General features: G+C 42.7%; 1 protein-coding gene and 1 long non-coding RNA gene across 2 annotated transcripts; both read left to right on the top strand.

Annotated features, from left to right (window-relative positions):
• Positions 1–25,524: 25,524 nt before the first annotated feature.
• Positions 25,525–38,145, top strand: LOC142600709 (uncharacterized). Its single transcript, XR_012834269.1, has 2 exons — positions 25,525–25,690; positions 30,685–38,145. It is a non-coding gene; the product is annotated as an uncharacterized LOC142600709 (long non-coding RNA).
• Positions 38,146–44,648: 6,503 nt separating this feature from the next.
• Positions 44,649–69,024, top strand: COLEC10 (collectin subfamily member 10). The gene is made up of 6 exons (XM_075743438.1): positions 44,649–45,929; positions 58,508–58,579; positions 60,060–60,131; positions 63,202–63,255; positions 64,512–64,607; positions 66,644–69,024. The coding sequence occupies exons 1-6, from the start codon at positions 45,782–45,784 to the stop codon at positions 67,033–67,035; spliced, it is 834 nt and encodes a 277-aa protein (XP_075599553.1). The 5' UTR covers positions 44,649–45,781; the 3' UTR covers positions 67,036–69,024.
• Positions 69,025–72,089: the final 3,065 nt, after the last annotated feature.

The raw sequence follows: 72,089 nt of genomic DNA, 5'->3' as shown, positions 1-72,089 counted from the left end.
GAAGGGACACAGCCTGAAATTGTTTTTTAAAAGTTAAGTTCCTTTAATTACTCATTATCTATAACATAGTTTACAAGATGTAATAGGAAAAGAAACTAAAAAAAAAAACCCTCGGGATTTCTTCTTTTATAACAAACCGAAAGTGGTGAATATAGGCATTAAGTAGTCCATTCCATGTTACAGTAATATGACTAGCTTGTTTTGAAAATGATTAGTTAAAAGTGATGCAGAAACAGCTTTCCAGTTAACAGAAATTGTTCATTGCAACTTGTAACAGTACATAAAACTGGAGAAAAAGGACCACTTTCATTGGGCAGACTGAAAGTTACTGATACCACATTGCTTTCGATCTGTAATGACGTGCTTTTGGTAGGACATCAGCCTATTGATTCAGTAGTAGTCATATTTCCAGACAGGTATTTATCTTTCCCTGGTTTTTATCCTCACTATTTGTATTGCTGTCCTGGATGTTATGATTGTTATAAATCTATTTTTGCTCCCATGCATCATTATAATCACCAGGTCTATAAATGGCTTTGCTCTTTCAGCCTGTCTGCTATCTGGAAAAACTCACAAGTCCAGACCAGTGAGTTGGTGCTGGCAGGTGAACGCTGCGTAGCTGAGTCATCTCAATATATCAGTGTGATGTTTATAGAGCCCAAGCAACAAACAGTGGGAAGACTGTGGCTTCAGGCTTGGGACTCAAAGCTCACCACACATTGCATTTAGAGAACACTCAGAGCTTCGTCATTAACAGATTTCTGTCAAACCAAGGGGAAGAGGGATCTCAAAAAGATCGATTGCCTCTGAAAGCAAACATATTAGTAGCTGCAAGAAGGAAACAAACTGGCATTCTACCATGCCGTACAGCAGTCCCTTAGAAATTAATCTCTCTCTTTAAATTGTAAGAGCTGATGATCTAAACTGTCTTGGGAAAACTTTGAAAATGAAGGCTTAAGGAAACCTGATAATCTGCAGAGAGTGCAGTGGTGCAGGTAGCAGGAAAACATGCTTCAGGTTTTGCTGAAGCAGGTGAAAACCCCCTGCAGATATATCCCCACCCCTTTTCTCTCACAGAACTCAGAAACCCTTTTAAAAAGATTGCATGCCTACATATACTGAAGGAAGAGAAAAGTTACTTAGCTAACTGTTGTCAAAAGAAAACTTAGACATAAGTGGTTATATTTGTTTTAACCGTGTGGCTTGTTTTATCTTGTAAATGGTTTTGCCTCATTTTTTTCATTGAGACGTTGGCTCATTTTGTAAATCCGAGGCAGATACAAGGTGCTAATATACCGAAAGGAAAACCTCACTTGTCAAACTATGTATCCAGAGAAGGAAAGATGGAGCTTGTCCTGTCAAAACAGAACTTGATTTGGATTATAGGATTTGAACGTTCCAATGGAGGGACTGAAAAATTAGAGTCACAGAATATATAAAGCTACCAGCCATAAACAATTAAATACAAACATCTCCTCCAAATTCAAAATGAAGAAGGCCATATATTCTTTGCTGTTTGGGCTTGCCTACCTAGGGAATGACATCAGCTTGTGAATCTGAAAGGTGCTGGTTCCCTATGTGGACACCCTTAGCTTGCAGATAACATCATCTTCTCTGGTCGCCTTTCAGAGTGGATTCGTACCACATCACTCATCTGGATTTGTGAACTTTTCAGGTTGTGTAAGCATCCTGAACCAGGTAGGACCAAACTCCTAACTTTCAGATGGCTGTAGTTGAGAGTAAGCCCTGTACTTCTGTATGGGGGCCACCAAACTGCTGCACTGTCAATTTGCATCCCAGCCTGCTTCGCAGTCACTCTGACCTGCAGGCAAACATCCTCCAGCACAAGGGATGCTGGAGGGCTGGGAACTGAGAAATGGCCGTTTCATTTAGTCATTCCTGCCTTGGCCTTTTTTGGCCTTGAATTTCTTTCTTACTTGATCTCTGTGGCATCAGGAGGCTTCTCGCAATGATTCAGATCCTTCAGGCCCTCGGGAAGCTTTAAGGTCTTCTGAAGAACTCAGTCATAAGCCCTAACCATTTGATAAGAAGGAATTCATTGTTCCCAGAATCAACATTTCCAGTTAACACCAATACTCCAAGAGACAGCACATACTTTACCGAAAGCTACGGAAACTGGAACTGAAACAAGACAAGCTTTAACCAGTAAGATTTTCTGGCTAACAGGTTTTTCTTTTTTGTCTCTACTAATTTGCTTGCTACTCTGTAATTGAAGGTCACTGGTTAAGGAAAATGGTCCTGTTAGCTCATGAGGAGCGGCTGTAATTTCATTGCTTTCAGTCTGACTTCATTGTGTATATTTGGGTGGTATTAACATAGCGCCGATTTTCCCTCCTTCTGGTTTTCCACATACGCAAGGATGTCAGGCCAGCAACGATGCCGTGCTCGGCCTTCAATGAATTTTGCATGGACATCTGAGTATTTTTGCTACATGCTCTGAATTTAAATCTCTCAGAGACTGGGTTCATTCGACTGTGAATCAGCTATTGGCTTGTGCAGCCGTGTCATTTATATCCAAATGGTTTCACCACCTGTGGATTGCTAGGCTCTCCCCTTCCAACCAGCAAAGTAGTTGAAGGCAGTTATCATCTATGAGAAGAAGCTGGCTGCTCCTTGGCACAGGATCTTGGCTGCTTCTTGTGGCAGTAAACCTCTGCAGAACAGCAGAGACTTTGAATGCTGCAGAATCTGAAATACGGGTGAGATAAGAGACCAGAACCTCAAATGTAGACTTTACTGAGGTTGGACAGAAAAAGCACTGTGAGAGAGTGCAGCCTCTTAAGGAAACCAACCACAGTAAGAACGCTGGGTATAAAAGCAGTATCTTCCAGCTGCAAATATCAACCTATCTGTATGTCAGTCTGGTGAGGTGTATAGATAACATTACAAATCCAGTAATTTCAGACACATATAGCATTGCCTTATTTAGAAGAAATTTCTGACCTTGCCCTCTGGCATATCAGTACCATGCTCCTTTGAACTTCTCCAACAGCCTCTCCTTTTCCCATTGAATTGAGTTAAACCATCTTGTCCACGCCTTTGAGAGATACATGGTCCTTTCCCTTCCTAATTATCTTCATATTTCTTTTCACATGGCCTCTGTTTCCTTCACCATGCCACTAAGGCCAGCCTCAGCTTGCCCATTTTCCCACAGCCATCTCTACATCTTCTTCAGCACTGTCCTCCATTCACGGGTCACCCTTCTTGAATGAAGTTTGAAGGATCTACTTTCCAGTCCATCCACCCTCTCTGGGAGCAACCTGCTGCCTGTGAGAAATGAGTGTCTGAGGGGCAGGCCAGGCTAGTGTAAGCAAGTGTATGTAATATGTGTGTGTACATATTACATATTATAAACATTGAACGTACTTCTCTCCTGTCTACTTGCTGTACTTTTAAAAACATTTCGAGGTTTCTTAAGAAAGTATGCTGCCTTCCTCGGACTTTGTGCAGCACCACCCACAAAAAGCCCCACTTATGACTTTACACAGAAACAATCACAATAAAGTAACAAGATCAATAATGAACACCCAGTGTTTCCTCCCCAAAACGGCGATCAGAATTTATTTGAAATTCCTTGTACAATGTCAGCTCTGCAGTTCCTGGCTTCAAAGGAAGCGCAGCGGTGCAAGCCAAGAAAAAAAAAGGAAGGACCTTCATGAAGTAACACAGAAGGAATATGCAATTTGTGGATGATGGCAAAAGTCACTCAGAAAGCTTGCCACGTCCCTGCAGAAATAGCACAGGCTCATGTACTAAATGCTCTGAAGCACCTTTTAGATACTTCTGCTTGTGCTAAACTTCAGGCACAATAAAGCTTTTGTCCTTTTCTTGGCAGAGAAGGTTGAAAACCAAAAATAAAAGGAGGGGGGAGAAGGTGGAAGGAATGTCAGCCTCCTCAGGAGATGCATTCCAGCCAGCGTGGACTGCACTACATCCTCCCTGGATGCTCCAGCACATTCCTTTGTTCCCTCTGACCAGACATTTTCTTTTGTTTAGCCCACCACTGCCCTGCAAAAGTATGTTTTACCTCCTCGGCAACGTGGAGTGCATTGCACAGTGCTCATCTCCCAGCTCTGAAGTTTCCCTGGATTTAGCATTTTTATCACATGCTGCTCTTTACTCACTGTGTTAAAAGACCTATTAATTATTGTTATTAATTTCTCTTATTCAGCGCTGACAAGTGAGCTAAATTAAGCTTTGGTGGAAGCCAAACTAACTGTCGACTTCATACATATTTATTCTCCATCACCATGTGCGCAGCAGGGTGGCACCCTGAGAGCAACAGCACAAATTCCAGGGCTTCACCCAGCAGGGACCGGGGCTTGGAAAGAGATTGCCCAGGGACAAGTCACTATTGCCCACAAGGGTGATTGGGAGATTTTGCATCTAGCGTACTGTGCCTCAGTTACCACCCTGGGTTTGCTGTGTTTCATGCAATGTGGATTTTAAACATTGGACGGTTGACATCTCTGTGTGTATGTAAGTGTGCAAGATGCACCTCTTCCCTGAATCTGCCTTTATGCACCCTTCTAAAAATTCTAAGGTTCCCTCTCAGCTTCCTTTTAAGCTCGTCTGCTCTCAGTGTTTGGAGGATTTTGCTTTTGATGCTTCCCCTCCATTGTCTAGCCTCTGTTTTTGGTTTGTTTTTGGTTTTGTTTTGGTTTGGTTTGGTTTTTTTGCATGGAGATCTCCATACACTTTCATATTTCTAGAGGTGTTAGAATTCTTCTGGCCTACTATCAAAGTAGGCAATACAGCTTTGTACTGTGAGACGAGTTGGCATATTACCATGTTCCTTATGAATCAGGTTTCAAGAATATCACTACTAGGACAAATATTAAGGAAGGAGCCCAGAGTCAATGGTGATGGGCTGTGAACCAGGCTCGTCTCAGTGAACACCAAAGCAAAGGCTCCTGCCTCAAAGCTATCAGTAAGAAGCAGATATTTTCAGCAGGAACAAAGCAGAACTTGCTTGATAAAGCCATGTGTTGCAGGTGATCCTGCCCACTTGATCTTTCATGAAATTTTGCCATAAGTCTTCCTGCAGTCACGATTTCAAGTGGGGAGCTGGACGCATGGCGGCTCCTTGGCTAGGTCTGCTCCTGGACTGGCTTAGGACTCAAGAGACTTGGGAAGTGAAAAATAAAAAGAGAGGCAGTGAATGTTGACCCTATTAGAAAGGATTAACACAGAAGAGATGAACATACTTTTTCCTATGTAAAAGCAGATAGTGCAAATGAGAAAGAATAATAATATTTCAGTTAAATAATTCAGTGCTACTGCTTTAAATTGTTGATGCTGACTGCACAGGGAAAGCTAACAGCGCTCTGATTTGTTGTGAGAACTTCTCTCTAAAATGTAAAAACCTTTCTTATCAGAGAAAGCCTTTCCCTTCTCTGCTTCTGCCATCTTTTTTCATATTGCTATAAAAAGGCTAACAGTAAATGTCAATGAAAATGAAGGCAATGTGGAAATACATAGAAACTGCCGCTCTGTTGTTTTGCTGTTGTTTTTTTTTTTTTTCCTCCCTGTGAATTCTTTTAAATAATTTTGATCTGCATCCAGGGCAGTTTATGGAGGCACAAAACAGTGCATGTGGAACAGCAGGCAAGAATGTGGAGTGAATACTAATGCACTCAAACACCCTCCCCCAAGCTCCCTAAGCCTGAAAAATCCTTCAGCAGCATAACTACCAGTTCCTGTAAGGCTTGCTTATATCCTCATGGAGGAAAGTCCTTTAGCATTTAATAGAACATTATTATCTTTTCATACACTTTTTGAGCTGTTTGAATTTAATACAAAATTATATCCTTGCCATATAGTAGTTTGGAAAAAAAAAATCCCCTACAGACTATCACGAATAAATTCTAAAAGGTTTTTAGGGCAGATTTTGCAGGAGAATAATACTTTTTTATAGGACCTGCCTGAATAACTCTTGTTAAATACAATGGGATTTCTTCACAATAGCAGAATCTTGAACTAAATAGATTTTTACAGATAAATTTACCAGGACAAATTTTGGCCCTTTAGTGCAAGAGAAGAACAGAAAGGGGCCATCTGTGAAAAATGGAAGAAAATTGAAAATGTAAAAAAATGACTTTTTTTTCCCCACAATACAATATCAGTTCTGGAAGCCTAAAAACTTAAATTATTTAAACCTATTCTCCACAAAATGCTACAAAAGGGCCTTCTTTTTCTTCTAATTGCAAAGGCCTAATTGCAATCTGACGTACAACCCAGAAATGCCAGCTGAAGTCAGTGAGGTTTGGGGCCAGACTGTTATCAGAACTTTTTTTTTTTTTTTCACTAAACCATTAATTTTGTGAAAGGGACCGTGTGATGTCTAGCCTGCAACAGCAGAAAACTGCAATCAGTGACATCCCCTTTTCTACTCCCTTTGCCTGATATTTCTCATAAATTGGGGGTTCATTTTTCCTCCCATTCTGCCTGTAAAATGATTTTACAAGTCTGGAGTGGAAATATACTTAGGTAGCCTCCCAGAAGGACAGATGTAAAATTTCATCATACGTGCGCATTGGATGACTCTCTTGTGTACAGACTCGAGCAACTCCAAGGACAAAGCGGCTGCTGTTCCTGCTCACACGCGGAGTTTGAAGTTGCACAGGGATGAAAAGCATCACAGTTCCATCACAAAATGCAGCAAATTTACTATTTATAAACCTTGTGTGTGGGTGGCACGGGCTGTTTGCACGTGTTTGCTAAATCGAATGTTCAGCCTCGTGCCCACGGGGACCGGGACTGCCTGGGAATATGGACATTAAAGGAGAAGGGAGAAATTGCACATGACTTCCCCAAGGCCGTTTCTCCACAAAAGGACGGGTGGCCCAGTGTAAGGCTCTTGAAAGAGCTGAGCTCAGTTCTCTGCTGTGGCACCGCCTCGCCCACGCACTCCCAGCAAGACATCTACAGTGATCTCCAAGTTATTTTGGCTCTGCAAGCAGAGATGGGATCTGACTGTCTTGCAAGATGGAGCCTGTCATTTATTTTTGCCTTGTTTTTTTTTTATTCTGTTTGGGTAAAAAGCCATAAACTGGGATTGCTAACAGATTAATACCTCAAATTGGGATGCAGTTGGATTCTGCAGTGAGAAGAGCTATAATTACCTTGGGAAGGTAACTAAGAAGTGGTGCTGACAGGCCTTGGCATTTAGTGCGCTGACTGTGACAATGGAAAGATTTATTCAAAAGTACTGCGTCAATTAGAGTCTGTATTTTATTTCACTGCAATATGCTTCTTGGTGTTTTGCTTTGTAGCTTATTTAGCAAAATAAGCTCCCTGTTGAATACATCAGCTGACTGTTAAAATGAGTCAAAATCCATGGTCTTCCACAACTGCTCTGCACAGAAAAGAGAAAAGCAAACTAAAAGCAGACGTGCAGACGAGAAGGGTGGCGAAGGAGATTCATCAGCCACTCTGGCAACAGCAAAAGCCAGACAGTGATGGTTATCTCTCCATCCCCCCTCTCCCTGCCGCGCGGCCGGTTTCAATCAGAAGGGGAGAGTGAATCGGACTGTTTGGAGCAGAACCCAGATCAAGTACCTCTGAGCACTCTTGAGTGGATTTCCATTGCCCTGCACTGAGAGCTGGGTTTTTCCACCCCTTAGCTCCATCTCCACATCTTCAAGCAGCCTTGTTGCCTTTCCCTCGTCTCATCCCTCCTTCCCCAAGCTTACCCCATCTTCCGTCCAAAAAGGAAGAGGCGTAAAGCTATGATGTTGCTGCTACTACTACCTTATTCATTTTCCTTGCATGTTGTGACATTTCTTTTGGGACCTGTCTTGACTATTTGCATTTTATACTTCCCTGTTTTACAGCTACCTACAATGGGGCTGTGGCTTCTTGAATGTTATCCGAATAAATAAGATCAAGATAAGGTCAAGCATGAGACAGTGGCATCCCACACACCAATTAAGAGCGGCAGGCACTATCTTAGACATCAAATCAAAACTGAGGTGAGATTCAAATCATGTGCAGGTCCCACACACCCGAGTTAGTTTCATTGCATGCCAAGCCCTCGTTCCTGAGATATGCAAGCACATGTCCAACTCTTAAGTGTGTCAGTACCCGCTGCTTTGAATAGGGTTGGCTCACACTATGAAGTACCTTCCTGAGCTGGAGCTTTGGTATTAAGTTGAACAGCAGAGAAAAAAGCTTTTAAGATCCATTGAAAAAGTGCTAATTCAAACCCCATGTAAAATTTGGGCTAGTCTGAACCAGCTTCATTATTTCTCAGAAAAAATATACAGTCGTCTTGGCAAAGCTCGCTTGTTATTGAATTCAATTTTATACTGCAAGTTATGGGAAATTAAATAATACCTCACATTTTTCTTTGTTATGGAAACAATGTGAAAATATTTCAAGTTAACAAATGCTAACACCCTTTAGGAGTCTTCAAAACATAACTAGAAAATTAACATTTTTCTTTATGATAGTCCTAATTAAAAATCACAGATAGACACAACTTCTTTCCCTTCGAAACAATGGGAAACCTTTTTAAGTAGTGCATATGAAAAATGAAAGAAAATGCAAGCAGATAGACATCAAATAACATTTTGTTTCTTTTACTGCCAACCCTTGTGGAGGTCCTTTGCTTTCTCACGCACAGGATGGTTGCTTGGGGCATGTCACTCCCTGAATCGTGTATATTTGCCCACCATTGCGTTTGTCCCAGTGACTTTGCTGTGAAACCACAGTTAGTGGTACCTCCTAAGGGTATTCACAGTGAAAACTTTGTGCATCATTTTAGGGGTGTTGAAATGACTGAAATACAGCGAATAAGAGACATACAGGAATTTCCCTCACCAGCAGGAGATGAAGTAAACAAATAAGAAAATACAATTTCATCACAAACCCGCGGGGGTCGGAGTTGGGTCACCATGTCAGGCAGTATACAAGGAATAGCTTGGTTTCCATGTTCATTAAATACTCCTTCTCTCTGCTGAACCTGGAAGCAAGAATGCTAATTAGCACTTGCCACTCTACCTTGGACCGACATTGTGAGATCTCTAAATATTCACTTGGCTAAAAATCTGTAGTTTCTTGTGACCTAAGTTATTTCTGAAGCAATTATTTGGAGGTAAACAATTCTGCTTCCCCTTTTCAAAACCCCTCTCTCTCTGTCTTAAGCTGTTCTAATTTTGCAAAAAATGCACAGTTGATTCTTCTAAAAACTCCAGACATTTATTATTGCAATAATGTGTTGCATGTTGCTCAAAGGAGCAGCTCTAAAATTTTGCACTGAAACTATTGGCTAAATTAATTGTATTGGCCAAATTAATGGACTCCAGAGCCAGGGAGGTCATTTTGCTTTGCAAACCTGACTGCTTGTGTAATACAGATGATGCAAATGCTCTGAACTGACTTCGAGAAGATCATATGGAAATATATCCCATTTTGATTATAAAATCACTCCCCGAAACCTTAAGGTGTTGTTCCACTGATTAATTACTAAGGCATAAAAAAATATGTGGCTTATCTTGTCTGCATACATACAGCATCAACTTCTCTTTTATGCCATTGAGTTCACAGAACACCACGCTGCTACCTCAGTATTGAACCCAGCAGCTTTTGTCCACTTTTTCCAGAGACATCACTCTGTATTCAAAGACATCAAGAAGTGGAGAATACACCAGTATTCTTGGGATTTGGTTCCAATGGTTAACCACTACCAAAATTATTTCCTGTTTATTTTCAGTATCTTCTGATTTAAATTATGCAGACAGTTCTTCCTGATGTCATTTTGAACAACTGAAGCTTCAGTCCAACGCCTATTTAAATCAAGGGAAACATTCCTATTGATTACAAAGAGTATTGAACCAAGCTCTGAATTATATATAACACATCTCTGCGGTTTATGAGATGAATGTTAAAGAAAGTCTCTCTCAATTTTCCAGCAGAAAGAGAACATGAATGATAGAGAGAATGCTGCCCTCTCATGGTTTTAAGGATGAATGTGTTCTCATAAGATATTAAAAATACAAAAATAGTATTTTTAGGCTGCTACGTGCTGATCTGTTCTTTTTTATGTATTGTACTGAAAGGCAAACTTGTAACAGGCATCACTCCTGCCACGATAAATGATATAAGAGCACTGAAAACACAGTCCATTAATGGCAGATGTGGAGGTAATGAAGCACAAGGAGAAAGGGTGATGCAAGAGACAAGTTTAGGTTCACTGTTTTCCAACCAGCTTTGTAAGCTGAAGCTGGCTGGGATGCAGCTCATTTTATTCCCCCTGCCTGAAACTGTGGAACGTTGCACATTCCCAGGATAAGGACTCAGCTGTTCTCCAGGTGAGCTGTTTCACACCATGCTTTCCTTCTGGAGAAGTCCTGGGTGCCACTGAGCAGGAGGTACTTTCTAGTTTAAGAGCAAGCCAGTTCAGCAGTGTGCACCCAAATTACTGGCATCTGTACCCTCCAAACGAGTAATCTCCTGTGGATGCATAAAGCAACAGAAATAGGTACAAAGTGACTGCAAGCAAATCAGGGGTTCCTACACGTCCTTGGTAGCTGTTGAGCAGTATGGAATGTATCCGGCATACCCAACGTACCCAGTGTGTGCAGGGCCCAGGGCAGCTACAGAACTAACCGCAAGATCAGAGCTGCTGTTGGCCTTCTGTGCCCTCCATGCGCACTGTCTGCCCAGTTGATAATTTGACCTTTATTGTCTTTGTGACCAGTTGAAATTTCACAATGAAAAACATGACATGAAAGGAGAAGACCTCGTGCGGTGATCTCCCTGGAAAAGGATTCCTGCAGCCTATTCAAAGAAGCCCTCTATTTTTTGGTAAGAACTGGATATCATACTGTATAACCTCAGACCACGAGCTCAGTCATGTCCTACATTCTGTGGAGTCCTTCATGTGCAAAACCATGAAAGAAACCACATCAAGATGCGCAGACCATTGAAATCTTCAAGTAAACATTACCCACATTTATCTATCACTTCCTAACTAGGAATAACCAAACTCTATCTTGACTAACTGCTAAACTATGTTGAATTGGGGAAAAAAAATGCATAAAATAACTAGTTATATTTAAACAATTCATAGGCCAGAATAGACCATTAGGTCATGTAGCCTTGTCTCCCGCATAACATGAGTCATTGAATTTCACCTAATTATTTCCAATAAGTTATGTTTGACTATAACATAATCCTCCAGGAAAGCACTGGTGTGAAAATGTCAAGAAAGGGAATTTCTCTCTTCCTTTGGCAGTGTGTGAAGGTTAAATCTCTCTCATTCTTAAGTGTTCCTCCTTCACTTCTCACTAGAAGATATCTGTCTGTCTTTCAGTCATCGTTTTATAGCCTCATTGACAAAGTATATCTTAATTTTACAGGTGGATCTTCCCAACAGGTGTTACTCAAAGCATTTTTTTTTTTAATGGAGACTTTCTCAAAAAAATAATGGTTTTGTCTCCACAATGGTATTTCTTAATAGTTATGGCTGTAGTCATGACAATGTAATATAAAATAAGCTTCTGTTCCAATGTGGGCTGGTAAGCTCCTGAAATTACTGCACTGAAAGGGGAACTTCACCCTTAACACATTGCGAATGATATGACTTACCCATTTTCTCAAAATAGGACTGGGAAGTTTCAATCTGGCCATACTAAGGCTAAAAAATATCTTGGGTACCAAATATGAGTATTCAACACATTTCAAAGTACTTTATTTTGGGTCAGGTTATAATGCTGTAATGGGGTGAATGGCAGCAGACTAATTCTGGTTTGCAGGTGGTCTCAGGGAGGAAAACCTTCTATTACTTCTATCACAGTCAACCAGTTATGTCCCTTGGAGCTCAGACTGGGTTTTACTACTCTTGAGTGCCCTAGAGAAAGGGAGAGTCCAGGCTTCCCCAGTTACTCATCTCTGTCTTTCCCTGGTGCCAGCGTTATATGTTATGCTAAGCAATTTTAAAATGTCAGAATAAAGGTAGAATAAAAATATACTCCAGATATTTTTTCTCCTCCTTTTCCCTTTAACAATTATCTGGGCTTCAAGAGTCAACTCACACATAAAAGCATATTCAAAAGATCACTTGAACATATATCCCTGTGTCCCTTCCCAAAGCAAATGCATCAGAAAAGAAAAAAAAAAACAACAAACAACCAAAACCAACAGGACAAGAAAAGCTTATGATTCTTAATAGGGCTGTATAGACCGAAACAGGGTAAACATCTGCTTAGTACATGTCTACACAAGAAGAAGATTCAGACTGGCTAAGCAAGCTTACCTCTTTAAACCCTCTCAAAAGACTCAAGTGGAATAGGTGTCTGGCAAAGTTATCAGATAAGGCCCCCTTTGGGGAAGATCACAGACCTCAAATTTCCATTCCACGAAGAGATCTGATGGTGGAAACAGAAAGAGATGCATCTGTAGAAAATCCACAAATCCACAGGGAAATCTGTGAAGATTTGCATCCTCTCTGATCCATATGATGGTGTAAGAGGCTTGTGACTCATTCAGACACGCAGCTTGCTAACAAGGCTATCTTGTTACCCATGTGCTCTGAGATGAAATTATGAATGTTTCCCTAATAGAGGGTTACATTGAAATATGACCAGTTTGCACTTCTCATACTACATTGAAAAGGCATATACGCGATGATGCAAATTAAATAATGTTTGTCAAAAACTACCTTGGCATTTTGATTCACCCGGTCTGCTGGTAAACGTTCGTTCTTCCTCTCCGCAGCTATGCTATAATACAGCATGGCACATTTTATATATTCGGGCTTGGAAAGCATTTAATTCTTTACATCATGCATCTTCAGAGTCTTAACCAGAAATATACCTTGCCAAATATCTATATTTATGCCAGTGGCTAAACCTAATGTTACAGGGAACAGCTTCAGAAGACTGTGCAATCCTAGCAAATGATACACAAGCTCCGTAGCCTGAAGCTTTAGAGAAGTGGCTTACAGGCAATATTACAGACTCTCCAACTTCCAGCATTATGTATAGCCAGGCACGACTGCTACTACCAACATCCAAGCTGATAAGGAGAATAAATGATGTTGCTCCAGACCATATTTGCAGTCAGTAGTGTCACAGGCCAATAAAGTTTTGGGTCTGTTGCTCCAGAGGACTCGGAACTACCCGTGAAGGGGCTGAAGGGTAGCTGCTGTAGATATATCCACCGCTGTACGTGAATGTTGGCTCTCAGCTAAAAGGAATGAAGAATGGGAAATAGCATTTACTCGCAGGTCTCTTTGGGTGCACTGAGCCCCACTTTTCCCTCACTCTTGAGTGTGGTGCAGTGCCAGAGAGCCCGCGGTGGAGACCGCATGCCAGCTGCACTAGATTCAGGTGCTCTCACTGTATTTCAGAGTTGCTGCTCTTCTCTGTGGAAATCTGTTTACTAAAATAGCTGTACAGCTAAAACAGCTCCAGAGCTACAAAATAGAGACTTACCATCTCCTTTACAGATGTTTTGTATTATCTGTGCCTTGGGCTTGTTTGTTTGTTTGTTTGTTTTACCCATACCTCATCCCGCCTTATTAGTATGGATAAAGGAGATGATGGCTACAGAGAGTACAAGATTTTTATCCAGAATCCCCCAAGGGTCATTGTGAGCATTTTTGTAGCTATTTATCTACTCAAAACAGAAATCAAATGGACAAATGAAAGAGAGAGGAATGAAGCATTATGCAAAGAAAGGACTGAAAGAACTGGGATGACTTAGTCTGGAGAAGGGGACAAGTCTTTTAAAAAAGTTAAAACTAACAGTAAAATTAGCCATTCTCTACCCATATTTAGCATAGAAGAGGAAGAAACCAAGTTAAAAGACAGCAAGAGAAATGTAGGCTGCACTCTGGAAAAATACTTTCTGCTTGGAAGACAGTCAAATACAGGAAGAGACTGTGCAGAGAAGCTATGGCTTCAGTGTCCTTAGGGTTGTGTAAGGAGAGGTTAGATAAACCTTTGTCAGCTACAGCTGATTTTATCTGGAGACAGCAGAAGGTCTCCACTGGCTTCTCAGGGTCCTTCCTAGGGAACAGCCGCGGTCCTGAACAAACTCTGTCAGCCTCTGCTCCCCATCAACTGACCCTGGAATCACAAGTAGGTGTGAAAGCCTCAGGAAAGAACCAGGCAACATTTCCGAAAGGGCTGGGGAGAGGCTTTGCAAGTACTCCTGGAGACTTTAGGCCTATTATACCCACTGCCACCACACTGGGAGAGAGGGTTAGCAGAGGTGGAAGGATGAAGCCATGTGGTTAGGGGACATTTGCTATTGGATGTTTACACCAGCAGGCAGGAAACCAAATTAACGAACTCTTGGCAGAGTTACCAGGGGAGAGCTTTTAATTTATCGTTCATATAGACGTATTGCTGTTTTCTCCCGCTAAGCCTGTGCGCCTTTTTCCTGCAAATACAATTCCACCACTCTCCTATAAATTCTTGCACTTGGCGGCAAAGGCATGTTGTGTATTACGGGCACGTCAGGAGGGCGCACAGTCTGAAAGACAGCTTGAGCTGGGGATGTTGGTTTCAAAAGGAGATCCACCCAGGAGCTATTTAAACCTGTCCCTTGTTTTTGCCAGTAACACCAGGAAGAAGGCTTACACACAGAAAATCACTTTCTCCTAATACTGGCCAGAGAGAGGCCTTTTTCAGGAAATGGGGAAGAAAAATCTCTCCCAGGGGAGCTTCTTTTCCTGTCTGCCTGACAGTGCTTGCCTACCAGGTCTAAGAAGCAGCGAGTAGGTGCAGAACGGGTTTGAAATGCTTCATCAGATATGGGGGAAGTACCAAAGCTCCAATTTTTAAGGAGCTTAAAGTGCAGGGCTGAGCTTGGGGTCTATTGTCTACAAGAAAGCGGGGGAGGTATTCATGCCAATCATGTGAGGAAGTTCAGAGGAATACACCTATGGGCTCTCACTATGAAATTAATGTGCTTAAATCCTCTGAGCAGCTTTGCAATGGCAGGGGAGCATCTTCTAATGGACCCTTTGTTCAGAAGAGGCCTTGAGAGGCTGAGGGAGACCCAGATGCACATCTGGAACAACAATCTTTCCCCTGGTGACACCAATCCCTTCTCGGGAATCAGGAAGCAAGTTCAAAGATGGTTGAGGCTCTAAAATACACCACAGTGCTTTTATCTAAGCAAGGCATATCCTCTGCCCATCCCACGGGCAGTATCAGGTACTAAATTTCCCAGCAGTCATGTAGCGTCTGTCATTTTTAGCACCCAGTCAATTTTTCTAGTGGGCCTCTTCATCCTTTCCGAACACTTTAAAGTAAGAGTCAGCCTTTTGTTGCAGTCAGACATCGAGTCAGACGTCCCTTCCAGCCACTTCTAGGATTTATCTCATGTGCACTGCAGACGTGCTGTAGGCTCTGCTCCAAATCATGTTTCAAGGACCGTTTGTTTTAGTCATTTCTGGGTTAGTCTGTACCTCCCAGCACAGCCTAGTCCAGGCACTTGCTCTCCCAACGCAAAAGCGACTCGCTGTGCCATGACAACTGTCTTCTCCACCCCTTCTCTCCTGGGTGAACTCACTGTCCCCAAATCATTTAATCTTCCCACTTGGCTGCAGGATAGCAGCTGCCTCTTCCAATGAAACTAAAGCCACTGGCAACCGAACCTTCATTCCTGGGAGAAATACCAAGAACAGTCCATCCATCTGTTTCTTGATCGTTTGAGGCTGTTTCTACCAAACAGTCAGAGATGAGAGATGGAAGGAAATGTGTTCTTCAGTCACAGGAAATTTAGGGGGCAGGCTTGAGGAGAGGGGAAGTAACTCAGGGAGGGAAACAATAAAACATAAAAAAATGAAATGAAATGAAATGAAATGAAATGAAATGAAATGAAATGAAATGAAATCAAATCAAATCAAATCAGATGTTCAATGCCAGAATCTGAGTGGCATTTATGGGTGTACAGGAAAATACTAGCATCCGTGTGGTCTCAGTGTTTTGTGAGTGCAATAAAGCTAATGTGGATTCAGTCCGATCTCTAAAATCCTGCCACAGCATGTTATTGCTAATTCTTGAAGATTAAAGCAGCCTCTGGCTCTCCCTCAGTGGCCCAGTATGTATTGCAGGCTGCCAGAAAATAAACAAGCGGTATTAATTGCCCTCTGTGGTGGTGTTTCTTCCAAGAACGTCTGGCAGTATCACTGTAGCCATTGCAAGTTCTCGCCAATGGCCACAACAGAGAAGTGGATGGGTAATTGTGGCCCTTTTTTTTTGTTTCCTACATTTGCCACAGGTATATCATACCACAGTGAATTTAGTATTAAAGATATTAAGGCTGCACCATATCAAATGTTTCTCGTCAGGCATTCATTATCTACAAGAAAAGTATTGAGCAAGGTATCCCAAGGTTAAACTTCGACAGTAACTGGCAAGGATTTAAATTCATTAAACAGTGGAATTCACACTGGAATCGCAACAGCCTTCTCCTTTCCTGGGCAAAGTTTTGACGATGACAGGGTTTTCCAGTAAAGCAGCTCAATGGACCTTCAGTCTTTCCAGTTGAAGATTCTTAATTGTGAATAAACTTAGAGCTGCATTCCATGGAACTGCAGAGACAAATAAATACAAATGATGCATTCCGCTCCATTTTAAGAGGGTGGGGTTTTTTTCTCTTTGTTTGTTTGGGTTTTTGTTTTGGGTGTTTTTTTTTTAATCAGTGCAGATATCAGCTCAGATACAAGTTCTCAGCTTTCCTAGTGTTCTCCATAATACATTCCTTACAGGAAAACCCTAAGTGTGGTCTTGGATTCAGACTTTTTTATGCTTGTGCTCTTTCCAATACTGAGGGGAAACAACACATTTCCAAAGCTCTTTCAATATTTGTATTTTAGAGATAATAAGTGGTATGTGAGATCATTGCACACACCCAGCTTTTTCACTTTGAGGCTATTCGTGTATAGTATTCGTGTGTAATAAAGACAACATGTTTTGCAAACTGCATTGTTTCCAGGCCCAACGGTTATAATTGTTCATGCTTTGGTTAGCACTTTACATACGTTTTCTCTGATCTTTAGATAGAGTGGCAAGAGGATGCATAAGGGGGTATGGAGTATTGACATAACTTTCTGATGACAGAAGAAGGGAGGCTTGCGAATGAGATCTGACAGCTCTGAGAAATTATGTGGGTAGAAGGAAGAATACGGATCACAGTATTGAATATCCATTGCATTTTATTTAAAATGTAAGGAAGAAAAAAGAAACTGCTGAGACACGTAAGCTGTTAATCATTGCTGACTACAGCACATGCAAAAATATAAAAACACTGCTTTGCATTAGATTAAAAGGTGCAGCGTTTCTCCAATGTAACCAATAAAGTTGAGGAAATAATAACTCACAGTGTACAGTATGCTCAAGGAGCCAGTGTTCAGTAGGTTCTGTGAGAATGAACAGCATTGCATTATTATATTCCACTTATAAGATACCTGTATATTCCGGAAAAATGTTAATCAGGCCCTGTCCCTGGGAATTTCAGGCTAATGATATTTAATAGCTGCCTGAGGGGGACAACGGGGGACAACAGACACTGCAGATCTGATCAGCTCGTTTCCTTGTCCCACGGTCTGGTTTTGGCTATGCTACTTTCTTGATATTACCACTGGAGCTAGGATTTGAGCCGAGGGAATTTCTGGAATTCAGTGTTCATGAGTTACGTACACGCTCTTTTTGTTTTTTGGTAGTATGTCCTTTTCCTGATTCATGGCTTGAGACCAGTGGTCTAAGCAGAGAGAAGAAAAGAAAGGAGGGTGTCATTCCAGCCTCAGCAGGAGCTGCTGCCTCGTACAAACACAGCAGGGCAACGCTTCCCAGCTCTGACTGTGTTCCTCTCACAGCTGAGCATCTTCTGGCTTTGGAGAAGACGATGGAGATCCAATTGCCCAGACATCACTGGCGGGAGTGCAGAGTCACGGCTTTGCTCAGCCATACCCTGCTTCTGTGCAGAGCAGCCCACCTGGCTGAGGCCACGCAGGTGGTCAGAGCACGGCCTGGAAGCCTTTGACGGCCATGCCATTTGTTCAGACAGCAGCAGCGCGCCATGCTCCCATGGACTCGGAGCGCTCCTTGGGAAGATTGTTCATTGTAGGAGTAGCATGAGGATATTCGCAGCAGCAGCTGCTTTAAGCGTTTGTTATTTATAACGAGGGCACTGCAGAAGGGCAGCCACGGACTTCCTTGCAGCTAGAGTTTTCTCCCATAGGAGAAATGAATCTCCTAAGTCAGAGGAAATGGTTTCTGGTTTCTGTTGGTTTGATTCTCAAACTCCCTCAAGATTTTAAAGAGAGTTACCTAAAATGTTCTGCTGTGAACAGTCAGGTTCTCATACAGATGTTCGCCCATTCCCCACTGATTTTTGTGGCTAAACATTTGCTTAGAATCAGGCAACCAGAAGGTACGTTACAAGTCCTCTCTTGTCTACATTGTTTATCATAATGGAGTCAACAGATGTTGGCAGATCCTCAGATGCCCCAAGGCTCTTCTTCTATTCGAAGAATCATTAGGTTTTTTTCCCTTTTCCCTCCCAGGGATACAATGGTTATATTATGGGACCAGGACTCAAAGGTTTGTTGCTGCAACATTTTCTCTGTATGACCTTGGGGAATGTAAGGAAGCACTAAGTCACCAAATAACTCTTTTATTACTATTGGGGAAAATATCGAAAGACAAATCCAAACCTTCCTTCTCCCAGATTTAATGAAAATAGGAAGAAGAGGGCTTTATTCAGGTTCTTATCAGATCAAAAAAGACTTTTGGTTGGCTTAGTTTGGGAATGGAGTTAAAAGAATTAGAGTAGCATGCTGTTGTGGGGAATTTTAAAAGGTTAAAACTGTAATATATTTATTTTAAAATCATAAAGATACACACAGGCTCACATACGCAGTGTCTAGCAAGAAATTCTTATGGTTTAAAAAGTAGAGCCTTTGAACTAACCCCAAATCTCTTGCAGCAAAAGCGAGAAGAATTTTTGTGTTCAGCAGAGGAAATACCTTGTGCGTTTTTCCTTAGTGGAAGCAGCACAAAGAACAATTCATACTGAACTGAAGTTTTGTGGTGTCTCAACTTTGTTTAAAACACTTTGGAGAGTCTAACTTTACACTGTCTGGTAAAAAAATCTTATTTTTCAATCATTTAGCTGACAGTGTGGTCTCCTTTGAAAGATGCAGAGTAGTCAGAGCAGTCAAAGAGCAATTGCCTTTAAGACAAGAACAGGTTTGATTCTTTCTTGAAAGGCTTCATGCCTTGTTTATTAAAATACGGAACTTTTCTTACTCATTTAGATGAACTCTGGGCCTCAGAAGTCCTGTAAACAGTTTTGTGTTTTAATACCTAAACAAGGTCAATGAATACAAGTCACAGATTCAGTGACAAACCTCCTTTGCAATGAAAAACACTCCTAAAATGCAATTCAATGCATGATTTTGACTCCAAGTGATGCAGGAAAGCTGCATTTAATCCATATATGCACCTGTAGCTGGATGGGCACCTCCAGTTACTACATCTACTCACAAGAACCACTGCCTTGGCTGAGCTCAGCATTCAGAAGCCGTTCTCCTGACTAGTGCTCTGTGGGATTCATACAAAAAGAAACTGCAGCCATAAATTGCTTGATCCGTTGGGTGTGCTCACAACACAAGCAGAGTGCACCGAGACCTGCAGCCACAGCCACCTTTGTTTAAAGATAGTGGGAAGAAGTGAGCTTTGCAGTAATCCAGAGATTATGGTACTTGCTGAAGTAGGAGAGTTGGCTTGTGGACCTTCTAGGATGATAGAGTCCATGACTGTTGCTTCACCGGACAAAGCCTAACCATCAAGCCATAGGACACTCTGAGTACAGAGTACGCTATCCTTTCTCATTGAAATCAGGACAGTCTGCAATCTGAATTTGAGATCCCTGAGTCCAGAGAGACAGCAATGACGAGGCCTACAGCTGGTAACTCAGCAGTGAGGGAGCTCTGCTTCTGAAGCAGGGCTTAGCTTTCAGGTGTTCAGTATCAAAACACTCAAACTTTTTCTGTCTTTGAACCTTTTACCTCATGAAAGAGAGCGAATCTTCCAGTAGTGCTGCTTTGTAACAGAGACCGAAGTGTGCACTGAGTGGAACTGGATTGAAGTGAAGAGCCTTTGCGAAACTTTAAATGAAACATAGTTAGGGTCATAAAATTATCCTTTACCCCCCAAAAGTTTCCTTTGCACCTCCTCCCCCAAAAGAAGATTTACATTTCCCTTTACTTTTGTTGGGGGTACTTAGAAAAGTCTTAGCGATGGCTGAAGACCACCTATGTGATTTTCCTGCACTGAGTAATTTAAAACTAGCCACAGATCTAAGTCGTCATGAAGTATCTAAGAATATAAACATATAAAATTCATGTATGCATTGTTCACTTACCATAAAACATAGCCAACCATTCCTCCCTGTTATTGCCATCTTATTATTGGGAAAATGCCCAATACTGCTCATTCTTACAACTCAGCAGGTTCTTTGAAGCCAAAAGAGTGTTTCAATGAGAGTTGAGCTGGCGAATTCACTTTTAAGTTTTCATTAACTAATTTCATGTGACCTTGGCTACAAAATACCTGTTAAATAATTTCATATGACTATGATGAACAACACAGAACCAAGATTTGCAGACAGTGAGGTGGTAGAAATTGCTGGACCTAAGGTTGAAACAAAGACGCTCATTCTTCTAGGGGAAAAAAAGGGATACTACTTTGCCATTCCTCTGGTTTTGCAATAAACTTTTCCATTTGTGCTGTGCTGTTTGCGTTTTCTGCACTGGTGATGAGTTAAATTCAACAGACAACAACAACAACATTCTGAACATTTCAAGCAATATTTCATTTTGGTTTAAGTCTACTGAAGTAGATAGTATTAAAGGCAAATGGTTGGAAACGAGCGTAATATGCTTAAGAATCAACTCCTTTGAAACTAGTGAAGAAACAGAAATTGCTATTAGAAGTACCTTAGTAGCAGGCTAGAAGGAGCATTACAGAGACACGCAGAACAAACGAAGAGCTCATTAGAGACTGACTGCAGTGAGCCAAGCAGATAGGCTGGTTGGGTTTTTCCAGCTCCTGAACTTTAGTCATTCAGGGTACCAGAAGAGTGACTTTTCTGAAGTTGCATCTATTTTGCTAAAGGATCGGCAAGCCGAGCCAAATTAGCAGATCTTAGCGGGAAGAAAGTCTACAAGCAAATCCCCATTACCTCCGCTCAATCAACGAACCACTTGATACAAAGTGCCTTCACAAAGTGCAACACAGCTTCAACCAAAACAATTAAGACAATTTGACATTGCGTCAGGAGTTTCTCCTTGTGTCTATGTTCCCAGCCACCCACACATTGCTAATTCCAACAAGCCTGCAGCAACAGAGAAGTTCTTTCTAGTCTTGGGGCTGTTTCAGAGACTGGAGCGGTGAGGAACTGATCTGCACTGCCTAGACAGAGTTTGGCTTGGGATCTTGGCAATGAGAAGTACCATAAACCCACAAAACAGGTTTGGGTGATCTATAAGTAAAAAATTGGCATTTTGGCATCTAGTTTATTCACTTTATTGGTCTTTCAGGAAAGGATATAGATTAGAATCACCAACTCATTCCTCAGTTAGTTCCTCTTAACAGAAGCTGTTGTTTCTCAGCTGATGTGTAAAGTAATCTTTCAGGCTAGAACTGATATGTCTTGTTTCAGGTTCACCCTGTTAGATTTCTCAGGGCTAAGCTAGGGACTGCAGGGAGTTCAGCAACAGCTCTCCTTCAGCGGTGAGAATAAGAGAAGCCTGGGCACCGAAACATCCATCAAAACAGAATTCAGTGATGACAAACATAAAGGGATCCATTATCTGCTTTCCTGTATATATTACAGACCTTGGACCTCCCTGGTTTTCAAGATCAGAGAGACTAAAATATGTGGCAGGATATGAGGCCGTAAGTACTACTCAAATTCTCCATGTAGCACTGAAGTAGGGCTGAGGCAGTACCAAATTTTACGCCAGCTTCCTGGGCAGGTGTGCTTTTCACCCTGGCTAAAGGACATAACATTTGCTTAACTCCTGACAATTGTGGAATGCATTGCTAACCTCACCACAGCCTGCCACAAATGCGAACGGCAACCTACGGCAGCATGACAAACCTTCCTCCGTGTCTAGCCTAGAGCCTCTTCTCCTTCCAGCCACATGCAGCCTGGCAATCATTCAGTCCCTTACTGTCCCTCACCTGCTTTTTGTGAAAACAATATAATTTCCATTACTGGCATCCAAAACCCAAGGTTATAAATATAAAAATCAGACGGCTATTCCCTCTTTCTTTATGGGATTTTCCAAGATTGTCTTGGATATATTTAGTATTCATGTGTAATGAGTCAGAGTGTCCACCTGTGGTCTCCATAAACCGATTTTGTAAATAGCATTGACTGATGTGACTCAAAAAAAAAAAAAAAAAAAAAAGGCCAGTTTCTGTTTTCCAGTTTTAGTCTGAATTCAAACACTGTTTGCAGTTCCAAGAACTCTGTGGTTTTCATGCTCTGGGTCAGTGGGTGGGGAATACTGGAAAAGGCACACTCCATCCTGTCCCCTCGTTCCGGTGGGCTGTAGGTCTGCAGAAAGATGACTTTATTTTATAGCACAGCAAACCACCTTTTCATTTAGAAACTGTTTAATATGCAACCTGTAGATGAGGGCCTGGCCTACATACTTTCCCATGTCTGTTCCTCACTTGGAGGTTGCTATTGAAAAACATTGAATTTTGATCCGGCACAAAATGAGCTGTGGTCTGGTTTTTATAGGTGCTGAAAAGCATGGAAGGATGTAAGTCTCACTGACTTTTCAGTAACACTTTGAAGAATATGGGAGAACAACTTGACTTCAGTGTTATGTTATCTAAGCTCAATTTAGCCTCATGCTAATGGAGGTGGCCACACTGTGAAGTGACACCTGAACTGCTTGGTTTGGACTGGAGTCACCTGTGTGTGGTGTGAAGCACTTTGGGGCTGCGGTACTTGTCCTCGCTCTTCCGACAGCTGAACCGTGGGTCGGAAATGCTCCTCTGTGAAGTGAGAGGGAACTTCCAGGCCTTTTTGGTGCAAGGGAGAAGTTTTGGGCAGACAGTAAAAGCAGCAAAGAGGAGGAGGCAGCTTGTGTCCTGTTAATAACTGAAGAGTTGTGTTAGCCGAAGCTTGTATTAACGCCTCTGGCAGATCAATATCTCAAGTTAAAAGCACCATCATGCATAATGTGGGGATATAATGTAGATTTGGGTTTAAAGTCAACTATAAAAGAATAACTGAAACCAGCTCTGCAATGCAGGCAAGCCCCATCTCCAGATAAAATATACCTGAAATGGGAACTCAGCTTCCATTTTAAAATTTGGCATTTCTTAAGACATTCTTAAGGCTTTTCTTAAGATCTTGCCCTAAGATCTAGTTTCATCTGCATCCGTTGTAATCTTTGCACAAAATGAGCAACTAGACAGCTGTCCTATAGTTGCCAAAGGACAGTATAAAACCAGTTCAGATTAAGGTATTAGAGGGACACGTGTAAGTGCACAGGTACATGCATTAGAAGGCTGCAAATGTTCAAAAATAACCAAGGAAATAAAGTAAGAGGATATGCTTGCTGAGTGCTTAAATAGTCTGTTGACTTCAGTGGAAATTTTAGCAAAAGCTAAAGGCAGGCTGGCCCCTTACTAAACAGAACTCAATGAAATAATTGCTGATTATGGCAATATCAGCTGTGTTTTTTTAGGTTTTACATGAAGTGTGCTGTGTTTGGGGCTTGGAAAGAGACCCCTAACTCACAGCACATGTATCAAAATGTCCATTAAGACTCACTGAGCTTTTGAACCTGCTCTGAGTTGCAGCCTTAATAACACTGCTTCATTTTCCTTCACCAAAGTTTTATGAAATTTACAGTTAGCATGTTTTCATTATGAAAGTCAGGAAATGTGATACCTTGAAGGATTTTTACGTTAATGCTTCAGAAACACTTGAATCTAGAGCTCAAAGCAAACTTCAAGGCTTGCAAAACCACTTAGGTTGGAATGTATAATACAATAAAAGGCAATAGTCTGCGTGACTCTCTGCCAACTGAAACCACCAAGTGCCACACAGATCGATTAGGACATGACTCTGCCAGGTGCCAACGTGTCTTGTGAGTCACTGTGTACTCTCAGCTCTTTGAAATCAACAGAACCAAGTCAAAAGACACTCAGTTCTTACCGAGATCAGGTTTCCAACAAATGAGTAAAAGAGCGTTTTCTGCTATATGCTTTGAATAGAAGAACTCAAAACACCCACTCTCAGACATCAAAATTAATAAAATTACCAAGGAACCAGCATTTCTCATATCGTAATGAGTGCAAAGCAAGCAGCTGAGCTAGCAGATAACATGAGGCATGTTAATTTGGAATTACAGCAGCATTTGATAGCAAGGCAATGGCTAAAGTTCTATCAGCTTTTCCATTATAAGCCACCATAAAAATCTACTGAAAGCAGATATTTGGTGTGTGGTTTCTGAGCCTCAGAGCCATTCTAAAATTTGCATTTGATTAAGTAGTTTCCACTGAAAAGAAATGAAATCAGTTATTATTATGGCATTCTAGATAAAAATTCAACTGAAGTTTAGGAGAATTAAGTTTATTTGTGCTTTTATTATCTAGCAAACTTTGGTCGTTAACATTAATTGCCATGCTTATTATTCCATAACTGTAAGAAAGAGCTTCCTTATTTTAAAAATAACCTGCAAAGGAGTAGAGTAATTGTTCATTCTTTATGAGTATGCGATAAGTGCTCCTGATGTAGACACACGTGGCTGACAATTTGCTGGTAGCGTTAAAATATGCACTAGAAATAAAATATAATAACCGACTCAAGCCAAATGTTTTGTATGTGGGAATGGAATCTTCTGCCTATTGTACTTCGTGCTTTTTCATGCCTGTGATGCTACATAAAGATTATTTTTATTTACTGGCATAGCACAAATTTCCAGTGTTCCTCAGGCTAGCAGTATTCTTATTTGGATAGGAACCCCAGTAGGTTGGGCACTTTCCAAACAGGAAAGGCAGTTCAGCTTTTGTTTCAGTGGTGTCACAAGCTAAAAAGGCACGACACAGAAGCAGCAACTCAGAAATCACTGAAATCTAGCCAGGTCCCCCTGGGCACCAAGCAAAGCCAGTCACCCCTAGAAACACAGCAGCTATTATAACAGTGCCAGCAACATGACACAGACCAAGGGGAAGGAAGTACACAAGAAAGCACCATAGGCAATTAAAGCAACCAGAACTTTAAGGTAATTACTCAGTTTGTAATATAGCCAAAAGCCAGGATGGATGCTGCTATTCATGCGACAAGTGTCAGTCACTGTTTTACGGCGTGGAGCAGTCAGGACTCAGAGCCTCAGTGCTGGGATTTACCTGCAGGAGGGCACCCCGGCAGGGCATGAGTGACTCAGGGGGAAGAATGTCATCTTCTGAATCACAGTGCCACTTCCTGTGGCACTTTGTTGTTCCTTCCAGGATTCCCCCGGCTGCCTGATACGAGGTAGATTGCAAGATCATTGGAAAGCTGAATGCATCTAAAGTCTTGGACCAAGTTTGTGCCCGATGCAATACCGTCAGCATTGCTGGCTTTGCCTCCGGGTTGAAGCTGAACCATTCGATTTCCTCTAGCCCTTATCAAGGTAGGAATGGTAGGTCTAATTTTAAAATATGCCCTTGTTTTTGTTAATGTTGCCTAGCCTTCTGGTTCCATAGTCATTTAAGGAGCAGTCAGTGTTTCCATTACAAAATCCTCTTTCAGGGATTTATCATTGCAATAAAAACATATTCTTGTGGCAGAAATATACTCTCTGCACAAATTCTCTGGTGAAGGAAGGTGAGTTTAAGTGTCAAAAATTGCTATACCAGAGCAGGGCACAAGGAAAAGAACTACAGACTTGATTCTGAAAAGAATGCCAAATGTTTGGTTTTAAGCATCTGAGGAATTTTACTGAGTTTCAGAGCTCTGTTTACATTTTTAATAAGCAAGCACAGAGACCACAGTAATTAATACTTGTTAAAAACAATTAATAAACAAAACAAATAAACAAGCACACACCATACATATGCCTAGCATTCATGCAAGTATGAGCCACATCTGCCCATAGAAGAAGGGATGCAGATCACAATCCTAATACAGCAAATAGTGCCATCTCAGGTGTGGAATGAATTTCAGGCATGCTTTCTATCCTTAGCTCTTGTTCAATTTAACTATAAGAAACTCAAGCTGTTAAAAAAGAGAATTGTCTCCTACCCTTTGAAAGAGATAGGTTTGATAATGCAGTAAGTGTTATGCATCTTCCTTCTACCTGCTCATAATATCTATCTTACATAGATACAATAGGAAAAATTAATATATATTACAGTTATTGGAAGGAGACTAATGTGTGACAGAGAGAAACTGAATAACATTTCTGTAGGTAACCAATTCTTCTGCTGAGGCTGGAACTCTAATCCAGCATTTCAGCAGTAGAAATTGCTCCTTCTCTCATTAACACTCTCACAAAACAGTATCTCTGTTGTTAGAAGTATTTCCCTACAAAAATCTAACAGAACCGCATCTGCACGATCCTGTGATGCAGGTAGACTGTTTATCAGGGAGTGTAGTGACAGGACAAGGGGGAATGGGTTTAAGCTAAAAGAGGATAGATTTACATTAGATGTTAGAAAGAAATTCTTTACTGTGAGGGTGGTGAGGCACTGGAACAGGTTGCCCAGAGAGGTTGTGGAGGCCCCATCCCTGGAAGTGTTGAAGACCAGGTTGGATGGGGCTTTGGGCAACGTGGTCTAGTGGAGGATGTCCCTGCCCATGGCAGGGGGGTTGGAACTACATGATCTTTGAGGTCCCTTCCAACCTAAACCATTCTAGGATTCTATGACTTAAAGCCTGAAACTATTGTCTACTGATACATAGGGCTTCTTACTAGCACAAATTCTGCTGGGTATATAGTACATTAAACGAAGAGCTGAAGCTCTTACTTAAGAGGATATTTGCAATCCTAATTATGTATCTAATGGATATAATAAAATATTGATTTAGTCTACTGTAGCTACAAAAATTGTATGAGACACACTGCAAAAATTTAAGTATAACAGATACACAATATTACTTCAAGATGAAACTAAGAGATGGAATACAGAACAGACAGTGAAAAAATATTTCCTGAATTTTAACATCATAATTATAGACTTTGCAAGAAGCAGAGATCAAGAGAAATTAATAGAAAAGTGAAGGGAAGCCAATGAAAAGAGAAAGATCCATAGACATTTTGAACATTTTTGTAGAGTTTATGCCTCTTAATTAAATTCACTTCTGCACTTACCACAAACCCACATCAAATATTCAAAGAAACTGGCATACCCAACAGATTTAGTGAGCTGTAGGCCAAAAGCATATGCCTGTGGAAATCAAAGAAAAAGGTTTTTGACAAGCAAGTGTACCAACATTTTATCGTCTCCTCTCCCATTGAATTAGGCTGTAAGTGCTGATAAACAATAGCAATCATATCTAAAACAAAAATCCCACTTTCAACAGCATCCACTAAACCACATTTTGACAGTGAATTTCTGTTTTTTCTGTTCAGTCCATCTTATCTGTAGAAATATCAGGATAAGAACGCCCCTAGCATATTAAAATACTACAGCACACTTTAATAACTCATTCTGGTGGGTTTAATATTTACTTCCTGAGTGAAATGAGGTGAAGTGACTGCAGACAGACCTGCTCCTTCCAGTCCTCTTCATAATGCTGCATCTATCAGCTCTCGTGCTTCAATCTCATTCCATGAATTACTTTTAAAAGTGCTCATTTTTAGTGTAAAATCACTGTATAATGTGGCAAAAGTGTTACATGTGGCATGCTGAAAACTACTTTTCCTTCCCGCCCCCGCCCCCCAAGAGAGATGATCCAGTTCTTCATATACTGAAATGGCAGCCTTCTAGGAAAAGTACAGTTTTCTCCAACTCAGCTCCTGACCAAACTGCTCTACAAGTTCAATTTCAGCAGGCTTTGATCAAAATTATGGAGACGTTACTGAAACAATATTTTTCATACGTTTGGCTGGCAAAAGGTAGTCATAGTACTTACTGGCAAATAATTTTGAATAAACTTAGATGAAAAGGGAAGAGGGAGGGGAAAGGAAGAAAATGCTGCAAATAACAGAGGTAGCTCCACAGGTAAAACTGTTGGGGACAGGGTAGGAAGAAGCTGGCTGGGCGCACAGACTATGATGCTGTGTTTTAACTGTATCAAGATTGACTCATATTTTTGTTTAACATATAAGCTTGGGAGGCTGAAGAGTATCAAAGTGAAAACACATTTATCTAAACCTGCTCTTGCTTGCTGTCGGACTCCTAGTTCACTGAACAGTCTACTAGAGGTATTCAGGGAAGTGAGAGTCACCTGAGAAATTTTTATAGGAGCTCTCCAAGAAAAAGAGACGCCTTAATGAATATTTTTTTTCAGCTCATCTTCTTTTTAGCTAAGGGAAAACTGAAAGTAAGAGCAAAACAGATAATAAAGCTGAGAAAGAAGGGTTGTTCAAGGCTGAACACATCAACCCATCCTTGACAGTCTGTGAAATCAGCCAGCTGTGATACTGGACTGACGATTAAAAGGTTTGATTTCCCTCAATTAGGTAGAATAAAGGTGTCGCAGGCTTTCCACCTGCAGTTCCTAAGGGGATTTCACTTCACAGCCAACTGCACTTTAAATGTGAGCTCAGTAAAAGTCACATGGAGATTTTATGCATGTGGTACCTATTACATTAACTGGAAGCAGTGCTACTCTCTTGCCATGGTATCTCTCTCTCCAAGTAAGGAAACTACCTGCTTTCATCTTGTACCAAACATGCCTGCTGAAAGGACTAAAGACACAATTTGTAAGAGTTGCTTTGAAGTGTAAGGCAAGAATCTGGGTAAAGACTCATCCCTTTCACACAGTAATGTGCAATAGCCTGAGTGCTTTGTGCATGTTCTGTGCCCAGTCCCAGGAGTGGATGTACCCCCAAAGTAACACAGGGGTGTGCTCATTTTGCTGAAATAACAAGTAAACCAGCTGAGGATACTCTGGTGAACAAAAAACCCTAACAATTTTCCCTATGGAGGTACTGAGCTGCTTCTTTAATACTCAGATATATCAAAATGGTGCTTAGACACATTTAGTCTGAAAATGTTGTCAAGTGCCATGCTGCTTCAGATGAAGAAATATTTTACAGTAATATCTTCTCAAAACTCAAGTCCCTTTTAACTAGTAGTTTATAGTTACAAACAATAGGAGCTCACATGCCTTTGGGCACTTGTGTCAAAAAGCTTTTACTGAGAAGGGGTCAACACACTCAGACCCAGCAAAGCACTGCTGATGCAGAAAACTTTGTCATATTTATTCAGCGTGTTGCAACAAACAAGAACCATTTGGGAAGGGCTCTGTCTTAACAATTCAGCTACATCTTGGGGAAGGGCTCTGTCTTAACAGTTCGACTGCATCCGTTCACCTCCACTGGCACCCCAATATATAAAATGCCAGAAAACGATTCTTTGAGGAAAAGGAAAATAAAATAGGGCTGAAAACCTGTAATATGTTGTTATTATTAGATTAATCTTAGGGGTAGACATCCACATGAAGGAAAATTCATAGGAAAGGGACAATCTGCCATAAAAGTCTACTTGGTAACTACACAAAAGACTGAATGTCTGGGTCTGCTTGTGTTATGCAGCAGGTCAGTGACAAAACCCAAAACAAGGAGTAGGTTTCCCAAGCCTCAGCTCAGCAGCCCGGTGCAAGACCCAAAATCAAAAAAAAAAGTGTCTATAATATTTAGTCTTCTTTATGGCTGAAGTTGCTTTTTAAAACTTCTTCATAATTTGTTTTGGGGGCTGGAGGGGTTATCTTCCTATTGATTTTAAAATATCTGACAGTTTTCTTACAATTCTGCTCTACTTTTAAGTACAAAGGCTGAATTTCTGCTCACAGCCTACACATTATTTGCTTTTCTCCTTCCTATGCCTTAGAGTTTATACTAGCATTTGATTTAGGTGCTTGAAAAGTGACAGGTACATATGAATGGATGAACTGATCCAGCAAGTGCAGTAATGCTGTATTGGTAGCTCGCAGTCCATTCACATCACTGATCCTTTTGGATTATTGTATTCAATGGGAGTTCTTCCACACTGTTTATTACTTAACAAAGAAAGAGCATTAAGAGATTGCAACACTGGTAAAATCAAACTTTCAGAAGTTAGGAAATAGCACAGTTGCATTTGCCCAAATAGCCTAAATTTTGACACTTGGTGTTCAGGCTAGGCATGAAATGGAGGCATGCAATGTTGCAGAATGAAGGATCCATGGGAAACCCCAGGTTTGGTACTTCCTAATTTCAAAGTGTTGATTTTTTAACCAGATCTAACTTCATATGAATCAGGGCCCTGGGGGAGGCAGAGCCCACGATGAAGGCAGCTGAAGATCGTAGCAGAACACACAAACACCAGACTGAATTTGGGTTGGCCAGACAGACAAATATCTGGCATTTCCCAGCTTCAGAGGACTTGCTTTTCCACCTAAGAAAAAAAAAGAAGTGTGAGTTTCAAGTGTGCGTGTCTAATTTATTTTTTAAAGAAAGCCTACTCTGTTCACATGCAGCCACTTCTTCACCATCAATGGGACATCAGTGCTGACTGCTTGTGATAGCTACACAGAAACCAGCTGCTGGAGAAACTAGGTGAACACTCAGCTACCAGCCATGCACACCTTATTGCCAGTGGAGACAACTGGTGGAAGAGGGGCTGGAGATGGCTTCTAGAGTGGGGCAAAGGAGGGAGCCTCTCCCAGCCCCCTTCCTCCAGAGAGCAGCTCCAGCATCCCTGTTACCTTTCCTGCTGTGCTGGCTGCACTGGAGCTACTGGCACGCCGGCGTCGGCTTGTGGTGCGGGCAATCTGCCACAGCTTCTCTGAGCTCTGGTAGGGAGAGGTGGGAAACATCTCTGGAAAAACAATTTTCTGAGACAAACGAAATGTGTTTTTTTCTCTACACTAAGAGCTCCCTCCTTTTTGTCCTGCCACATACGTATGAGCACATTCCTCGCATAGCCATATTTCAAAGCCCTGTTGGAAGCATCAAAGATGTTAAAACTTCTCAGGATGAAGTAACAAGAACCTTTTATGCTGAAATGGGTCAGGGCTCCCAGGCATGCAGGTAGACTAGCTACCGCCCTGATGATTAAAGGTATAATATAAGATACAGCCTACCACACAGCATCAAGTTGGAGAAAAATCTCCTTCTTTCCTCCAGTGCATACCCACATATGGAGTGCCTGTTGCTCATCTAGAATATCCCAGTAAAAGTGCTACCACTGACTTCAGGGTGAGAGGAACTCTCAGCAGGTTTCTTATCTGGTCTCCCTGAATGAATCAGAATTTTAAATGCATAAAGCAAATGCTGAGTCTCTGCCACAGCTATTACAGGAAGAAGAAAAAAAAGAATAATGTCATGTAATAGCCCATTGCTGTCTCAAGAAGCTTTGATGTCAGGAAACAAAATACCCAAGTACAACTATTTTTCTAACTTGTTCATCTTTGGGGGTTGCCAGAGGAAGGTCTTTTTTGCCTCCCAGACCACCACAAAGTTGAGACACAGAGAACAAGTGATCGTCCACATGACTGTTCTGTGAAAGTTCTGGATTTTCCAAATGGCCGTTTACAGTTACATATTTATTCATTTTTCCAGTCAGTTAACATTACAAAAATAAAGGACAGAAAAACAGAGGTTATGCTAATAGTTCCCAAGTGACTATCAAGAGCATGGAGTTTCAGTCTCTGATGCCGATAGTAGATTTTCTCAGGAAGCTGAGGGAAGACAGAGCACGGCTTTGTGAAATTGCATATAAGATAATAATTTGCAAAATTTGTATCTATAAAGCCATATCAGCAATTGATTTTTAGGTGATTCTTTGAATTATTGGTAACATTCATCACATTCTCCAACAGACACTAACTATAATAGTTATAGTAAGGTAGTGAGGAATTTTCCATCAGAGCTGAAAAGCCCTTAGGTGAGCAAATACATCTATGACTTAAAAAAAAAATATCTTTCAGTTAAATAAACAGTACCAAATTTCTGATCTTCTGACACTCAGACATATTCAGTAGTTGAGAACTGACATTTAGACTGGAGTTTTTTAATTAGATTTTCTGTCTTAAGAAAAAATCAAGTCCCATTAGTAAAATTCTATGCACTTGACTAAATACTGAGAATGATGGTCCATTTTACTGCTCTCCAACATGATTCACTGAATAATCCAATATGTAGCCTTGCTGCAGCAGTGGTGAATGTAGCAAGGAAGTAGCCTTGCTTCCTCGTTGGGATGTTGATAATAGATAAGCTGTTCATCAGCATGAAATGTAGCAGCCCTTCTTTGTGATTTCGCCTTTTTGCAAACCTCAGAAACTTCTGAACCAACCTTAATACAGATTGATAAGCCATGCCAACATGAAAGCACTCATGGACACAAAATTGTATTGTTGGGCAAAAGCACAGAATTGTCTTCAATAGAAACCTTTCTGCATAAGTCTCACTATCTTTATCATATTATTTGTCATGTGAATTCACCCTGTATTTTTTCTGCTTTCCAAAGTAAGTGAAAAACAATCGCTAGGAATGGAAGGCCCTTTTATATGTCCATTCTTATGTTCTACATATACCTGCTCCCATTGTGAGCTTATGTCATTCTGTTGAAGTGAACCTCGTGAAGAGGTGGACTGAGTTCTTCATATTTAATCGGTCCATTTTCCATGGTATGTATTCACAAAGGATTTGGTACAAAACTCAGGGAAGTTAATCTGAGTTCTATTTCTCCATCACAGATCTTTAACTCTTCGTTGTCTTTCTAAATGTTCACCTGCAAAACTGCTTCCATGGACTCATGCTTTTTCATTCATTTGCATTCAAAGACCCACGGGAGAAGCTCATTCTCGTTCTGTAGCTTCCCTATATTTTTCTCTTTACCCTGTTTCCTCCTTTCCAGAGAAAGGTAGGTTGGGATATTCTCTGTTGCTCCCATCTCTTTCCCAATTGCATCATGCGTCCTTCCCAAACTCTTGTCACATGCCTCTCCAGTATAACAAGGTGGGACTAAAAGAGCTACCTGGCTTTCTTATTCTCATTCATGGTGGAATTTGTTTCCCCCACATATGGATACAAAGTCAAATGCTTTATGGAAATCTATTGGAATCAACTCTCCACTCTCCAGTTATGAGAGACCACAGCCAGAAGAAAAACACAGGCACAACTCCTTCTGGACCTGAACTGTTCTTGGGAACAACTGCCTAAGCAATACTGTGGCATTGTGCCTAAACTCCTTCGCTTTGCTGGACCTAAACTAACTCACACAGTATCATCTTAGCTCTCTCTGTAACCAGTGCACTGGTTGATCTGCAAACCAAATAGTCTTCCCATGCATAATGGAGAGATGATGCTTTCCTTTATCAAGCAAACTGATTGCCTCACCTAAAAGGTTATTCAGGCAAAATGTTGAGGTTTTGTTGCAAATATCTGAACTCAGTTTTTTTCTAAAGAGAGACATTAAGGAGCATCAAATGAGAACAATCAAGGTCATTAAGGGCAGCCAGGCATATCTGAGCCACCTTCCTATGTGAAAGACTGTGGTATGACTAAAGCCTCCAACTTAAATAGCTGTGGAGTTTGTCAAGAACACTATATGCTGCAACATGCTAAAAAGTGGACCTCAAGGACTGTTATCTAATGGAAAGAAACCCAAGATACATGTATTGCTGTGTGCTGAAAAATTTCACTGGTAAGAAGCGTAACACTTAAGGATAAAAGGTGCTCTCTAACTGCAATACACCATGTCATAAATTGGCTTTTAGGATATAGGATGTAGAACTAGTTGGCATTTGGGCCTACAATTGATAGAAAGTTATAAATACTTCAAATGCACATGTTTAAACATATTAAATAAACTTTACTAAATATGCATTGCAGAATCATAGAATCATACAATCATCAAATGGTTTGGGTTGGAAGGGACCTTAAAGATCATATGGTCCCCTTGCCATTAACTATTTAGCATTTATGGTCCATTAGAGCTCAGCACCTAAATCATTTTACCTAATCCCAATATTATGTTTTTCCCATGTTTTTCTTTTCATTATACTCAGTCTGAACCTTTCTTGTTTCAATTTGTCCCACTGTTTCTTCATAGAATCACAGAATGGTTTGGGCTGGAAGGGACCTAAAAGCCCATCTAGTTTCAACCCCCCTGCCATGGGCAGGGACACCCTCCACTAGACCACGCTGCCCAAAGCCCCATCCAACCTGGCCTTGAACACTTCCAGGGAGGGGCATCCACAACTTCTCTAGGAAACCTGTGCCAGTGTCTCACCATTCTCACAGGGAAGAACTTGTTCCTAATGTCTAATCTAAATCTGCCCTCCTTCAGCTTAAACCCATTACCCCTTGTCCTGTCACTACACTCCCTGATAAACAGTCCCTCACCAGCTTTCCTGTAGGCCCCTTCAGGTACTGGAAGGCCGCTCTAAGGTCTCCCCACAGCCTTCTCTTCTCCAGGCTGAACAATCCCAACTCTCTCAGCCTGTCCTCATAGGAGAGGTGCTCCAGCCCTCTGATCATCTTTGTGGCCCTCCTCTGGACTCTCTCCAACAGCTCCATGTCTCTCCTGGACTGGGGCCCCCAGAGCTGGACGCAGTACTCCAGGTGGGGTCTCACCAGAGCAGAGTAGAGGGGCAGGATCACCTCCCTCAACCTGCTGGTCACGCCTCTTTTGATGCAGCCCAGGACATGGTTGGCTTTCTGGGCTGCAAGCGCACACTGCCGGCTCATGTTGAGCTTCTCATCAATCAATACCCCCAAGTCCTTCTCCTCGGGGCTGCTTTCAATCCATTCCTCGCCCGGCCTATAGTCGTGCTTGGGATTGCGCCGACCCACGCGCAGGATCTTGCACTTGGCCTTGTTCAACTTCATGCGATTCGCATGGGCCCACCTCTCCAGCCTGTCAAGGTCCCTCTGGATGGCATCCCTTCCCTCCAGCACGTCAACCACACCACGCAGCTTGGTGTCATCAGCATACTTGCTGAGGGTGTACTCGATCCCACTGTCCATGTCACTGACAAAGATGTTGAACAGTGCTGGTCCCGGTACCGACCCCTGAGGAATGCCACTTGTCACTGGTCTCCAGAAGATCCACCAAGTTACCAAACGAGGGTAACCAGCTACTGGAACGGGGTAGTTGTTGTGTTTTCACTCATTTGAAGTAGTTAAGTAGAGATGATACATCTTCCCATCATCACTAGCAGCTGCGAGCAGGAATCGTTCAGTGAAATTCCAAGGCTTATGTTACGTAGGAGGCCAGTCGGATCATTGTAATGATCCCTTCTGGTTTTAAAAACTCTGAATACTGTATGTAATCCCTGTAATTAATCTAGCTCCATAGGCTTCTGTTTATGAGTCAGTTATTTTGGCTGTCTGTATCAGGAGAAATAACTAGTTGCAGCCAGTCAGGGTTTATTGAAAGTAGGGAATTACTATTTGGAGGAAAGTCTGTTTCTAAAAAGCCTGCTGTATAAGCCTATGCTCTTTGGAAACACCGAAGGTGATCTCTATGACACATCCTATTTGCCGAAAGTTTACGGTAGATTGACTCATGCAGTTTTATGTTGTGCTCTGTTTAAAATACTATTTTTTTTGGTTGAGTGGTAGCTGTTTCAGTGGTTACCTTTTGGTTTGATGGTTTGTTTTTATAGGGCAGAGAAAGTTTACCCAAATTACGAGCAGTTGCCAGTACTGCCTGAAAAAAATGTCATCCTGACATTGATTTCTTTGGGGAATGAATCATGCAGCTATATAACTTTTAGCAGTGCTGTCTGTGTAGATTTGTGATCTTTTTTCTTTCTTTTAGTACAAAGTTTGTCACTTGAAACAATGCGTGATGTCTCGTCTTAAGCATATTTATAGTTTTCCCTCTGTTTACTAACAGTTCTGTTCTGTGTGTCACTTGTGTCTGGCATATGCATCATCAGTAGTTCCATTTCAGTATAGAAACCCATAATTTCACTTTATATTTTGTCCATATGCATCATTTTTGTGGCTATGTTTTATCCATGATGGGGCATTGCAAGGAGGCCTTCTTAATGATAGAAACCATAATGTGTCCCAAATATAGCACAGTATGGATAACTGCAGACAAGACTTTAGGGGTATTTTTGGTTTTGACAATTAATGACTGCCTGCATGAAAGTTTTAATGCATTGCATCACATAAAAACCACCAACAGAAAACCAATCGCACATTCCTTTGGAGAGTTCCCTTGAGCTCAGCTAATCCAAAGAAAATCAAAACGGCCAAATCTTTAAATCAGCACAAACAGAAAACCTAAGTAATGGATACAGCTTTATGGATTTCTTCAGGCCAGATCCTGCTCACTTGAAATGTTCCACTTAGGAGAAAAGGGCTGAGGAATCCCAGGAGCAGCAAAATCAAAGCAGCAGATGTTTCTAGTCTGGTTCTAATCCCATGTAATTAGAATAACAGATAAATCATAACTTCTCATTTTCTTATCCCTGCTTTCTATTTAAGATCATTCAATTCCTTTGTTTCCTTGCTCTATTACTGTGTGTCCCTGTTACTTACTATTTACACCTTTGGAGGTGTAAAGCCATCATGTTTGCCATGATGTTTGGGGCTCTAGTCAATAAATCTCAGCTCTTGCCCTTTGCCTCCTTTAAAAGGGCAGCTCAGCATTCAGTCTGTGCCTCCATCGCCCTCCCCACCACAGCATGGAGAGACACTCACTGAACATGCGCCTGTCCATATGGCACAGTATGACAGCAGGTACGGTCATCACATCTGAGGGAGTCGACACTGAGGACACACTGGCATCCACACACAGGGAAAGACTCGCACTTACTGACTCATTCCCCGCCACAGATCCTCCTTAAAGGAAAACACATGCTGTCTGTGAACCTCTTCCTGGTGCTAACAGGCAGTAATTCACTTCCAGATCAATTAAGTCTAGAAATTAAAAAAAAAAAAAAAAGTTATCATTGAAAAGAGGCCAGTGCCAGATGGGGAACTGGCATAGGCAACATCCAGCAGGATGCCAGCCTAAATCTACTTCCAGTGCTCATCTGTACCCTTGTGAAATTGGCTTCCCACCTCTGTGGGCAGGCACCGCGCCATCCTACTGCATGGGTATGAGTTTGGGTGGCCAAGCCATCATGCGCACGCACTGACTGTGGGGAACAAGGGCACAGAATCCAAGCGCAGGAACGTGGATGCAACAGCATGGCTGGAGCTTCTGCACAGATTCAACAGTTAATGGACCGTGTCAACAGCATGAAGCTGGAATCACCTCTGAGATGAGCCAAACAGCCTCCTCCACTGTGTGAAGTCATTTCTGTCACCAAGGAATCAGGACATATATTGCAAAAGAAAAGAAGAGGGAGGAGAGGAAGGAGAAGAGCAATTGGAGATTTCTTAATGATAGGTTGGGCATTCAAGCTCTGCTTGCCATCTGCATAGTCCTTATTCATTTGACTAGGCTGTTGGTCTTTGGAAAGAAAACATCTGACCCGTGATGCAGCACTGTCGAGTCTTTGCATGGCAAACCTCTTCTGTTCTATAAAGCCAAGGACCAGTTAGTATTAGAGGTAATCTCTTACCATTAACCAGCTCCTCACAAGTTCAGGTTTATTCTTAACTGCTTCTGGCTGGTTATGGCCCAGGGCGTAAGACCTCTCCACCACAGCACAAGACAAAAACCTGCCAGGATCTACCATTTTGTCCCAGCACAGGTTGCTCTGACCAAACTGCAAGCACCTATCAGACTGTGGCAATTTCCTGTCCCTGAGACTGAAAATGACTGTGAATCCTATAAAAAAGTTGGAATCTCCAAAACCCTTGGAGAAATGACAATGCTACATAATGTTTTACTGACAGTGTTGGACATAGTCCGACGTTGTCCTTGGAACTGATTTACTGTTGCTTCTAAAGTCATAAATTCTTTTGAATGCTGTCATAAAAGCCCACACATTAAACAAAACCATGCACCAATTTTTGGTGATGAGAAATACTGTGCTGATTTATGAGCCTTTCTTCTATATCTATACTTATATTGCTGCAGCTAGAGAGCAGGTAGATTAAAAAGCAAAGCACCCAAGCAGGTGTCACTTCCTATGTGGGGAAGAGACAAATAAAAACTTGAAGTGTGAGGGAATCCTGCCTTGGGGAAAAATGCTGAAAACTCAGTAGTTCCCAACAGTTCCCATCAATGGCAAAGTAATTACTATTCAGAAATCATTTTATAAGCCCTGTAACCCAATTTTGTTCTTGCCAGGGGTGGCTCAGCAGTAGTTCCAAGTGATGTGAATTACTCCAAATGGTAGAAGTCACAGCAGTCCTTTTACCCAGCCCGTGCTACTGCTGTGCTTTCTATGTTAAACTACTGTTAAACTAAAACCCAGCCATAATGACAACACATTGTATACCTAAGCAAGTATCCACAATTCACAGACATGCATATGAAGTGGGGACTGGAATCTAGCCTCCCAGTTTCCAAAGCTCCCGAGGTAGTAGCAATAATCACAATTGCACAAAAAATACCTTCATTTTTTTATCTTTCCTCATTACACAAAACTTGAAGTTGTAAAAAGTCTAATTCATTAGCAGGTTAAAAAAAAAAAAAAAGCCAAAACAAACAGCTTTCTGACTATGGACTGAGTGAAGGGGTTTTTTCCCTTTGGTTTTGTTAGGTCGTCAAGCAGAAAATACGTCACCACCATCACCCTCCCTCCCCTTCACTAGCAAACAGTCTGGCAGACAGTAACTAGGAAGGTGGGAGAACGAGATAAAAAACTTTCTTTTTATTGCCAGAAAGACACCCACACAGACATGGAACCAACGTTACGATACACATTACACAACACTGTGCGTCCCCAAACACCAGGGAAGCAAGTCAGGAGGTAAGATAGAGTTCACTGAGCAGGACAGATGTCTTGAGACATTTGGTAGCAGGGTTCAGGCAGTGACCAAGGCCAGGAGCTCGGAGGGCAGCAAGTCAGCCCCTTTGAAGCAGTGAGCAGCCACTCTCACCTGTGACGGTGTTCAACAACATAGAAAAAGAAAAAAATAATCTTGAATGCCTGTTTTAGACTATGCACATATTATCACATACCTATGGGCTAGGAGGGAGGTCTTCAAGCTTTCTCTGGTTTCCTCTGGATCCTTCCTTGTTCATTGTTTCCTTCTCTCTCATCTTCCTCACACCCTTGCCTTCTCCCTTTTTACTGGATGAGCTCATAAATCTTCCAGGGCAGGTAGCTGCCTCCTGGTTTGTTGGGGTTTCTTTTGCAAAGTGCTGAAGAAAATGCTAAAAGCTGTTTGGCTCAGGCTTTGTTTGGGAAGTGCGCAGCAGAGTTTGAACTGAAAAAGAAGAAAAAAGAGAAACTAAATAATTATAAATCTTTATTATCTATAAAGACATGTGTTCAGCAAGAAGGTCAAATGGGTAATGCAAGATGCAGCAGCTGAATGCTAGGACCAGGAGCCTAAGATCCTGTAGGACTGACAGAGCTTGTGCTTTGAAGTTTTGTCATTGCTCTGCACGATAAACAGGTTTCATATAAAAATCCACAGCTCAGCACATCACCTAGGTACCACTTACTCATTTGCACATTTTATCCTGGGCACAAGCTTAGCATCTGCCATCTCTTGTGACTCTGTCTTCCACCCACCGCACGGCTTTCTCCAGAGCACCCCACAGAGTTCACCACTTTGTGGAAGGGTTGTGAGCGTGCTGGCAAGCACAGCTCAGCTTTGCACTAATACGAGGCTTCATAGAAGGCTCTGTCAGTCTGTACTTTAAGGTCAGTGACTTTTCTGTTCTCTTAAAAATGTTAAAGAGAGCAGGATCAACCTTTTTCGGTTTGTCTTGGTGGGGGGTATACTTGTTCTCTTGGGGCAACTTGTGCACAACTTTGCCACTAATCCCTACTATGAACTTAGAAAGTAAACTCAAAAGACTGCACGCTAGTTCTATTTCAGTTCACAGCAGTGTGTTTAGGTCTGTTTCTAAATATAAATATTTTCATTAGCCATGCAATCCTCTGTTTAATTGCTTACATGATTTAGTATTTCTTTTCCAGAGAGGCGCCTCAAACCAGAATGAGAAGGGCATTAACTGGGCAGGACAGAAGTGTGATTCCACACAGAACGTTACACATGGTCCCTATTTCTGCAGCCCAAAATAACAAGTCTCCAAAGAGCATCATGGATGTTCAAATTCCACAGCCAGAACTAAGCTCCGTAGCTTAAGACATGATGCGATCTCTAGGAGGACAGTGAAGGAGAACTCTAAAAGACAGAAATGCCTGAGATGATAAGAATGTGAAAATCCAAGGCTGGGTACATGCCCATAATCTCTCATGTGTAAACAAACAGTTAAATTTGTGTCAGGGAGCAGCATGTTCAGTTTTCTGAAGAAGACATGTTTCCCAGAAGGAATTACATAAATATTTATGAAAATGAAGCAGGAAATATTTTCCCAGGGTAGGACACTGCTCAGCACTGTATCAGGTCAGCAGAAGCTGGGGTTTATTTTGTCAGTCTTCCCCTGGAACTGAATCATTGCCCTTTTGTTTGCAAAAATCTGTTCTGACACAGGAAAAGGCTGCACTTAGATAAACACAATTACAAACCACACTGAGTATTTCGCTTTCTATCACATCTCTGAATGCATATGTGAATGCCTTACTTTTTTAGACAGCTTCTCCAAGTGATTGCATGGAACACAATAACAATAGGTATCTGTCTCAGGCCTCTCAGGAAGGCTGATGCCGTATGAGTAAAGTCAAAGGCATCTTCAGCAGAAGTGAAAGCCTGCAGGCTAACTCTCAGAGAAGTATTCTCAATGAAAACATTCACAGTAAAAGTGCTTATAACACAATAACTGTGAGCCAGTAAATTCCTGCAAAGTGCAAAAGTTGGAAATGCAAAGTTGTAATGCAGTGCTGCCTGAGTGAGCAGAAGTTACACACAATTGAGGTTGGTTTAAAAAACAGGGTACAGGATTCAGTACTGCACCTCATAAAGCATCCAGCAGCTATCTGAATCTGTGGTCTGAAACCCAAGCTCTTTCTGAGATTTCGGTGCTGACGAGCTGTACCAGCCGTTCTGCTCCCTGGGTACCAGCTGTCGCCAAATCCCTCCTGCCTCGCAGCAGACACTTCCAGCTGGAATCTGGGTCAGCTTTTCTGTTTAAGGGCTAAAAGCTGAGCGGGGTAGGAGTGGGAAAGGAGAGGTAGGAGCATCCCAAGAAGGGGCTGTAAGCTCTAAAGCAGACCTAAGGTTCTCCTAGAGCTAGAGCCCCATCCCTGTGTCAGACTAGGGAATGCTCACACCCACCCCTCGAGGTACCCAACTCAACAGAACCAAACTCACGAGCAGGAAACCAGGGAGGTCATAACTGATAGAGGAACATACACTTCTGCACTGCTGAGGCTCATGAAGCCCCTTAAACATCCAACATAAATTACCTAAAATCATTACAGTCCTACAAGCTCTTTTTACTGAACATAGAAGCAAGGAGGTTTTGGAGAATTCTGTCCTCAGTTTAGCTCTTTTTGTCAGTTATTTGCAGGCATATCAAGGTCTAGTCATTGTTTATGTCTTACTCAGAAAAACAACTGGTGGAGACTGTGTTTACAGGCTAGAGTAGTCATTGCGTGGTGTCAAAACCAAAAATGACGTTTTACAAAATAGCCCTAGGATTACTTTCCTCCCTACATTTGGCAAACCGCATGTTACTGCTTTTCCTCTTCCAGTCCCTCTAAGCTTTGCCATCATGACTGACGTATCCAGTACGACACTCCAAATCATCATGACCTCTGATACCAGGAGAACTGAAACCATGTAGGATCCCAAAGCACAGAAATATTGCACTTTTTTTTTTTTTTTTCTTTTACTTCAGATGCCCCCAGGTTTATTCAGTATAGTAAGATACAGAAAAGGAAAGTTCTTAATACTGAATTTGGGTTAGAAATGATGTCAGAGGACTCTCAGCACTTGTGGCTGAATCAACCCATGGTAATAGGCAGGATTATCCTGGAGTCCAACCACAGGATCTGGGACTTAACAAATTATTAAAACTGGCTGTAGATCTGGGCACCTTTTGACGAATGCTGATATCCATAAAGTAGAATTTTCCACTTTACAGGGACAGAAATCTGTTTGGGTTAGTGCTTAGACACTGTTTAATTTAGGGTTAAATGCACTACCTTGCTTTGCTAATGACTATACCTTTGAAGAAGAGCAGAACGACTGATAAAAAGCATGCTTTGTTAAAGATTACCCTTGAAGGAGAGCTGAAAAACTGATAAAAAGGAAACATCCTGCCCCAGAAGGCGCCGAGAGCTGGGTGATTGCCAGAGAGGCCTGAAGTCAACAAAAATCGGCACTAATTGGGGAAAGGGAAAGGTGGCTGGGAGAGTTTTCAACCACCCACCCAATTAAAGGACAACACAAATTACCCCCGACACCCTCAAGGAGCATGCGTGCTGATTTAAATATGCTTAACCAACAGGAGATGGTAAGGTTATTAATAACAAATTAGCATAAATTTAGGCAGGTTTTTCTAATCTGTAACAAGATAAATATGTTGTAGATTCTGTGTGTAGTGTGCTAGCTTTGTGGAATTACCACCTAGCACCCATCTCTGTGCAGACATGAAATAAATAAAATGCTTCTGCTCTGTGTGTATACTGGTGTACTGCACACCGGGTAAACAATCCCACTCTTGGGATGACAACGCCATTTCAGGATGTTGTCTGTACTCCTTATAGTCTATTGGTATTTAATTACTAACGTCTGAAGAGTAAGCAAGTGAAGGTAATACACATTTCCAAAGAAGTACTTGGACTCCAAGGAGGCAATGCACTACACAAAGGTTACCTGACTGCTGCTCAACTCAAAGCAACAGAATCTTTCAGGACTTTCTTCTGTGTCTTCTCAGGGTTTCCTTGTAAAGCCCTAGTAAATGTTTGCTTTATGTCTTTTGTGTCTGGAGAACACTGCTTAGCTTGCTTTTCTCTCTTCCCTACAGACATTTCTCTAAGTCTGATTCAATAAGAATTAACATACACAATAGGCAATGTGCCTCATTAAATCTCCATCACCAATGAAGCTGCTTGAAGATTTTTCAATGCAACTGGTTTGATAAATACTAGTTTGCCAAAAGGCAAGGTTTTTGTGCTAGTATATCAGTTTTGATGGATTGCCTGTTAAGGCAGGTTTCCTAGCTCCAGGACAGGATTTCTGGTCCAACATACAAGAAGACATAACTGATTAGCAAACAGCCTTGTAATAAGGCACTATAACCTTAAGGCTCCGGTGCAAACACTGGTTTGAATTAGGCAGAGAAAGAATTTGAATCGGGGTCTCCTACATTTTAAATAAGTTCGTTTGTTACCAAGCTCTTGGATATATTAAGCTTCATTTCTCACTGTGTGTTTAGGGATTTTGTTACTTTCATGGAGCGGAAAAAAAAAATGGTCGGGTCTTGATTCCTTTTCTAACATGGAATGAGAACATTTGAAAATGATCACAGGAATTTTAGTGGCCAAAAAACGTTCCCTGCTTAGTCCTGGTCGGTGAATGAACTGGTTAAACAAATGGTTTCCTCTCTCACTTACACTTACCCCTCTTTATCCTTGATAAACGACAAAGAAGTCACTGTAAGTCTCTCAGTACTGTGGAACAGATAGCATCATTCACGTCAGTTTGGAAACATTTCCCAAAATGCCTCCTCCAAAGCTAAGTACACTAGCTTCCCACTCCTACGCTCTCTATTCTTGCTCTTACATTGACCTTCTGCTCACAAAATGGAAAGTGAAGAAAAGAAAAAGATAAATAAAACAGATTTACAGTGTACAAGTCAGAGGCACAGTGCCCAACGCAAATCACAGAGGAACGAGTTTATTCCTGGTACGACTCTATCCGCCTATAATCCCGGCTTTCTCTTTCCCCCCCACCTCCTCTAGCTGTGGTCTATCCGTTATTAAGGCCACATTTGAGGGTGTTAGTTAGATGACATTCTTTAGGACAGAGACCACTATTTATTTCTGAAAATTACTGTACACAGTTTAACAAAAAAGAAAAGTGTTTTGAAAAGTGGGACAGTCTGAGACCAGGCTAGAAAGAAAGAGGGAGAGGAGTGCCTTGACCCCTCTTGGGACTCTGGCCAACATTTCATCCCAGATGAAAGCTTGAAATCAAAGCCTTCTTTCAGCCTTTAAGAAAAGGTATTCACTTTTACATCAGTGCTGCTACTTTTTCTGTCTACCAAAAGGCTGAAACATTGTAGGACTAAGGAACTGATACTCTCTTAAATAATGAGGAAAGCATCTCAAAGCTATTATCATAGGAAATGCTTTTTTTTTGCCTAGAATGGAAAGAAAGCAAACATGTGCTCTCACACACTAGGCAGTTCAAAAGCATAGTTCAGCTTTCTGAGTAACTGTCTCCTCTGTTGTGTAAGAAACCAGAAGTTAACGAAATTCCTGGAAAGACTGTGAATACTCATCTCCTCTTTCTTTGCTGACAGGCTACCTCGAATAGTCTGCTGTCTCTGGTTACTGTGCTCTCCCTAGGAGAAAGCTAGAGTTTTTTCTAGGAAGGGATTGCACATGGATGGATATCTGTCACAGCTCCTTCCAAAAGGATATACAGCGGTTTTGCACACTACCTGTTCCTCCACCCAGGAGGCCTCCTACACCTCGTCGCAAAGTCCCAGCACCCAGCAGAAAACCTGACAGCTACCTCATGCAGATTTGAACCAGCAGCAGCTTCCTGGATGACCCAGAGATGACATTGCACTGGGACCTATGCTATACCACTGTCCTGATGTATGGTCTCTTCCAGTTAGCAAGGAGAGGAGAAAGGTGGTATAAGAGGAGGTATTGCAGTCATTTGAGCTCATCCTGAAATCTGCCCTTCTGTAGCACGTCTACCAACACAATCTGGACTTGGAGCAACTATTGTGGAGCAATCTGTAAGCATAAACCCATCATTTCTGGGTTTATGGCTCAAACACCCATTGATGACATCAACTTTTCATTCCCTGCTCTGGGAGCTACGGGTGCACGGCACCCAAAAGGTGTGAAATAGCACCAGAGGCTTCCACCCACAGCAGACTGGCAGCTCGTCTCTTGTCACTAACGGTCTCCTTGGAGGAAAGCTTTTGTGGAAAAGTCTCTCCATATGTTTTATGGAGCCTGCATTACTCTTCCAGCACAAAAACAGCCACAAGTATCCTATAACTAATTAGTACTCACTTGGATACAATACCAAAGTCTTTTGTCTCTTGAGTAAGTGAAAAGCTGGGCATGAAGAGTCAGTGCCGAAAGGAAAAAAATATGACAAAACAGATATCCCCATGTATTGAAGAAATTTTCCATGGCAAAAGCAGCTAAACATCTCACAGATAAGAGATAAATTGGAATAAACAGCTGTCAGTGTTAAATAAATATCCTGGATAATGTGCAGAACAGAAATAACTACAGCATTGTCGAACTCCTTTCTTCACTTTATTTAGCTGTTCTTGCATGTAGCTCCCAACTTTGCACTGCTTCAGTTAGTGGAGCATTTATTTTTGAATCAGCTGCATTTGTTAAGACTGTAACAACGAAAGGCATTTCCTGAGAAGCTGCAAGGATGAGCAGCAAGAAAGAACAACAGCTAAGGAAATATGGGACCCTAGTAGTGCTTTTTATCTTCCAAGCTCAGATTTTCGGTTTTGATGTTGACAATCGACCTACGACAGATGTCTGCTCGACACACACAATTTTACCTGGACCAAAAGGTGAGGAATATCAGTTTGCTAATGTTGAGACCAGTACTGATAAAGGCTGACTTTTTAAAATAGGGACGTGGAGGGCTTGTGGCATGGGCTGGGGATGAAAGATGTGAATTACTGTGGATTGTACAAACATCTAGAAAAGTGGAACTGTGATGGGGGGAAGTGATGAAGCAAGGAGATTTGAATTTGCTTTTGTTTAGTTTCAGGAACAGTGTCACATAGCCTCATGTGAGTTAGAGTTGTCCTTTTGCATCCTTCTCCAGCCACATAAATCTTCACTTACTTCTTGTATTCATCACACAACCAGTACAGCTAGCAGCCATAAATTGAGTGACTTCGTCTAAAAGTAAGCACCTGTTGTGAACTGTTAATGGTTCGCTTTGCACCTATAGGTATGGAGAGATATGCAATATTTAACATGACTGAACTGTCATTATTTCCAAATGCTTTCCTGTAAACACAGCTCTGCTGCATTCATCAGACCTGATCCAGCAGCTCCTGTTGAATTAAATAGGACCTTCACTACAGATTTCAATGAGCACTAGATCAGCTCTGGCATGTGCAGTTCTTTTATCTTCAAAACACTTTGCAAATATCTGAACTCAAATATTCTGCATTAACTTACTTTTTGTGTAACACAACTAACGTCAATGGAATTGCCTGGAGGGTACCTCAGCCAAAAATTAGGTCCATGATGTACAAATCTATCCTGCAGTGACAAATCTAAAATATATATTCTACACCATGGCTATTGCAGTTCGAACTATTGCTTTCTTTTTAGTAATTCATTGTATTTTTCTATAGGCTACAGAATGAGAGAAAAAAAATGCAACTGATTTAAATTTTAAGCACAAAAAAGATTATCAAGTCAAAAGCACTGCTACAGACTCATTTGTTTTTATGATGGATTATTCAAATGCATGTTGCTTAAAGGACCATTTTTTAATCAGCAAGTTAATTTCTTTATGATTACAATCCAAGCTTAAACTTTTGCTGCCACAGCATAAATGCAGAGAGATGTAATGATCCCCAAGGGAGCTAGTGGGAGTTTGTTTAGTTAGTATCTGAATAATGGCAGGCTGGAGAACAAAGTTTGACAGAATTGTGTTTAACAAGTCACAAGGCTAATGAGGTGGTCTGGTGACAACATGAAACTAGCTGGGACTCCAGCTGGTTTCTGTGGTCTAGCTTGTATAGGGAGCATTTAAAGGTTAGATATTATGATTCTTTGCAAGCGTGATACTGAGAAAGTCAGGATTTAGTCATTACCAGTCCTACTGCCTCTTACTTGACACCAAGACACAGGAGGAGCCAAACAGTATATTGGCACAGTTCTCACTACTACTTTAAATCACCATGCCCAAGATCCATGGTTGGTAAAAGGAGTATTGAGTAAATTACCTCCAAATTACTGGCTCACATCCACTGCAGGTCATCAAATACATTTTGCAGTCTATGTGATATGATCCTATAGACCAATTTCAATTCGTACCAGAGCTGAGCTCTTCCAGGACGGTTACAAGCAGCTTTCAATGGCACTGGTTGTTTTGACTGTCAGTCAGCTGGGCAATTAAAGACTGAGCAAGCTGGGGGGTGTTAACTACCCTGTTACTCCTCAGACATCCCCTGTAGTCAAGGATGAAGCATGCTGACCTAATATGGCAGAAGAAAGTCTGTCCAGCTGCCAGTTTTCCTCCATCCATCTTACATCTATGGACTCAGAGCACACGATCCCCAGCCTACAACCACAGAACAGCCACAGGCAACATTTTGCTGCTCAAACTTTAACCCTGACAATGGACAAGCCTCTGACTTTTGTTGCTGTAAGTTTTGTTTTCTATGCTACATCTGTTGTGCCCCTTTGTCCACCATTCTCCTGAAAATGGGTTTTGACCCACGCTGTGCAAGTTTCACCCCCTCACCTCCATCTGCTCAGCATCTTCGGCTTTGGTAGAACACAGTGGTGATCCCACAAGACAGAGGTGCTGAGCTCACACGGTACGTTGGCCAGCTTTTTCTACCACCGCAGGCCAGACTCCTGTTGTGGCATCTTCCTCCTTCCATATGAACATGGGAGTGTCTAACGGGCCAAAGCACCTAGAAGTGCAAGGAATGAAAAGGTATTTAGTAGCTGTAAGACTTCCTACACTGTCCCACCTCACCTAACCCAGTTCAAGGCACAAATTGTCCTGTAGCGTAGATCCAGTCTGTGGGCTACAAGGGAGATGGTCCCTGGTGCTATGCAGCAGCAATACTGGGTCTGTTTAGCCTGGAGAAGACTTAGAGGGGATCTAATCAATACTTATAAATATCTAAAGGGCGGGTGTCAAGAGGATGGGGCCAGACTCTCCTCAGTGGTGCCCAGTGACAAGACAACAGGCACAAACTGGAACACAGGAAGTTCTGTCTCAATACGAGGAAAAACTTCTTCACTCTGAGGGTGACAGAGCACTGGAACAGGCTGCCCAGAGAGGCTGTGGAGTCTCCTTCTCTGGAGATATTCAAAACCCACCTGGACATGATCCTGTGCAACTTGCGCTAGGTGATCCTGCTGTAGCAGGGGGGTTGGACTAGATGGTCTCCATTAGTCCCTTCCAACCCCTACCATTCTGTCATTCTGTGATTTAATGGCGAAGAGAAAGCTGAGGAGGAAGTGTGGTTGTTTGGAGAGGCTCAGAACTTATAACCCTTTATTTCTTGTGCTGTTGGAGGTTGCATTACTCACTTCATCATCCAGGCATTCACAGTTGCTCCAGGAGCAAGCATCCGACCCCTCTGCATGCTCACCCTGAAAATCACCTGTTCAAAAAAGGGTCATTAGTGTTGTGAAAACTGGCCATTTCTTGTACAAGCCACATGTAACTTGTGCAAGTTAATCTGTGCAAGTCAAATTCTTCCCCTTCAAAAACACACTCTTTGTTACGCTCATACCTGAGATGTGACAAGAGAAGTATGATATGAGTGATGGGATGAAAAGAAAGGGTAATTCCAGGCTGATTATCAGGAAAGTCTTCAAACCGGTTGTGACAGTCTCACCAGCTCCCAAAAAGCATGAAGCAAAACCAGAGGCCTTTGTGTATAGCACAAAGAGCTAGAAAATACTCTGGAAGGATGCAGTCTCCCAGGAACAGAAGGAATGCAGTAAATGTCCTGCAAGCCTTTTGCACTCTCTGTTGTGATGACAGAAGTCAGTCTGAATTAAACTGTTCAGCATTAGAAACGACTAGGAGTTTAAGTCTGACCTCTGGTGGTTCTGCATGACGCAAATCAGGCGCCCTGCAATCTCCTCCATCTATCCGCTGCTTTTCCATCGCTGCTGCAAGCAAATGAAAGTTGAAGTCTGTAAAAAATTATGCAAAGAAATTTTCTAAATATGCGCTCCAGAAAAAGGGAAAAAAAGAATAAGAGAAAATGAAAAGCTGGCACTCCTCTCCCAGTTTCCCTTTCTAGGCAATGCTCAGGTCTCTTCTCAAAAAGGGGATTCTTTCTAGTGAACACAGTCCTTGTGCAATGGCTGTCTTGTTCTGTCTTCTTGAGAAAGCTTTTGAAGTACACAGCAAGCTGGCTTGTATAGCAGTTAAAAACAGAAATGTGGGAGATATTTCTAGGACCCTTATTGAAATACCCTGGAAAACCAAAAAAGAAAAAAAAAGTCTTTGCTATGGACCAAAACAGATTTCAGTATTTGTAAATAGTGATTTTTGGTGTTTGGCATGAGATGTTTAGGAACAACTTGGTCTTAGCTGGACTGCTTTGGCACAGGACCTCTGGAAACTTACATCAGATAACACTTATCCACAGCTGAGAAACTAGGGCAGTAAAGGCCAAGTTCTGTACTCCATCGACGTCTTGGGTCTGAAGAGAACCAGGTCAAGCATAAACAAAACAAGGAATTTCCCAGGTCAGCCAAGTGCTTGGCCTAGCAAAATTAGTCATGGCCCTATCGCTTACTTTCCACCCTCCCAAGCCTGGAAGCAGGCTGGCTGTTGCTGCTGCTGAGAGAGAAACTGGGACTGAGGAGGCAGTGGGAGCAAAACCAGCAGTTTTTGGTCCATGCCCTGGCAGTGGCTGGAACACCTGACTCTGCTCCCCTGGGCTCTGCCTTTGACCGATGTCCCAGCTCTGTCCTTTCTTCTAGCCTGGAGACTCCAAGCTCAGTTTTGTCTAACCTGCAAAGGAAGTTTTAAGTGGGCTGTTGACTCATCTGAGATGGGATCTGACCTGGTCTGAGTAAATCAACAGGCAACAACATGAGGGCAGAAATAAGCTGGGGGCCCAAAACTTTGACTCCTAAACTCCCATTAAAAGCATGAGCAGGGGGAGATGACTGGGGCGGGGGCTGGCTCTGCAGAAGCTTTCACATGGATTCCTAGGAGCTCAGTGCTTCAGAAGACTGGCTTTAGATCTTGCTATCTGTCCCAGGTCCCGGCTCATTTCTTTTGAAATCCAGACACAGGAACTTCAAAGGTCTTGAATCAGATCCAGGTTGAGAAACTGGAATGAGATGAAATCTGAAGAATACCGGGAGTTTCCCATAGCAATTAGGATGTAAACCGTTTCCTTATTATTATTTCTGACAAATGATGCTATAAACTCTATGACATTGGCTGGCGCTTCAAAATAGCATTTACTGTGGTCGCCAGTATAGCTGTCCATCTCTCAGCTTTAATTTCGCTTACGCAATTCCACTCCTGGAAAATCTCAAACTCTCTCAGAAACCAGATATGCTGTTATCCACATTTCCTTCCGAAAACATAAAATGCCTTACCACATCCTATAGACTGTTCAAACCTATAACTAACCTTCCCTCTTAGCGCCTCATGATTGATCTGAAGAGCCCTTGAATTTCAACACATAATTCTATTTTTCATATCTTTTAGACTTCTTCATTTTAGCATATGTTAAGTTTGTGAAGTTTATCAGCCTGAGCTACAAAGCATGTATGCGTGGATTTAAATACATAAATTCAAAAGGTATTGGCTCTGTCTTTCTTACCAATGTCAGTCTGATTCCTCACTGAAGCCACCGTAATCCATGGGTCTTTGAGATCATGTCAGAATGGCAGGGGAATAGTCTGGGAAAATTAAATTGGGCAGACCAAGTGAAAAGAGAATCAGGAATAATTTAAATTATTGCTGTGTTATTAAAGAAATAATATGTTTCCCAGTCATGCACAGAGGCCCACACTTTCAAATAATACAAGTCAGCAGAGCTTCACTAAGCCTGCTGAAGGCTTGGATCTGGCTCATGCAATGCAATGAGAGAAGAGGGTATTTCCACTGAAGGTTGTGGATGTTCGTGAGTGGAAAGCAGAAAAGCAAGCAAAAAATCCAGTTTATTCTTGAAGACTCTTTCTATTTCACCAGGGAGGGGCCCCTGTTGTCTCATTTGGAACTGGGTGAAAAAAGACAAGAACTTTAAGAACTTGTGAGCAAAATGTTTTATTTCTCACGGTGGAATCTGTGGGACCCCTGCATGTTCCTGCAGGACACCTGAGAGAGTGGCTATGGGTGCAGTTGCACACTACAGCTGACTCATCTGTCAGATTTTCTGCCAAAAAGGGACACCCAACATCTTCCCCCACTCTGACCTTCACCTTGTGCTGGCTCGGCTGTTTACTCATCAGACTTTTCACTGAGCTGATTCTGCTCACTCACTAAAAATGTGTATTATTTGCCTTATTGATATTCCCCGCTTTAGTGAGTTGAATTCCTTCAACACAGGGTCAGAAGAGTGCTCAACATCAGGCAGAGGGGAGGGAGGCATGCAGGCCAGTGCTGGGGGCTGAAGGGAGGACGCAGGACAGGGAAGATAGATAGGCAGAAGATGTGAAGAAATCCTGTCCTCAGCACCCATATATAGCTTGAAGGCAAGAATCCCCACTGCTACGGGAAATTTGTTAAGGATCTAAAAGACACTGAAAGTGAAATTAGAGGAAATCTTGAGGCTTTCCATTGACGTAGCTGTGACGTGCTCATACACTGGAAAGACAAACTCGGCTTTATTTGCTTATTTCTTGGAGTCTGCGACTCCCTCTGGTGACAAAACCTCTCAATAGAGATTGTGCATGTGCAAGTGCTGCAAAGGTTCATGGCGTGGTCAGGGTCACTCAGTGTCCGTAGGCTGCAGACTGAAGATGCTGAGAGCTAATCCTGTGGCTATCTGCAAGGCTCTTCCAGGAGGGCAGGGGTCTCAAGGCTTCAGGATTATGCACGTCTCCTTATCCCTTTAGTTTCACACTCAGGACAGGCAGAAATCACCGGTACTCTTCACACTCTGTCTGTGGAGGTAGGGAAGGTCCCTATGCCATCTCGGGTGGGACTACGAGCATGAAATATGGGGCTCAGCAGAACTGTGTCACACAAGATCAGAGGGTAAAAACGCGTAACAGATTCCATACAAAGCCTTTGTGGTGGGACATTGCCTATGCCTACACATGCTAAATGCATCCAAGGCAAGTAGTACAAAGCAGCCTTGCCCATACTAATCAAGGTTAACAATCCACCACCACCACCTCCAGCAAATCAGACATGCCCCCATGGCATTTCAAGGACTTTTTGGCTGGTAGTGGACTTTTTTCAATTCAGAGTATCTGATGTAGGAAGACAACTGTGCTGTAACCCAGCAAAAGTTGTGTTTCTACCATTTGAAAGGTGAGTATGCCTGGAGTGTTGAGGAAGGTATGCGGGGCTGTGGTCGGTGCTAATCCCATGGGGTAAAGTAGTGATAAAGTACAGAGCATGGAGAGCTAAACTCGGGACAGTGCCACCCATACTGCCTGTTGGGATGGGTCACTCCGGTCAAGGGTCTTTGCCCTTCTTTTGCTTCAGAAGAAATGATAGAAATGATTTAATTGATTCACTGCAAAATAGAGACTTAGAGAGCATTAACACTTCTGTAGTATTTTGGGTCAGAAGACAGGAACTGGAGCTGACCCGAGGCCATGACTTGCCAGCACACCTGGTGAAGTGTCTCAGTAAAATCCTACGTGGACCCAGGGAGTCTCTCAGCAAAGCTCTGAGTGAAAAGGTTGGATGCTATGTGCTCCCAGAGAGACAGATGCATAAGCTCAGCTAGGAGTCTCCTCTCGGCTTTATCCTTTAGGCATCCTACAGACGTCATAGAATCATAGAATCATAGAATACTTTGGGTTGGAAGGGACCTCAAACATCATCTAGTTCCAACCCCCCTGCCATGGGCAGGGACACCCTCCACTAGACCACGTTGCCCAAAGCCCCATCCAACCTGGCCTTGAACACTTCCAGGGAGGGGGCATCCACAACCTCTCTGGGCAACCTGTGCCAGCGCCTCACCACCCTCACAGGGAAGAATTTCTTCCTAATATCTAATCTAAATCTGCCCTCCTTCGGCTTAAGGCCATTACCCTTTGTCCTATCACTCCATACCCTTTTAAACAGTCTCTCTCCAGCTTTCTTGCAGGCCCCTTTAGGGCTGCTATAAGGTCTCCCCGGAGCCTTCTCTTCTCCGGGCTGAACAACCCCAACTCTCTCAGCCTGTCTTCATAGGAGAGGTGCTCCAGCCCTCTGATTATCTTCATGGTCTCCTCTGGACTTGCTCCAACAGCTCCATATCCTTCTTATGTTGGGGGCCCTGGAGCTGGACGCAGTACTCCAGGTGGGGTGTCATGAGAGCAGAGCAGAGGGGGAGAATCTCCTCCCCTGACCTGCCGGTCACGTTGCTTTTGATGCAGCCCAGGATATGGCATTGCTGGCTCATGTTGAGCTTTCATCAGCCAACACCCCCAAGTCCTTCTCCTCAGGGCTGCTCTCAATGCCATTAAAGCATTTTCTCACCCTGATGCAGGGCTGCCTCTACAGATAAGTGTGGGCTCTGTAATCCCCAGGGATTACATCCTGATTCTCCAAGAACCAGGGTCAGCCCTTGTTCACAAGACTTGGGGACACACAAGGCTAAACACATGTGAACAATTTAATGTGAAAACTTCCTCCATTTGTGAATAGAAATCCCATAAAATGCCTACAAAATATTCAGCAGGGAAATCTAAGTCATTTGAAGGTCAGTAAATTCTTACTAATTAAATTTTTACCAAATGTAACCTCTTAATATTGTCTTACTTAGTGAAACTCCTAAAGAGGCAGAGACCCGTTCAACTGCCTAAAAATCCTGCTGGTTATTAGACCTTCAACATTTTCCTGAGCTTGTTTATAAGAGAAAGAAGGACTGGGGTTCCCTCTTACTTACTATTAAAATTTTCTAATGGCTGAAAAAGTAATTTACTGCTTATGGCTTCTGCTTTCCTTCTGTCTTGCACAGTCCCAACTGGAAGAGTCTAGTAATTTATTGTTCAGAGTGTTCACTTCAATAGTCTGGTATTTTAAATCTGTGACACAAAAGAAGTTCATCAGCTTGAGGGAATACTAACAAGGTCGAGAAATGGCCTTGCTTCAGCTACTGGGTCCGAGTGCTTCAAATGCCAGTGCAGTGCATTATCTGACAGCTTTGCAACCACAGTTTTAAGGTGACAATCTGCTAATTAAGCAAAAACTTAACCTGACACTGCCCCAAGTGTAAGGCAGCACAAAGGAGAAGTTAACCTCTAGGTATAAACTGCAAGAACATGAGGTCAGGGATCAGAGGGGGTTTTTTTCTGTAAGAAAACTCACGTTGCACAAAGCACAGTAGTACAAAATTCAAAAACCCAGTCCAGAGTACTGTCAGGATTTAGATTCAGTTTTCTGGCAGATTAAAAAAAAAAAAAAAGTGGCTAATAGAGTAGGATAGCCTGCTCACATGAAGTCCCAGAGGAAAGGGACAAATGCTTATTATAAATTAGAGACAAAGCCTGCTCAACCCCTGCCCAAAACAGAGTCGACCGACCTCTCACAATCCCCCCTACCTGGTTGCAAATCACAGCGAGACCACGAGGGGGGAGCATAACCCAAGAGTTCACGTTTCCTGCCAAAATCTGAGATCACTGCACACAACAGCTGAAGGAGGACACAAGGCATTTATAATTATAACACCATGTTATCAAGCACTGGGCTTAATCCAGTCCTAAATTAATAATGAGATGGTACCACTAATTAATACTGTTTGCTTCTCCCCTTGTTTTGTAATGGCCTATCCATTCTCAGATGCAATATGAGAAAAGCAGGATTTCCCTGCCTTACAGATAGGCAAATTATTATTCTTCCCATTTTCCAAGGTAGCAAAACTAAGTCAGAGTGTGGTAGGCTGCTTTACGCCAAGATGAAACAGGTGATAGATCTTACTTCCCTCTCCCTTATGCTTTTATAGGGCTTGGGCAAAAATTGGGACTACATGAGGTGTTAGCAACGAAAGTTGAGACACTCCCTAATCTCTCAAAATCTCCAGAACAAACTTTCCCACACCTTTTAACCCCTTTCATCTGTCGGCTCTCAGTCTGATAGCCCATACAGGGCAACGTAGCTTCATCTCCAGCAGCCCCGTGTGTGAAAAGCTTGCTCCAAAGTCTCTCAGAAAAAGCCACTGCAGCTTTCAGTGGCTCGAAATGTTGAAACTGAGATTGGAAGAAAACATCTTTGGAAAGTAATAACAGCTTCTCTACTTGTAGATTGACTTTCTTTCCTAGGCTCTATTTCTAAGATTAACTGTCTAAGCAATGTTTCTTACCAAAAAAAAAAAAACCAAAAACCCAAAACAAAAAACAAAAAAGGCATCTTTCTTGTACACAAGTCTTCCTTCTGCAGCAAACAACAGTCTCTGTGGAGCGTTTAACCCAACAGAGCTGTCTGCAAGCCACAGGGAATGTAACTAGCTGGCCTGAGAGAGGTGATGAGGACTACCAGGGTGACAAGCCCTGGTTTGGAAGGTCAGCAGGAATCTGGTTTGCTCTCCTGCATGACACAGACCAAAGGAACTCCCTCAGCAGTTTCTACACCAAATGCAGAGTTAGAGCATATCTTACAGAAAGGAATTCATTGCACAGGTTGGGCATGAAAAGCCTCCTGTGTCTCCCTCCCGTGCTGGAAAGTGTGGTTCGTTTGTTAAATATCCCACGTTGCATTTCTAGTCAGGGCTCATCCAGCTTTTCCAGCCTTTGAATCACACCCTGCTTCCTTTCTGTTACCACACGTTTCTCCCCCCCATACAGGTTTGCACACTGTGATCAGACCAGCTCTGAACCTTCTCCTGGAATTTCATTTCACCAGCCCTTTGTCAGCCCCTGGGAACCTTTTCTGAATTTCTGAACTACTGAGAAATGACTTTACAGTTTTCTCAAGAGTTTCATAGATGGGTTTAGAAAGGACAATTTCTTGGTATCTCAGTTGTAAATGCTGTTAGCACTGAGGTCAACAGCAAAATTAAACTGTACATTGTCGGGCTTTGCTGTTTAATGATCTCTAGACAAGAACGCAGTACAAGCAGGCATCCTTCCATCAGCTCCAGGCTCAGACCCGCAGCTTCAGCTGAATATTTAAGGAGCTTGGCTTTTGGAAACATACACTGACTTTTTCAGTATGTTTTAAGAACCAGTGAAAATAGAGACGTTTAAAATTGCTATTGCTGGCTGCTTATAGCCTTTTCCCTTCCTACTTTGTCCTGTAGCAGCCTGTTAAAAACAAAGGGCCTGAGTGAGCCAGCACACACACCAACCACATGAGGTTTCCCCCTTGTCCCTCCCTCTAACAAATGTTTCCTCCCTCTAAAATGGACTGAAGTTTAGCCCTTTATCTCCCTCAGCTTGGACCACTGACCACCCTCCGAAGGGCATCCTGACCAACGCGGTAGGTCTGTCCTCCACAAGAGAGTCCCAACACTGAAGTGTTTTTCAGCATACAGGGACAGATTCAGCCCAGTCCCCATAACTCACATGGAAAGGAGCCAAACAGCTAATACTACATTTTATATGCTGCAATTGATACGCACCACCTCTCATCTCTCATGACCCCACAGAACAGCCCACAATATGCTACCTATGGCTACAGAAGTAGGAGAAGGTAAATCAGGAATGCGTGGGCAGTATTTTTCAGAAAAAAAGAATGAGACCCAATGAAACGATCAGTCTGGAAGCAACCATGGGAAGCTACTTTCTCCCTCAGCATATAATTAAATCGTTGACCTCTTTGCCACAGGAAATTATAGGGGCCAAAAATATAAATGGGTTTAAAAGGTACAGGACTAATTTGTGCAGGGAAGAATCACTAGTGGCTGTTCACGAGTGGTCTGGATGCAGTGCTTGGCTCAGGCAAGCCCTTGAAACCACTGCTCGTGGGAGGCTGGAAGCAGCTGCCTGGGACAGTCACCTCCAGCACACCCAGTGCCCTGAACACCTTCTGCCAGGGCTGGAGGCACCATCCTCAGGGAGACAGGTAATTGGTCTTGTCACCTAATGCTGTTCTGTCCCCACTTCTCTTTTGCTGACGTCCAGACAGCCTTCCCTCCCTTGGGTACTCCATATGCTGGACTGCAGCCTCTTCTCCCCGTCTGGGCTGCAGGCACAGACACAACCAGCTGCCACTCACGCCTGAGATCCTGGCTTGGCCAAGGGACTGTGGCTCTGCTTCCCACCGCACGGCAAGGCTTATTGACAAGGGTAGGGGACGGGGGCAGAGGCTTTGGAAGACTGCCTGTATTCCCTGCTGGTCAGTTGGTGCAGGGGGTGCAGGGGTTGTCACCCCTCAGCATTTGTCTAAAAAAAAAAAAAAAAAAAGAGGAAAGATGTTCTTGAGATCTGGCTCAAAACTAAGAAATAGTAGATAGAAAATCAACTCCAGTTGTGCCTCCAATTTCCTGCAGAATGTGAAGCAAAATGCTATGCTACCTAAGGAAGGACATAATATTTCTTTCCCACTAATTGCTGTCTTGCTCCTTTAGACTGTAAGCTGCTCAGTGAGAGACTGTCTCTTACAATAGTGAGCGTACTTACACAGTACTATACAGGAGCCTGTGTAACAGGGTCTTGATCTCATTTGGAGAAATCTCTGCACTACTGTAATAAAGGGAATGATTTTACCCCTTACAGATACTCTGTGTATGACATTTTCAAAATAAAGCATTGGAGCAATTGCAAAATACATGTTATATCAACATATAAACGTCACCTGTCAAAAACTGAAGGCAAGACTTCTGCCATACTAAATGTTGAAGTCTATGTTAAGATCTATTTCATCATATCACATTCCTTCCATTCCAAAAGCATCTGCATACCTTGAACACAGTCACTACAGAGTCACTAGGAACAATTAATAAATTCCTATTGCCTTCATAGGTAGTTCTACTGTGTGTGTACAGATTTCCCAACAGAGAAATATTGGCTTATTTATCTGCTTTATAGCTAATAGAGTTTAAAGGGTAGGACTAGGAATTGGTGGTGTATAATTCTCATGTTGGAATAGCCTCTCCAAAAGGGAAAGTTTTTAGCTTTTCCTAATGATGGTCAGATTCATCAGCTCTTCTCTGGAAATTTATCCCATGGCTATTGTGCCTTCGCTGTGAAATAAAAACAAATTAGCAGGAAAAAAAAAAAGTGAACTTTACTTTCTGAGGATGTATAGTTGCACTTACTGCAGTGAGAGAAATGTACCATGATGTTTTATTTTCTGTTTTTTTGGAAGGGGATGAAGGTGAAAAAGGAGATAGAGGAGAAGTGGGCAAACAAGGAAAGGTTGGACCAAAAGGACCAAAAGGTATTTATGACAGTTTGTTGGCTATTATGGGTATATAAATATTATTATACACAACTGTACTGGTGCATATGATCAGTGATGTTTAATACTTTTCAGTCCTGTTGCACCAGTGGATTTCACAATCCTGTCAAACATTAATCAGTGAACCTAACAATACTTGGAGAGCTTGGTGCAATTCCTACCAGTACATAAGTCAGCTGTATATAGCAATAAATTTATAGAGTCATGTAACAAACCAGTACATTTACTGCTGCTTTCCCAAGTGGCTGTCATGAGTGAGATCCAGAAGACCCAGATCATATATATAATCATAATCCAGATCATATGTATAATCAGAAAGATTACTGTTCTCTTACTGAAATGATCTTTTATTTGAAACTGAATTTTGAGAGTTATTTCCTAGTAATGCATCAGGATGCTCAACAAAATTCAGTCTCAGTTGTCCCTATTTTGCAGAAAAGCAAATGGAGGCATACACTGAGAAACAAAGTTCCTCCGATCAAACAGCATCTGAGCTGAGAACAAGGAGCTGCAGATGTCTCAGGACTCAGCTCTATTAAACATATCCCATATCCACAGTGTGAGCTGGGCAGAGCATTTGGAGACACCAGATGTGATGGTGTCAGCCTTGTTTGCATACTGTAATTCAAAAACTTAATTTATCATTAAAGCTTAATGATAATGCATATCCATGGTCTTTCTTCCTTGACAGTGGTTTAAGACTAATCAGGAAAGTTTCTCCTTTTATAGAAACTTTAAAATCACCTCTTATAATAAAAAAAAAAAATCCATTTTTAAATGCATCATAGGACTTTTTGCTTCTTACCTTAAAAAAAACATCAGGTAAGATACAAGGGAATCAGGTAACCAACCATTTACGAAGCATCTTAGTGATGTTAAATTCAGTGTGCAAACTGAGACTCCCTAAATTGGGCTGTCATCATTAGCCAGCTATTTTAGAACTTAAAACTATTAATAAATTAAAAAGGCATTTGTTATTTTGGTGCTCTGAGGACCAGGAAAGCACACACAGCAAAACTAGTAGCTCCCTATTTGCAGTCCTGCTTTGAGAAGGATTCCCAGCAAAGCCACAAGGACTTTACCTCCAGGAAGAAGGAAAGGCTTTTGTCTGGGGTGGAGAAAAAAAACAACAAATAAAACTTGCTGTTGGCCTGGTTTGGCTGTGAAGTAAAATCAATATTTGAATACTCACTAGCAGTTTTGGTTTGTGTTTTCTATAAGAAAACATGACACTTCTGGGCCCTGAACAGGCAGCCCTACTAAGGTGCATTGCAATGTCCTACTGTAGTATCCTACAGTAGCAGAGATCTGCGCTGGCCTCCTTCGACCATCCTCGGGGCTCCTCTCATTTTGACATGTGGACTGGCCACGCTCAGGAAAAGTACAGACCTAAATAGTGCCTTGGGAAAGAAATAACAGAAACCATCCATACTCTTTTCCTCTTTATTTCTTCTCTTAGGAAACAAAGGACCTGTGGGGGATGTTGGTGATCAGGGAATGCTTGGGAAAATTGGCCCAATTGGTGGAAAAGGTAAGTTCTGGTCTCAAAAATTTCTTGTTGTTTCCCTCAAGGTAAATATGTGTTTTGTGAGAGTTCCAGGTATGGAGTAATATCAAATAATGCTGTGACCAATGCTCTCCAAATAAAGTTATCCATAAAGACTGGTGACGAGAGCTAAGTGAGATACTGTTTTATTTCCCACGTGCAATATATTCGACTCGGCTAAAATAATTTGCTTTATGGGTTAAGAAATCATTCTTCTTTGATAGTGAAAGAATAAGGGAGAAATCTGCCCCTTGTGAAGTAAATCCTCTGAAGGCTCTAAAAGAGAAAGCCAAATTTGTGCCTCTGCTTTGGATGCTGAAGGCCTAAGTCAATATTCTGCTGCTGCTCAGGATGCCACACCTTATCACCTGCACTGCTGTGGGACATGTGAGTAAGTGTGGCGGGTTGACCCTGGCTGAGGGCCAGGTGCCCACCAGAGCCGCTCTATCACTCCCCTCTTTCATTAGACAGGGGAGAAAAGGTACAATGAAAAAAAAAAACTTATGGGTCGAGATAAGAACAGGGAGAGATCATTCTCTAATTATCATCATGAGCAAAACAGACTGAACTTAGAGAGGGAATTCATCTTATTTATTACTAAGCAAAACAGAGTAGAGGAATGAGAAATAAAACCAAAATCTTAAAAACACCTCCCCCCACCCCTCCCATCTTCCCGGGCTCAACTTCACTCCCGGCTTCAACCTCCTCCCCCCTCAGCGGCACAGGGGAATGGGGAGTGGGGGTTACGGTCAGTTCATCACGCGGTGTTTCTGCCGCTTCTTCATCCTCAGGGGGAGGACTCATTGTTCCCCCGCTCCAGCGTGGGGTCCCTCTCACGGGAGACAGTCCTTCACGGCCTTCTCCAACGTGAGTCTCCTCCACGGGGTGCAGACCTTCAGGAGCAAACTGCTCCAGCGTGGGTCCCCCACGGGGTCACAAGTCCTGTCAGCAAACCTGCTCTGGCGTGGGCTCCTCTCTCCACGGATCCACAGGTCCTGCCAGGAGCTTGCTCCAGCGCGGGCTTCCCACAGGGCCACAGCCTCCTTCAGGTGTCTCCACCTGCTCTGGCGTGGGATCCTCCATGGGCTGCAGGTGGAATCTCTACACCCCCTCATCCTCCCTCCATGGACTGCAGGGGGACAGCCTGCTTCACCATGGTCTTCACCACGGGCTGCAGGGGAATCTTGCTCCGGTGCCTGGAGCACCTCCTCCCCCTCCTTCTGCACTGACCTTGGTGTCTGCAGATGTTCTTACATCTTCTCCCTCCTCTCTCTGGCTGCAAAAGCTCTCTCTAACTGTTTTTGTCTTTCTTAAATATGTTATCACAGAGGCGCTGATTGGCTTGGCCTTGGCCAGTGGCGGGTCCGTCTTGGAGCCAGCTGGCATTGGCTCTATCAGACACAGGGGAAGCTTCTAGCAGCTTCTCACAGAAGCCACCCCTGTAGCCCCCCCGCTACCAAAACCTTGCCATGCAAAACCAACACAGTAAGCAATGCACAGGACAGCTCGGTAAGGAAAGGATTTTAGCAGTTTTAAGAAAGCACTCACATAATCAGGGATCACAACATCTTGCAAATCAAGGTAGACTCCAAGTCTACCTGGACAACAATTTCATGAAATTATGCTCTAGTCGTCTGAGAAGAGGCTCAAGCAATTCTTTCCAGTATTCCTAAAGAGCTGCTTAAGAAGGAACATTACTTCTGCCACAAGACCTGCCTTGAAAGCTGAGCAGGGACTCCACCATCCCCAGGGGAACTCTGTGGTCTCTAACCAGTGCATCAACCCAGGCATGCAGGTGAGTGGGTGGAACAGTATCTCCGGGGAGCTTCTCAAGCCAATGGTTTTTAATAAACCTTTGATGGCCTCCAGCCAGCCTCACTAACAGAGAAGAACAAAAGAATTTGGCCTGAGGGACTAATTTTCCGAATTACCTAGACAACTGAGAACACAGATAGTTATCTCCTAAGGTGTCTTCAGTCACCAAAGGAGACTAGAATATAAGAATCCCACAAATGGCTTATCTTTACCTGTAAGCAAACCAATGTTCTGAGCCCTTAAATCAACCTCTCTCAACCTGAATGTACAATTTATTGTCCCCTTCTGGTTTTCTGATTTTCTTTATTTGCAGAAGCAAAGGTCACTAAGTCCCTGTTTAAGTCTACCATTAAACATTCAAGTTCTTAATGAAGCAACCCTGAAACTTCAGCTAGTAAGTGTGCATTGTCAAGCAATGCTAATTAAAATGACAGCCAACTCCTAAATTCTTTAAAAACCCACAACCACATAAAGGAAAAAGCACATCAAAACACGGCCGTCAAGAAGACAGAGCAAGCATTAGTATTTTTTTGACCTCTAAAGGTTTTAATTCATAAAAAAGCTGACATGAATTTCAGATAAAGCCCAGCTGTTCCTGATCCAAATTACAGCTGCGATTTTTTAAAAATCTCGTCACCTCCACTCATAGAGTAGCACAGCATTTCAAGACATGTTTCTATCATTTTTATGATTTACAGAAAAAGAGGGAAGCAGTTGGATGAAAATATATCACATTTCCATGAATTATATCTGAAATGAAACGCTGCTCCTTACTGACCTCATTTTGTGCAGGTACTAACTGCTGCCCGCACACGTAATCTGTTGCACACACAAATTCAGTGGCTTAGTGCACATCAGCCTCAGCTGGTACCTCATCCCCTCATGGAGCTACTGAACCTCTGCAAGGCAATGCGAGAACCCAGGTATCACCTCCCACAGATTTCTTGAGTGCTTTCAGCCTCTCAGGATCGTTGTGCAGTTTATATTTAAAGTGGTACCAGGAACCAGTAGCACGCAAGATGCCTGTGTTATCAGTGAGTTAGCTATTAAAAGGTTCTCCTTATTTCCATACACCAGAATTAATCATGGTTTGTTTGACTTGGCACATCTGCCAGTACAGTACATCAGGGCTTCCTATCAGAAGCACACCATTAATATATTATTAAACAGATTTTTCACATACACTCCCCTGACACGTGCGCTGTTGGAGATCTGAGAATATCTTTTCCTCTTTATTCAGGTGAGAAAGGAGTCAAAGGCTTATCGGGGGTGTCTGGAAAAAAGGGAAAAGCAGGTATGCTATGCATTTTTCTCTGCAGAATGTCTTGGATTTCAGGGTGGGTTTGTCTGGAGTTTCACAAAATTTTAAGGCCCATGGACAAACTAGAGAATAGGTGAAATGAACAGGAAGAAACTGAAAAAGTTTTGTTTAGCAAAATGAAGGCTGGGTAGGGCATGACTGATGGCTATGACTATACCAACATATACAAAATATGGATAAGAGCTACCTAAATTAATAGGCAATGTTTGATATCATAAAAACTAACACATAAACAGGCCAGGAGTATATTTATACTAGAAACAGGTTTCTGAATATCAAAGGAATTAAGTCCTTTAAGAGTTTCCTAACAGGACCATGGAGACAAAAAACCTAAGTGATTTTAGACAGAGCATAATCTGTTGTCAAATAAATGCAATGCATCTGCTTACAGGAGAAGAATTTGGATCTGATGACCCAGAAAGTTTCTTCAGAGTCCTAATAACCTTGAATGTTTTCCCACCTTGAATGTACAGCTGTGTTCATTTTTAAGATATTTCATATGCAATGCCACTTTGGTTCTTAATGAGAAACCATCAGCAACGAATTTTCTCCTCAAGAATAATAGAGGAACAAAAACCCCTATACTAAGCCAAATTTCAGTTTACCAACGAAAATATAACTGAGATGTCAGTGCTTGAAAGCTATTGATCATTTGAGTTGGTATCAACTATTTCTGCCGGCTCACAGTGCGTGCAGCAGTTCACTAACATGGTCCTTCCACCAAAGTTTTGCCAGTTCAACCTCTATGCATACTCATAAAACTCCTTCACTGAGAAAACAGGAGTTCCCCATGTCATGGAGGCTGTTGTTTCTATTAGAATGCCAGGGAACCAGTGGTGTCTGTGGATACAAAGGCAGACCTCCGGCATTCAGATGTAATGCTGCAGTGATCACCATGACAAGGCGCACCCCTCAGCTAGATGGAATAACGAGAGGGGCAAAGGATGTGCAAATCCTACACTGATATGGGTGGAAAGAAGATAGCAAAGTCTTCTATCCACATTTTTAAAAGCAGGGATCCTTAAGCCAGTTAGCAAGGGAGTGTACAGAGCCAAAATATTAAATGCTTTGATCCACAGAAATATGATCAGTGGGGCAGGGTGAGACTGGCTTTCTACAAGTTGAGGCCAAGTCTTCAGAACCTTTGGAAGTGGGCTACAGTCACCCCTCCATGCACGCACATGAATGCTTCTAAACAGATAAATCCTCTGTCCTTTGTATTGCATCAGGCACAGTCTGTGACTGTGGAAGGTATCGCAGAGTTGTTGGACAACTGAACATCAATGTTGCTCGTCTTAACACATCCATCAAGTTTGTAAAGAACGGTAAGGATCCTTATGTATTTGATGTGATTTATTGGCTCCTATAACATTTATCATTGCTATTCTTCTACCATTGCTGCTCTATGGAAGGATCCAGGTAAAGAGAGAGGGTCCCACTGTGTGAGACACTCTCAAAACATACAGAAAAGAGACAGTCTTACACCTGTAAGAATATAAACAGCAGATAAATAAAAGCAAAAACAATACAGAAATGATCAAAAGCACAACAGAAAGCATCATGAAAAGCACAAGGCACAGCTTGCTAACCGCCTCTGCACTGTCAGTCTGCTCAGGCTCTGCAGCCACTCAGGCAATGAAAGGAAAATCTTTGTGCCAATCTGCTCCAGAAAGGCAGGAAAAGCAATAAGAACCTCTTGATCTTTCTGCGGCACAGGAAGGCTGCAGGCACGGTACTCCTATGCTTCCCACAATGCAAGCATCATTTTCCTGTAACGAGAGATCAACACTCAAAGACATGGGTTGTAAGAAGCCATGTTTGCAGGCAGTGCTGTCAGGTGGACAGTGCAAAATGCCCCCATTGAAAGGAAGGAAGCACATTTCCTGGCATAGCAGAGATTTTCAGAAGGTTCCACAACAGTTCTAGGACTAGGTTTGTATCACAAAATTAAAAGTGTCTGAGACTGTGGGTAACTGGCACAGAACAGCCCTCATCTATATCATTAAACCCTACAAAACTCAATGTCATATTATCAGGAGTGGTCCTCTACTAACTCCTAAACTGTGCCTAAACAGCTCCTGAATTGTCTGGGAAAGCGTTAGTTGCCCATGGTGGTTTAACCCCAGCTGGCAACTAAGCACCACAGCTGCTTGCTCACTCCCCCCATGGTGGGATGGGGGAGAGAATCAGAAGACTAAAAGTGAGAAAACTTGTGGGTTGAGATAAAGACAGTTTAACAGGTAAAGCAGAAGCCGCGCACACAAGCAAGGCAGAACAAGGAATTCATTCCTCACTTCCCGTGGGCAGGCAGGTGTTCAGCCATCTGCAGGAAAGCAGGGCTCCATCACGCCTAATGGTGACTTGGGAAGACAAACGCCATCACTCCAAACATCCCCCTCTTCCTTCTTCTTCCCCAGCTTTATCTGCTGAGCATGATGTCATATGGTATGGGATATCCCTTTGGTCAGTTGGGGTCAGCTGTCCCGGCTGTGTCCCCTCCCAACTCCTTGTGCACCCCCAGCCTACTCGCTGGTGGGGTGGGGTGAGGAGCAAAAAAGCCCTTGGCTCTGTGTAAGCACTGCTCAGCGGGAACGAAAACATCCCTGTGTTATCAGCACTGTTTCCAGCACAAATCCAAAACACAGCCCCGTATTAGCTACTGTGAAGAAAATTAACTCTATCCCAGCCAAAACCAGCACAGGTCAAAGCTCTGCTAAGGACCATTCCAGCAATCCATCAGCAGGGACAATCAACTTCCATCTGCCCAGGCGTGCTCCTCAGGACTGCTTAATTCACTAGGATACACGCTGCCTGAGAGGTTTGCCTCGTAAAGCTGCTAAGCAGCCACAGTTTCCTTCCTAGTCAATGCCACTTAGTGGCTACAGCAGCTCTGAATATCAGGCTGTATTTAAAATGTCTTATTTTAGCAGTCACATTGATTTTCCTCTACATCGAAAGGGCCTGAAAAGCTATCTATAGCCCTGTGTTTCTATCCCAGGTCAGTCTTTCACAATTGTATTGAAAAGCATGCAAAGCAATGAGGGTGATCCAGAGTTAGACATTGCTCTTTGTCCATTTAGCATGCCTTAATTTGATTAGTACTAGATATCTGAAGTGTCACAGGAGACACATGCCAATCAGGACTGAATAGTTCTTGTCCTAATGTGTACAAGGTACTTGTCATTCCCATCAATGTCTGATCATGTCCTCATTGTTCATCACAAATTCAGCGGTGGGAATACTTTTACTGTCTCTCTTTTATTAATTCTAATGCAAAAATCATGTCCTTGTCATATAGGAATAGAAGCACCTTCAATATCTGTGGAAAAGCCATTAAGCAATTTTTTTTCCCCATTTAAAGTTATAGCAGGTATCAGGGAGACAGATGAGAAATTCTATTACATCGTGAAAGAAGAGAAGAACTACAGAGAAGCCTTGATCCACTGCAGGGACAGAGGAGGAACACTGGCCATGCCTAAAGATGGGGCAACCAACGCCCTGATTGCTGACTACATCTCCAACAGTGGTCTCTTCCGAGCCTTCATTGGGCTGAATGACATGGAAAAAGAAGGACAGTTTGTGTACGCAGACAACAGTCTGCTGCAGAACTACAGTAACTGGAAGGAAGGAGAGCCTCACGACCCAGCTGGCCGTGAGGACTGTGTGGAAATGCTCAGCACGGGAGAGTGGAATGACTCCGAGTGCCAAGTCACCATCTACTTTGTCTGTGAATTCCTCAAGAAGAGGAAATAAAAGTGTTGCGGAATGTGCCTGGCACCTGCTGTACATACAGTAACCCCTCCTCATTCATCCGCTGTAGGGGGAGCAGACAACCAGGGACAGGGCTCAATCCAGCCTTCCCCTCACTGAGTTAAGCAAGAGCAACTACTGTTAAGGTGGCAGTGGCCTTAAAGTCAGCACACGTCTGCAGGGAGCATGCAGCCAGGTGTGAATTTGTATTTCGTTTCTATGTGTAATTTAGGGTGGGCATTTCTATGTGGAATTTAGGAGCAAATTTAGAGCATACAGAGGTGAATATGATTTCACTAATGCAGGAATAGTAAACTCACTGGTATATTAATCACTGCTGTGCTTCACCACATAGGTGGAAAGAGTGTGATCTTTACTCATCTTTGACCTGCACAGAAAATTCCAGTAATTCCCCTGGTGACTTCAGAGCCGGGAGAACAGATTTGCAGTTTCTCTTCAAAAAATCCTTCCTGTGTTAGAATCATAGAGTAATTTAAGTTGGAAGGGATCTCTGGAGGTCATGCTTGAATCTTCCGTCCAAAGCAGGGTCAGCTTCAAACTTAGATGAGAAGTTGTTACAGTCTCCTTAATTTGGCTGTGCAATTATATTGCCTGATATGCAGGGGAGGACTTGCTTATCTCTGCTTCCAACTTCATCATCCATCAGGCTGGTTTGAGGTGTGAAGAATTAACCTAGCAATGGCACTTCTGCATGCAAGCCTGCACAGCTTGTAGGCAACCTGAGAATCGATGGAGTGGTTCTAGCCTCTGATGTCCCCCAAAAATCTGTGAAAAACCTAGAAAAGCCTAGCACAAAGAGAACAGTGCAAAGGAAGTAACACCATTGCTGTAGGCTGTAAACAGGCACATGTAGTATCAGCTATACCAATGTGCACTGCTGGTTTAACAAGAGATTCTAGGAACGTTAACTCCCTAACTCAGTAGCAAGGACGTTTGATGTCTAATGCTAAAATCACCCATGCCTTTGCGACGCAGGAAGCAGCTGTAAAACAGGCTTTATCCCCCAAGAACCCAGAGTCAGGTGTGGTTGAGCAACTTAGTCATGCATTTCAGTGGGACACTCCACAAATGATGAGCAGTAAGTGTGAAGGTTTTGCTGTCAGTGCCCACCTACTCAGATCTCCCTATCAGTTTGCCCACAATGGATCATATTTTCATATCTTTGATAATACTCTTTTCTTCTGACACAGCAACTATTTTGCCTTCAGAAGTGAGCCTATGCTTAGTTGTGGTTCACCTTTCCTCACAGCAGGAGATGTCAAGAGAAACCCCAGGGCCCCTGCAATGAAGGTCTATAGATTTTCTTTCCCACTTGACACTAAAAATGAAGGAATGATATCTGGAGGCTAAGGAGAATGCTAGACACTAGGCACAGTGCAGCAATGTACCCTGCAGGTCACTCTGAGCACCAGTCGCACATAGTCTTCCTCTAGGTATACGAAGAGCTGGACATGCCATCAGCTAGTAATGCAGAGGGTCAGCTCCAAGTCTCCCTTTGACTGCTATGTACAGCACTGCAAAGGCAACTAGACAACAGTCATACTTCCTCAACCTCATCCTCAACAGGGAAATCCTCCAAACCATTTAGCTGGTTGCTAGTTTGACTCCAAGCTCATCTCCGAGCAATGACCAACACAGGAGCATCCCAGGAGACTCTGTGACTCAGAACCATTCTTGTAATCCAGTTTCTTTGCCACTTGTTCCTCCAGAAAACCACTTGTTGCTACCAGCAGTAAATTATCGGTGTTGCTACACACCCTCCGCTGAACTATTCAGACCTGTAAATGAAGGGGTGGGACCACATTTCTTGTCATCGCTCCCCTACTATGCTATGAGAGTATTTGGGCAAACAGGTTTACTTAGCACAACATAACTCATCCTGAATTGTTCCCTTCCTGGGAATTGATATTCCCCAAAATGAAGCAGAATTACACTTTTTAGGATCTATAGTAATAAACTCATTAAGCTAAACACTTTGGTTTTAGAATCATTAATGGGTAATAATAAAGAATGACTAATTCAAGGCAAAGTTTCTTGAGGTGAAATAATGCCTTTTAGAAGTTCAAGGTCAGGACTGCTAGCCTCACTCACAGCAGTTCTTACTAGTCATGCAGAAGTGGCATAGTAACATCCCTGTGGGTAGGTACAATCACACCGATACCCTCTCCACCCCCAGTCTTTACCTCTGACCCCAGAAGTCACCAAAACATGCTTGCCAGACTGGGGGTCCAAATTCTGGAACCCTCTGGCCACACTGGGACCACTGGCTGACAAAATCCAGAGATGTTCTTAATGCTACAATCAGCATGAACAGACCAGTTATCCGTTCTTCAGGAGGAAACTCAGAGCTGGGAGAAGGTGGAAGAGGAGCAATACTTTGCTGCAGGACCAAGCTCTGCCTGAGATTGGACCAGGCATTCTCCTTCACGTACAAAATCAGAGAATACATGTCTGAATTGAAATTCTGGTCTCTTTTAGGAGACCGTGAGATATAGGTAATCCTGGAGCATGCTGCCCATATGGGAAGAAATGACTGTTGCACGGCTGAGGGAAATGAGTGAGGAACTTGTATTGGGTTTCTGAAATGGAAAGGCTGGAACTGCCCCTTCTACCCCACCAGCTTCTTTCTTTCTTAAATAGAAAAAATAAACAAAACCAACCTTTTTACCCACTATGTATGCATGTAACATTGGGCAAGGCTATACCAGTTGGAACAAGGAGACCTAGGGTGGCTGTTACTTTGCTAACTACAGAAGAGGGACAGGAGAGGAGCACAGCACACAAGTTCAATCTAGCCAGGCATACATGAGATCAGATGCTCGTGCAACCCATTGCTGCAGCACTGGGTCCTAGCTAATATAATTTTGCCAAGAAGCCTAACTCACAGTCCAAGCCAAATAAAAGAGGCTATCCACACAGGAAACCTGGCAGGTAGGTCCATACAGCTCTGAAACATGCCATCCAGACACAAGATGAGCCTGCACTAACTCTAATATTATAGCTGTGTTTTGCAGAAAAAAATATTCTTGATTTAATTAAGAATTTGGGCTATATCACAGGTTTCACTGCTAGCCAATGAAAAGTCACTGTGGGAGGTAAAGTACCTTTGGTTTCTACATGAAATGAATGGAGCCAGGAGCACAGGAAATGGTGTCTGACTATTCAGGATTTACGGTCTGTTACAGCTCAGCACCTAAACCATTTTACCCAATCCCAATATTATGTTTTTCCCATGTTTTTCTTTTCATTATACTCAGTCTGAACCTTTCTTGTTTCAATTTATGCCCGCTGTTTCTTCACAGAATCACAGAATGGTTTGGGCTGGAAGGGACCTAAAAGCCCATCTAGTTTCAACTCCGCTGCCATGGGCAGGGACACCGTCCACTAGACCACGTTGCCCAAAGCCCCATCCAACCTGGCCTTGAACACTTCCAGGGAGGGGGCATCCACAACTTCTCTGGGAAACCTGTGCCAGTGTCTCACCATTCTCACAGGGAAGAACTTGTTCCTAATGTCTAATCTAAATCTGCACTCCTTCAGCTTAAACCCATTACCCCTTGTCCTGTCACTACACTCCCTGATAAACAGTCCCTCACCAGCTTTCCTGTAGGCCCCTTCAGGTACTGGAAGGCTGCTAGAAGGTCTCCCTGGAGCCTTCTCTTCTCCGGGCTGAACAACCCCAACTCTCTCAGCCTGTCCACATAGGAGAGGTGCTCTACGATCATCTTCATGGCCCTCCTCTGGACTCTCTCCAACAGTTCCATGTCCTTCAGTTGGAGACCCCAGAGCTGGATGCAGTACTCCCACAGGGTCTCATGAGAGTGGAGAAAAGAGGCAGAATCACCTCCCTCGACTTGCTGGTCACGCTGCTTTTGATGCAGCCCAGGACACGGTTGGCTTTCTGGGCTGCAAGTGCACACTGCCGGCTCATGTTGAGCTTCTCGTCCACCAGCACCTCCAAGTCCTTCTCCTCAGGGCTGCTCTCAATCCATTCTCCTCCCAGCGTGTATTTCTGTTTGGGATCTTGTCCGCCCACCTATCACCACTGTGAAGAGCCTGGCTTTGTCTTCTCGAAAACCCCCTAATCGGTCCTGGCAGGCTGAGGTCCACCTGAAGCCACCTCTTCTCCAGGCTGAACAAATTGGGTTCCCTTAGCTCCGCCTCCAACCATCTTGGGGGCCCTCGGCTGAACTTGGCTTCAATTTTTCCATGCCTTTCCTGTGGTGGTGGGCTCAAAGGGAGACAGTGTCTAGATGTGATCTAACAGGTGATGAGCGGGAGGATAATCCCTTCCCTCAACCTCCTGGCTGTGCTCCCTCTAGCACAGCCCAGGATGCTGTTAACCGCCTTTGTTGCCAGGGGACACTCCTGTGGCACGGGCAGCGTGCTGCCTGCCAGGACTCCCCAGAGCCTTCGCAGTAAAGCCAGTCAGCCCCAGCCTGTATTGGTGCAAGGGCTCAACATTCCCAAAGGAAACTTTGCATTTGTCCTTGCTGAAATTTGTAAGGTCCCTGTTGGCCCATTCCTCCGGCCTGCCTAGGTCCCTCTGTATGGCAGCCCTGCCTGCCAGTATGTCCACTGTTGCCTCCAATTTGGTGTCATCTGCAAACCTGATGGAAGCAGACTTCATCACCTCCTCCAGCTAATTAATAAAGATGTTAAACTGGACAGTGCCAGTCTATAGACCCCTGTAAGCACTCTATTTGTCCGCTGGGCAGAGTACCACCCATTAACCATTCTCCTCTGAGCCCAACCATCCAACCAATTTTTACCCATCTGGTTGTCCATCCATCCAGACCATAACACCCTAACTCAGACACAAGAATGTTGTTGGAGATGGTGTCAAAAGCCTTGCTAAAATCGAGGTAAGTGATGTCCACTGCTTTCCCACATTCACAAATCCAGCCATTTTATCATAGAACACAATCAGGCTGGTCAGGCATGATTTACCCTTGGTAGATCCATGCTGATTGCTCCAAATCAGCTTCTCCTCCTTAATTTTTATTAAAAATGATCACAGAATCAATATATCCCAT

This window comes from Balearica regulorum, chromosome 2 (assembly GCF_011004875.1).
Source record: "Balearica regulorum gibbericeps isolate bBalReg1 chromosome 2, bBalReg1.pri, whole genome shotgun sequence".
NCBI lineage: Eukaryota > Metazoa > Chordata > Aves > Gruiformes > Gruidae > Balearica > Balearica regulorum.
Note: the sequence above shows the minus strand (reverse complement) of the source record. Positions and strands in the feature narration are given on the sequence as shown.

Coding starts and splice junctions, on each gene's coding strand:
- COLEC10 (XM_075743438.1), top strand. CDS start 45,782: ATGAGCAGCAAGAAAGAACAACAGCTAAGGAAATATGGGACCCTAGTA. Junction 63,256..64,511: donor TGGAAAAAAGGGAAAAGCAG/GTATGCTATGCA, acceptor GTATTGCATCAG/GCACAGTCTGTGACTGTGGA. Junction 64,608..66,643: donor CATCAAGTTTGTAAAGAACG/GTAAGGATCCTT, acceptor CCCCATTTAAAG/TTATAGCAGGTATCAGGGAG.